Source organism: Miscanthus floridulus, chromosome 19, assembly GCF_019320115.1.
Source record: "Miscanthus floridulus cultivar M001 chromosome 19, ASM1932011v1, whole genome shotgun sequence".
Classification (NCBI taxonomy): Eukaryota; Viridiplantae; Streptophyta; class Magnoliopsida; order Poales; family Poaceae; genus Miscanthus; species Miscanthus floridulus.
This window is the reverse complement of record NC_089598.1, coordinates 51,005,669-51,077,098: the sequence shown is the minus strand read 5'-3', so window position 1 is coordinate 51,077,098 and position 71,430 is coordinate 51,005,669. Positions and strand designations below refer to the sequence as shown.

At 44.3% G+C, this 71,430-nt stretch overlaps 3 protein-coding genes, 1 long non-coding RNA gene and 1 pseudogene across 6 annotated transcripts; all 5 read left to right on the top strand.

Annotated features, from left to right (window-relative positions):
• Nucleotides 1-29,800: 29,800 nt before the first annotated feature.
• Nucleotides 29,801-30,934, top strand: LOC136526956 (uncharacterized). The gene is made up of 3 exons (XR_010776640.1): nucleotides 29,801-30,069; nucleotides 30,172-30,251; nucleotides 30,692-30,934. It is a non-coding gene; the product is annotated as an uncharacterized lncRNA (long non-coding RNA).
• A 628-nt stretch (nucleotides 30,935-31,562) lies between these two features.
• Nucleotides 31,563-38,195, top strand: LOC136529244 (galactan beta-1,4-galactosyltransferase GALS1-like). Its single transcript, XM_066522333.1, has 2 exons — nucleotides 31,563-33,126; nucleotides 37,314-38,195. Exons 1-2 carry the CDS (start codon nucleotides 31,904-31,906, stop codon nucleotides 37,657-37,659), a joined length of 1,569 nt encoding a protein of 522 aa, XP_066378430.1. The 5' UTR covers nucleotides 31,563-31,903; the 3' UTR covers nucleotides 37,660-38,195.
• A 19,559-nt stretch (nucleotides 38,196-57,754) lies between these two features.
• LOC136528829 (DNA-directed RNA polymerase 1B, mitochondrial-like) lies at nucleotides 57,755-60,912 on the top strand. Of its 3 annotated transcripts, none has more exons than XM_066521820.1 (6): nucleotides 57,755-58,723; nucleotides 59,434-59,646; nucleotides 59,750-59,883; nucleotides 60,496-60,562; nucleotides 60,659-60,725; nucleotides 60,807-60,912. In XM_066521820.1, the coding sequence occupies exons 1-5, from the start codon at nucleotides 58,325-58,327 to the stop codon at nucleotides 60,698-60,700; spliced, it is 855 nt and encodes a 284-aa protein (XP_066377917.1). In that variant the 5' UTR covers nucleotides 57,755-58,324; the 3' UTR covers nucleotides 60,701-60,725; nucleotides 60,807-60,912. The 3 variants fall into 3 exon arrangements, with proteins under 3 accessions (XP_066377917.1, XP_066377916.1, XP_066377918.1); XM_066521819.1 differs by having other exon boundaries at nucleotides 59,434-59,652; XM_066521821.1 differs by lacking the exons at nucleotides 60,496-60,562; nucleotides 60,659-60,725; nucleotides 60,807-60,912 and adding an exon at nucleotides 60,097-60,255 and having other exon boundaries at nucleotides 59,434-59,652.
• On the top strand, nucleotides 60,818-63,491 carry LOC136526021 (chaperone protein dnaJ 16-like). The gene is made up of 6 exons (XM_066518815.1): nucleotides 60,818-60,918; nucleotides 61,006-61,110; nucleotides 61,635-61,685; nucleotides 62,970-63,056; nucleotides 63,136-63,244; nucleotides 63,325-63,491. The coding sequence occupies exons 2-6, from the start codon at nucleotides 61,063-61,065 to the stop codon at nucleotides 63,489-63,491; spliced, it is 462 nt and encodes a 153-aa protein (XP_066374912.1). The 5' UTR covers nucleotides 60,818-60,918; nucleotides 61,006-61,062.
• Nucleotides 63,492-66,805: 3,314 nt separating this feature from the next.
• LOC136525188 (uncharacterized) overlaps nucleotides 66,806-71,430 on the top strand; it is a 7,153-nt pseudogene continuing 2,528 nt past the window's right edge.

Below are 71,430 nucleotides of genomic sequence, written 5' to 3'. Positions count from 1 at the left end.
CAAAATCAATTTACAGAAAATAAAACCCATTTCCACAGGCCCATTACCAACTTCGTGGCCCATCTTAGGCTGATATGGACCCTCTCACTATATAACGATAGAGAGGAAACCCTAGCCCAATATATCCATCTCTGTCTCCCACTGCACACGCTCATCTATCCACTGCGCGTCTCCCTCACCGTGAGCCTTGCTCTCTCGCTCGCCCGTCTCCCTCACCACCCGTGCTCTTCCTCTTTAGCTTGCCCCTCTCTATCTCCCTCACTAGCGATGGCATAGAGGAACAGGATACCAGCGCCCTCGTCCTCCTTCAGGTGATGGCAGCGCCGCCCTCATCCTTCTTTCAATGGCGGCGGCAAGGCAAGGAGGAAGAGGATCCCGACGAGGTGTGTCTAGCGGTGCGGATCTCGCAGATCCATGTGAGGACAACATAGATCTCGCAGATCCCAATGAAAAGACACGGATCTCATGGATTCGGCGACGTGGAGCATGAGGCACCCTCTGGCGAGGCCATCTCTCAGCTACAATGCAGGGCTCGCTCGCGACGGTGGCCAGGTCTCGTTCACAATGGATTCGGCGAGGAGGAGCGCAGGCCAGCTCATGGCAGATCCGATGAGGAGTGGCGGTGTCGGCGAGGAGGAGGCACGTGGAGGAGGCTCATCGGTGGAGCGGAGCGCATACACGGCACTTGCTCGTGCTACATCGGCGGTGGGCTCCATGGCAAGGAAGGTGGCGGTGGCGGTGTGGGCTGGTAGCCATCGGGGATCAACAACCCCTTTTTTTGTTTTTTCAATTAATTTATGGAGGCAGACACAGTGACAGCTGAAAGGATCAAAATGCCCAAGACAGAGGTGAATTGGGCTAATTCTAAATTTCTTCCAATAATTAAGCCCTACACTTAGCCCATTTCACCCCTTGTGCCTAAAAGTGTTTCTATTGTTCTAACGCACAAAAGTTTTACACCCTAAGTTCTAATCCTACTCTAGCATGACAATTCTAAGAATGTAAAGACATGAATTCAATTGCTCAAATGTAAATGCTCAAAGTAAAGAGAGTGAGAGGAACGTGGCGATGTTTTTTTCTAGGTATCGGAGAGTCACCACTCCCCACTAATCCTCATTGGAGCACCCACGCATGGGTGTAGCTCCCGCTTGATCCGCGCAAGGATCAAGTGCTCTCTACGGAAAACAAAGTCCTATAACTAATCTAACTGTCTCTCAACGCCAAACAACACTTAGAACTAGTCCGTCCTTAACCTTATCGTCCATCCTTTGAAAACCAAAATGAAATTCATCGACAGGGACATGAATACCATAAGTGCCCAATCAATCACCCATACCATGACCTAACTTATAATGCATCTGTAAAACACATGCTAGTCACAGTAATCTTGTGTGGTCATTAATCACCGAAACCCAACTAGGGGCCTAGATGCTTTCAATCTCTCCCTTTTTGGTGATGGATGACAACACAACCTCGAGTATGTATATCAGAGAGATTTGAGGTTTTCAACCGCTTGGTTTGCATGAACTTGTGGCAATAAGAGCAAAGGGGTTAGAACAAGTTCATGCATACCAAGTCCACAACATGTACTCAATATATTAGAATTAAGCGCGAGTACAAGAAAGTAAATGCTCGTTCAACATCGGAGTATGGCAGAAGTAAGGTAAGCGAGCAACACAACTAAGACATGATATATAAATATAACGATAAGACAACATGTCTCACAAGTCATCACACATGCAAGCACATATATAATACAACACATAGCGGAAATGTAAACATGCATGCAACAAAATATGGGAGTAGCACACAAAGATATCAAATCCCTCTCACAAGCTCTCCCGCTATCTCACATACTCACTCCCTCTCACCCTTTGGCGTCAAGCACCAAAACATAAGGGCCCTGTGGAGGGGTAGTGGCAGTAGTGCCATGTGTCGTGGTGCACGGTGAGAACTGGAACTAGTCGAGGTCAACGCCTGAGTCAGAACTCTCTCTTTGGCTGACCGATGAGCGATGTAGCTGCAACTGTCACTGGCACTGGAGCCTCTGAAGTAATAAGTGGAGGAGGCTGACTCGTTGGTACTACCTGCTGCTATGGGTCAGACGAGGCAACTGAGGAAGGAAGTGTGTCACCGGTGCCTATCTAAGGTGGAGTTGTAGGTAGCATAGGAGCTAGAGTGGACGACACTGCCTGTGAAGACTCTCCTGTGACCTGGCTGTGTGTGGCGGAGACTGTTTAAGTCTGAGCTATAGTCGCCACGATCACCGATGGTGTCTGAGTAGCTATAAGCGGGAGATGCTGAGATACACCGGTAATCATCGAATCCACACCCTAAGTTGCTGGAGAGGAGAAGTCAAGTGTCATGGGGTGGATCGGAGACACCTGAGGAAAGCTCTGACCCTAAAGTATGCTCTATTGTATAGCTGGGGCTAGAGAAACCTACTAAACTGGTGCTGGAGCTGCTATCTGGACTGGAGGCGGTGGAGAGGAGACACCTGTCTGCTGTAGAATGTGCTCGAAGTAGTGGAAGTGTCGTGCCTCACTAGCAATCATCCACTCCTAGAAGAAATCCTGCCGAGCCTATATCTTCTCAAACAAAGAGAGCATCTACTGACCTAGCTTGGCCTGCTCGATACGGGCCTCTACCTTATGGCATGCCTTCTCAGCTGCTATCCTGTATATCTCGATAGCCCATCTCTGATGCTCAAAGATCATCTGCTGATGTAAAGTTGCTAGAGTGGGGTCTATCGCTGGAGGAACTGGCAGAGCAGAGCGAGAACCACTAGCCTCGCAGTTGTGGGGTAGGGGAGGTGTAGGTGCTCGTGTCGGCTCTAGTGGCTCATCCTCATCATCATCATCATCATAAGCTCCACCATAATCTTGCTTAGTGTCATGGACCGACTCATCCTAAGGGTCCTCTGTCCCTAGCTACTCCTCTGGCTCAGGTACTCTATGTCTAGCATCCTCTCCAAGTGTTGGTGGCCTGTATACCCCAAAGCCTATAGCGCCTGTGTCTCTAGTGATAATGTACTAAGGATATTTGATCAACCTCTAGAAGATGTGAGATAGGTAGTGAGCATAGGGAAGCTGATGGTGCTACCTGCAACCATCCAACACTATGTCCTGAATCTCATAGAGCATAAAGTCAACAACATCGAACTCTGAGTGAGAGACAAGAGCTCCAAGTAGCCACTGCTGGAGGTGAGTGAGAGCCTCTCTGAAACCAACATGAGGAAGTAGTGTCCTCCTCATCCCTCCCTTAAGGACTTGAGTGAGTTGTGTCATGTCCCACGGACTACGTTGGGACTCCTCGTCAAATGGCGGACAAAAGAGAGCTGCCATGTGAGAAGCTGGAGGCTATGTCCCACCGTGAGGGCATCTAGGATGGTCAGCTGTACCATAGCACAAACTATGCAATCTCACTAGTGTCTCTGGAAATCTGTACAACTGTCTAATCTCACTAGCAAAGATCCTATAAATGTCTCCCTCAAACATGAACTGCATGAACTCATGGTTTGGATCAATCCACACTATAGCATAGAAAACTCTGACCCACTGATCCACATATAGTCCTGATCTACACATCAGCTGCTCTAGACCTGGCAAGTAAATGATGCACTCTGAAATCTCACGAGTGCCTGCTGCCCTCCTCAGATAGGCCAAGTCTAAAACTCTATGACTCCTCAAAGGAACTCTCAACTATTTAAACTCTGTAGAATGACTCCTAGATCAACATGCTAAAAGGCTCTAAAGCTAACGAGTCTCTCTCCTCTAGTAACCACTCCTCAACCGGCATGTTCCTAAAGCGGCGAACACGACTGATTGTAGCTGTCTGAAGCTCGATCAGGCCGTTGTCATCCTAAACCTGCTTAATACCCTGCTTGTCATGCTCTCTGAAGCATCATCTAGGTGGCACTAGAGGCAAGTCCTCCTTGAGGTCCTCTAGCTGCTCAGGCTCCTGCTGACGTTGACTCAACATCAGGTGCCTAGTGGTGCGTGCACGAGACGATCGACGAGTCTGAGGTGTCTCTATCTGCTGGGCCTCTGACTGCTGAGACTCTAAAGCTCTAGGACCAATGTGCAAAGAACCACCCCTGCCACCTCACACATCTGTTGTAAGCTGCTGTTGCTAGAGCCTACTCGACCTCTCAGTGTTGCCTCCTCCACTTCTTGATCTGCTCTATCACCTTTGCCTTGCCCTTGTCCCTTGGTGGGCAACGAGGGTCCTAACCATCACTGCCCCTACCAGCTAGGGGAATGGGACCAGTGTGCTTCAAACATGCCATAGCTGCCACTAACAAGAAAACCACTGAATAAAGCACTCACTGACACTACAAGATCAACTGCCAAGAGTTAATCGCCTAGTCAAACTGCCAATGGAACTCCCCCTAAGTCACTACCATTTGACACTCAAGAGGCTTGGCCTCTATTCCATACTAGCGAGCTTGGCCTTGAGTTCACTACCACTGACCTCTGATCAAATCATCTCAAGCACTAACACGTTGCACGTATAGAGTGGATGGATGTATATAAGCAACACATATTTACTAGAGATGAGAAATCCTAAAGGAAGCAAAGCACAGAGGATAAGTGAATGGATGACATGGCTTGCTACCTATGAAACAACGACTATACGGTAACCAAGCAGTAGGGAAGAAGTCATAGGGACTACACGTCATCTGCGACAGCAAGGATTTGGCTTTAGAGCATTTCATCGAGCACCTACAGGGTAGGGAAGATGCTCACCCTAGGGAACACTACTGCTGGCCAAGCAAGGCACCTAACGGTGATTCCTAGACATAGAAGCACAACAACAAGGGCGTCGGAGAAGATGAAGAAGAGAACGCGACCTTTGGTGTGCAGTTTAGCGATGAGCTCAGTCCCCAGGAGGCACGGCGCATGAGGGCTAAGGAAACCCTAGAGCGGTGGTGTGTGAGCATGGCAAGGACATAGCGGCACAAAGGGAGCGTGGCGATGTGGAGTTGGCACGGAGGCCGACGAATGGTGGCACGTGGCAGCATGGGTTAGCGGCATGGGGTGCGCGTGAGCGAGGATGGAGAGCGCAAGGATAAGAGAGAGGCACGATAGCATGGCAAGAGTAGGCTCATGGTGGTTAGAGGATGAGGGCGCACGACAGCTAGGGTTTGAGGATAGAGCATCGGCGTATGGAAGCGGTCACAGTGATTTGAAGTGCGGGAGCGGGCGTGGAAAGGAAAAAAAGAGGAAGGAAGGTGACTGACGACCGGGCCCACATGACAGAACAAAGAACTCCATAGTTCATGACGGCATCGAACAACTACTGTGCCCACGGCGCTGAAAGCAACAGTGCACTGCCTGGCCTTATTCAGTGGACACCATTAGTGACGGTGACCAATATTGATTTTCCTCAAAAAGTGCTGGCACCGCCCTGCTACAGTACTTGTCTAATGACCTATCCGGTGCCTCTTGACCCCAAATTTGAATTTTGCCTTCGCCGAACCTACACCCAACCATGTCCCAACTTCAAGAAGAAGCAACTAAACACTAGTTGTGACTGGTATGAGTCATCCTCGTTCAAACTCTCATTTCTAGAATAATTTTGCCATAGGCTTAATTAATTTTTAAGAAAATTGGCAATAAAAGAGCAAGGAGACATCATGTGGCCACCACATAGGGGTCATAACCAATAGGAGCATCAAATGCTCCCTCTATCGGTGGACGAACACAGTGGATGCTCAAACTTAACCGAAAAGAAATGACAAAAGCAACACTCATACATATGTAATGCAGTACTTGAATTTAAATCTAGTTGCTTGTCAAATTTGATCCAATGTTAAGCTTTTTCACATGCTTTTTGGCAGTTATCTTAACCATGTTAAACAAGCCCTAAGTGCATTACTAAAAATTAAACATGTTTTATATTATAATGCAATGCAAGGGTCAACACAAGCTTATTTTTTAGAGAAGTTACTTAGGTCAAGCACGTTGAGCTCATTCCTCAACCTACAAAAGGTAGCCTCATCTAGCGGTTTTGTGAAGATATCCACCAATTGATCATCAGTTCTAACACCTTCTAGTGATATATCATTTTAGCAAAATGATCTCTATGAAAGTGATGATGGATATCTATATGCTTAGTGCGAGAGTGTTGAACCGGGTTGTTAGCAAGTTTTACCGTGCTCTCATTGTCACACAAAAGGGGTACCTTTTCTAGAACTACACCATAGTCTAGAAGAGTTTGCTTCATATAAAGAATTTGTGCACAACAAGCACCTACGGACAAGGCAACACTATTTTGCTTCTTAGAGGTCCAAGACACTAGTGATCTACCAAGCAAGTGGCACCCTCTAGATGTGCTTTTCTATCAATTTTGTAACCGGCATAATCCAAATCAGAATAGCCAACTTGTTGGAATCTAGCTCCTTTGGGATACCAAAGGCCAATGCTTGGTGTGTGCTTAAGTACCTAAGAATTCTTTTAACGGCAACTAAGTGAGCTTCCTTAGGACTAGCTTGAAATTTAGCACACATACACACACTAAACATGATGTTGGGCCTAGATACGGTTAAATACAACAAGCTACCAATCATAGAATGGTAGAGAGTTTGATCAACCGATTTACCTCCATCATCTAGGTCAAGATGTCCATTTGATGGCATTGGTGTCTTCATTGGCTTACATTCATCTATTTTGAACCTCTTGAGAAGATCTTTGGTATACTTTTCTTGAGAGATGAAAATCCCTTCTCTCATTTGCTTGACATGAAAACCAAGAAAGAATGTAAGCTCTCTAATCATAGATATCTCGAATTCCTTCAACATCAATTCACCAAACTCTTTGTAATAGTCTTTATTTGTTGAGCCAAATATGATATCTTCAACATATACTTGACAAATGAAGATCTATCCATTAAGCTTCTTAGTGAATAGTATGGTGTCGACCTTCCCAATGGTGAAGCCCTTCTTAATGAGGAAATTCCGAAGACACTCATACCAAGCTCTTAGGGCTTGCTTGAGCCTATATAACGTCTTGGACAACCTATAAACATGATTAGGATATCTAGGGTCTTCAAACCAGGGAGGTTGATTAACATAAACTAGTTCATTTATGAAGCCATTTAAAAAAACACTTTTAACATCCATTTGAAATAATTTCTTTTCATGATGAGATGCATATGCAAGGAGGATACAAATGGCTTCAAGTCTTGCAACCGGTGCAAAGGTCTCTCCAAAATCCAAACCATCAACTTAAGAGAACCCCTTTGCAACTAGCCTTGCTTTGTTCCTCACAATGATGCCTTGATCATCTTGCTTGTTGTGGAACACCCACTTTGTTACAATGACTCTTGTATCTTATGGTCGCCCTTCAAGTGTCCTAACTTCATTGCGGGTGAAGTTGTTTAATTCTTCATGCATGGCATTTATCTAATCTGGATCTTGAAGCACTTCTTCTACATTCTTAGGCTCAATGTAAGAAACAAAGGAGTGATGTTCAATAAATGAAGCAAGTTTTTAAGAGCGAGTCATTACACCCTATAAAGGACTCCCTATGATGAGATCTTATGGATGTGCTTGAAGTAGAGGCGAATTTCTTCTATCAACCACTTGAAGAGGAGGTTGTGGAGCATCAACATCTTGAGCTTGTGCCACCATTTGGTTATGAGAGACATGAGTATCTTTATTTTCTACTCTCCCATCTTTATCATCATCTTATGGCACATTTGATGAATAAGGTGGATCAATCACATGTACTTCATCTTCATCATCTTTAGGCTTGATGTCTCTAACCAGAATGTTCTTCATGGCCTCTCTTAATGGTTCATCACCTACATCATCAAGATTCTCATGTGCTCCTTAGGAGTCGTTAAATTCATCAAACTCCACATCATATATTTCTTCTATCAAGCCAGTGGCATGGTTGAATACTCTATATTTTTTGGACTTCGATGAGTAACAAACAAGAAAACCAATATCACAATGTCTTTGGCACTTCCCTAGGTGTTGCCGCTTCTTGTAGATGTAGCATTTGCGACCAAACACCCGAAAGAATGAGACGTCTGGCTTGTTTTCATTGAGCAACTCATATGGGGTCTTGCCAAAAACTTTTGAAGAAATAGGTGGTTGGATGCATATCATGCGGTATTGATAGCTTTCGCCCATAAATCTTGTGGTGTGTTGTACTCATCAAGCATTATTCTTATAAGGGTGATTAGTGTCTGGTTCTTTCTCTCTACTACACCATTTTGTTGAGGAGTGTAGGTTGTGGAGACCTCATGCTTGATCTCAAATTCATCACAATACTCTTCAATGTTTGTGTTAACAAATTCTTTCCCATTGTCGCTTCTTATCTTCTTGATCTTCACATCAAATTCATTTTGTGCTCTCTTGGCAAACTTCTTGAAATATGCAGTTACTTTAGTCTTGTCATGAAGGAAGAGAACCCAAGTGTATCTTAAATAATCATCAACAATCATAAGATAATAGAGGTTGCCTCCCAAACTCTTATAAGTTGTTGGTCTAAATAGATCCATGTGGAGAAGCTCTAGCACTCTTGATGTTGATATGTAAGCTTTGGTTGGATGAGTGTTTGTAACTTGCTTGCTGGCTTGACACGCACTACAAAGTTTGTCCTTCTCAAACTTTACATCCTTCAAACCTCTCACCAACTCCTTCATTAGCTTCTTGAGTGAGCTCATCCCAACATGTGCAAGCCTCCTATACCAAAGCCACCCAAGTGATGTTTTGGTGAATAAGCATGTCTTCAAAGTTAGCATCTTCGGAGATGAAATCAACTAGATATAGATTGTTGTATCTAAAGTCTTTGAATATGACTAGCTCATCATCCTTCTTTGATACAACCACCTCCTTTTCGGTGAATAAACACTGCAAGCCAAGATCACACAATTGTCCAATGGATAGAAAGTTGAAGCTCAATGAAGCAACATATAGCACATTTAATATTGTAACTTTGCCCAACCCTTGTACTTTGCCCTTTGAATTGTCACCAAATATAATCCTTTCTTAACCATCCACATCTTCATCTAGTGAGGTGAACATACGAGGATCACCGGTCATATGTTGGGTGCAACTACTATCAATAACCCAATGACTTCCATCGGTCTTGTAGTTAACCTACACACACAAGAGATCAAGCTTGTTATTTAGGGACCTAAACTTGATGAGGGCCCTTGACTTTCTCAACTAGTGACTGCAACCCAAATTTGCTTAGGCCTATTCTTGTTTGGTGGACCTAGGAACATGACTTTCATCTTTCCACTAAAATCCTTTCTAAGCATATAGTGAGCATTGAAAGCAAAGGGTCTAGCATGCTTGGGCAAGGGTTATGGTGGTGGAGTTTCATACTCATGAGCAAAGTGACCTTCTTATCTACACTCAAAGCATCTCTTTGACTTAGGCTTTGACTTGTATTGTTGTTGATGTTGAGCTTGAGCTTTCTTCTCTTGATTTGCCAAGAATCTAATACCACTTCTATCCATCTTCATCACGATGTTCATAAGTAGCTCACTTTGAAAATATTGGCCTCTTGTGAACTTGCTCAAACCGGTCTTGAGATGTTCCTTCTCTAACTTGAGTTTCTTATTTTCTTCTCTAAGTTCATCATGAGTTGATAGCTCCTCAAGATTCTTCTCCATCTTGAGTCTCTTGATCTCTTCTCTAAGCATTTCATTCTCAAGAGCCAAATCATGATCATTGTCAAGGTTCTCTATCACAATCGTGTTGGTGGTTGCTAGCTTTTCAAGATCTTTCTTAAGCTTCTCATTCTCATTCTTGAGCTTGATGTAATCATCATAGTTATCAGACTCAACCACTTTCTTGCCTTTGCTACTAGAACCTTGCTCAATGCTCTCAACAATCAAGTCATCTCATAATGTGGCTATATCAATCTTAACAATGTTGTTAGTAGCATCATGCGGCTCATTGGATAAATACTCATGAGAAAGCACTAGATTGTCTTGATTAACCTTGAGATTGGTGTACTCTTCTTTTAGCAAGTTGTATCTAGTGATGAGCTCATTGTGTATCCCCTCAAGTTCATCATGTTTTTCTCTAAGCTCCTTTTTAGAGGTTTTGAGCTCCTTGAGCTTGGATGATACAATTTTATTTTCTTCTCTAAGCTCAGCACTAGCTTTCTCGGCTATGTCATACTTTGCTAAGAGTGATTCATTCTCAAGTTCTAGCTTTAGCTTTTGTCTTTCTAATGATTTTAGTATATTGATTTAGCAATTTGACAAGATCATCATAAGAAGGTGATTCAAATTCTTTATCACTATCACTACCATTTTCATCATTATTAGCATTGAAATCACCACTACTATCATCATCACTTTGTATCTTTCATTCACCTTTGGCCATGAGGCATAGGTGTGTAGAGAATGATGGTGGTGGTGACGGTGGAGATAGTGAAGAACCAATCACAAGAGCGGCCACCTTCTCCTTCTCATTATCACTTTCATCATCGGATGAGCCACTTGATGATTCAATGTCCGTGAGCCAATGACCAACAATATAAGCCTTGCCATTCTTCTTCTTGTGATACTCCTTCTTGCCATCCTTCTTCTTGTATGACTTGTTCTTCTTCTTGTCTTCACCATCATCACTTGAGTCATCTTTCTTGCCCTTGTACTTCTTCTTGAACTTGTCTTTCTTGGGTTTGGGGCATTGATGAGCTAGATGACCAAGATCTTCACAATTGTAGCAATCTATTTCAAAGATGGGCTTTCTTCTACTACTAGTGAAGAATTTCTTCTTCTTGCCATCAAACTTGACACCATTCTTGTTTAGCTTTTTGAGCATCTTGGTGGTTCTTCTCACCATTAGAGCAAGACTTGCATCATCAATTTCATCATCACTAGAGCTATCAAGAGCAACTTTCTCTTTGCTTCTCTTCTCTTGGCTAGCCTTAAAAGCCAAATCTTTCTTCTTTGAAGAAGAGGAGCCCTCTTGAGGAGTGATGTGCATGTACATCTCATGTGCATTGATCTTCCCCAATATTTGAGTTGGCGTAGCGGCGGAAATGTAACACCCTAGTGTAAGCATTACATTTGGCATCTGCATTTCATGAGCACAAGCACCATCCAAGCATTCATGAACATGAGCATATGAAATTTCATCTCATTCTTATACATTCTCACATGAAATGTTGATTTTATATATATGCTTATGCTTGCAATCATGTATGACCAATGTATGAAATTGTTGGTAGGTCATGAAAAAACCTTAGACACATCTAGAATGATAAATAGAACAATGTTTGTATTCATGACATAGGCCAAATTTGCTTATAAGTGTTGGTTTCATTTGAAATACCATTTTTATGATACTAGTTTGAGCAAAGTTGAACAGTAGCTTAGAATGTTTGCATGGCTATGTGACCTAAATAAAAGTTGTAGTACTTGACTAGGGTAACAACTTTTATTTTTGGGTTAAGACCTAATTTAGTGCCTAACATGTTCAAAAATAGCTCCAAAGTAGCAAGGAAATGTTGTTTTGAGACTTGCAAAATTTTCTAAGTCATAATGTTGTTTATAGTTTCAATGTACCTCACTTGGGAGCATTGTAGCTAGCTAACCATTTCAAATTAGGGGATGCTTCCTAAAGAAAATTTGTAGATTACATGTAGTTCTACAACTTTGGTTAATAAAGTTTTTGCAATAGACAAACGGATTTGGAGTAATATCACCTTGAAGCAGCGCTGTCAGGCTTCGTTCATGACTCTGATCGCGTGGACAAGCGCGGCGTCGTGGCCGACCAGCCATAGGCCACGGCCACCACATGGTGGCCATACGCTGGCATCGGCCTGGCCGGTCAGGCCAGTGTAGGGAGAAAAGGCATGCGCCTCTGCTGCTCGCCTCCATTCACTCCCTCTTGCCCTACCTCACTTGCTCTTGCTGCTCACCGAGCGAAGCCGCGCCACCATCGCCATAGCCGCACCATCGCCGCGCAAGCTTGCCGCCACCATAGCACCGCCATCCCATAGCTCTCGCCAGCAACTCCGCCATCACCTTCCCCACCTCCCTGACCTACTCGCGCCTTCATCTGAGCCAAGGTAAAGGCATACGATTCCTTTCCACCACCGTAGCCATCGTCAGAGCACCGCCGAGCTTTGAGCTCACCGTGGCTGGCCTCAACCAGAGCCCCTCCCATCTCTCTCTTTGGTTTTGCCCTCCCTATAGGCCATAGATGCTCAAGCCTCAACCCATTTAACCTCTACCACTGCATCCCTACCATAATGCGCGTGCGTGCCGTGCACGGCCGCCATTGCCGCCGTAGGTTTGATCTCATCATGGCTGAGGTTGTTCGCTCTCCCTTTATCCTTTCGCATGTTAGGGTTAGGATGAAGTTAGGTCTAGCTCATGGTAGGACCTTAAGGCCAATGCAGGCCTTGTCAAAGTGGAACATGGCCTTCTGCCACCATGCTCTCACTGCCCTGGCGCCATGCACGCGGCCAAGCTCACCGACGCCACCTCAAACCCTAACCTGCGCCTTGTAGCTTTGCTAGGTCACCATGTAGATGTAGCGAGTCTTGTCTGAGCTCACCATGGCTGAAGCTCATCGGAGCACCACCATGTAGCTCCGTCGTCCACCATGGCCACCGTCGAGCCTACTCCAGTGAGTCTCTGGACCAACCAAGCGCACCCATTGATGTAGGACATCAAGGTGAAGCCATCGATGGTGACATCACCACCGGTGACCTCGCTGGCAACGAGCTATGGCCGGTCAACCGCCATGCTCTGCTCTGTGTGACTGACACATGGGGCAACGCTAACCATGGGGTCCAGTTGTCAGTGTCTCTAGGTGCATGGACCAGGTGCACTTAGCCGTGAAGTCAAATTGAAATGTGATATTCTTGATTTATTTTTCCAGATTTACATGCAAACTTCAAAAATTCATATCTCAAGCTAGGAGTGTCTAATTTTAGTGAACCAAATTTTGTTGGGTTCTTCATGAAGTATAGCATTTGATAAAAATATGAAATCTACTATTTGGGGTATTTTTCTAGGATAATTAAATTGAGCTAGATAAGTTTTTAAAACTTGTTTCAAATTTGTAAAATGCATATCTTGAGCTAGGAAAGTGCAAAAATTGTGATTCCAATTTTTCTGATCTTGTTTCTAGTTTGCATCTAAGCATGATTAGAAGATAATTGAGGTAGATGAGGGTGGTTATAGTATAAGTTTAGCTAGGGCTACTATTTCTACGAATCAAATAGTCAGAGATGTGCCCATCTATATACAAGAGAGAGAGTACACTATGGATCTGATAGTATTGCCAGGATTAGCCATAGATGTGATCTTAGGCATGAAATGGATGAGTGGACATGGGTTTCTCATTGACACTAGCACTAGGACAATTTTGTTAAGAGAATCGAAGGGAGGTAATGCTTTTCTAGTACCACTTTCCTAAAGTTTTGATCTCCAAAACTTGTCTTGTGCTATCTAAGCCACTACCCTTTATGATATTCCAGTGGTTTGTGAGTTTTCTGATATATTTCTAGATGAGAGATGAGTTGCCAGGTTTACTACCTGATAGGGATGTGGAATTTAAGATTGAGTTAGTGCCAGATGCGGCACCTATCTCAAGAAGACCCTATAGGATGCCACCAAATAAGTTAGCTGAACTTAAAATTCAATTACAAGAACTATTGGACAAAGGTCTCATTCAACCTAGTTCATATCCATGGGGATGTCCAGCTTTATTTGTAAAGAAGAAGGACAAGTCCTTGAGAATGTGTGTGGATTATAGGCCGCTTAATGTTGTGACAATTAAGAACAAGTATCCCTTGCCTCGTATCAATATCTTGTTTGATCAGTTGGAAAAAGCAAAGGTATTCTCTAAGATTGACTTGAGGTTAGGCTATCATCGGATTAAGATCAGGCCATAGGATATACCTAAAACAGCTTTCTCCATTAGATACGGCTTGTATGAGTATTTGGTCTTGTCTTTTGGACTGACAAATGCTCCTTCCTACTTCATGTACTTGATGAATTTGGTATTCATGCCCGAGCTCGACAATTTCATAGTTATGTTTATCGATAATATCTTGATTTACTCAAAGAATGAGGCAGACTATGCAGAGCATCTGAGGATTATCTTATCTAGATTGAGGGAGCATAAATTATATGCCAAATTTAGCAAATGTGAATTCTGGTTGAAGAAAGTACCTTTCTTGGGTCACATCTTATTAGAAGATGGAATTTCTATAGACCCATCTAAAGTACAAGAGATCATGGATTGGAAGGCCCCGACTTCGGTTCATGAAGTTCAGAGTTTTCTAGGGCTAGCTAGTTACTATCATCGTTTCATCCCTGATTTTTCCAAGATAGCTAAGCCCATGACCAGACTACTCTAGAAGGATGAAAAGTTCAGTTGGACGCCAGAGTGTGAAGCTGCTTTTCACACCCTATGGACATTGCTAACAACAGCTCCTGTTCTAGCACAACCTGACATTGAAAAGCCTTTTGATATGTTATGTGATGCATCGAGTATAGGTTTGGGGTGTGTGCTCATGCAAGAAGGTCGAGTTATTGCCTATGCTTCTCGATAGTTAAGAAAGCAAGAAGTCAATTACCCTATGCATGATTTAGAGCTTACAACCGTTATTCATGCATTGAAGATATGGAGACATTACATGTTGGGAAACGTATGTCACATATATACTGATCACAAAAGTCTCAAATATATCTTCACTCAACCTGAACTAAACATGAGGCAGCAAAGATGGTTAGAGCTGATCAAGGACTACAGTTTGTTAGTGCACTACCATCTAGGAAAGGCTAATGTTGTAGCAGATGCACTTAGTTAGAAATCCCAATATAACACTTTAGAAGCCTTGTTGGAAGATGGATTTAATTTGTTGCATCCCGTTGTGCTGCACAATATCCTTATCAGTTGCTCACTTCAGAGCAAAACCATAGAACTGTAGAAGACAGATGTAGGTGTATTTCACATCAAGTGAAAGATGAAAGAACAAGAAACCAAGCATTTTAGGTTGGATGAAAGAGGTGTGCTATGGTTTGAGGATCGACTAGTAGTACCGAAAGACCATGAGCTTAGAAATCAAATTTTAGATAAAGCTCATTCATCCAAGTTGTCATCCATCTGGGTAGTAGCAAAATATATCAAGATTTGAAAACCTTTTTTGATTGACCAAGATGAAGAAAGTGATCACCGCCTGTGTCGCTAGGTGTGATAATTGCAGTAGAGTCAAGGCCGTTCATTTGAAATCTACTGGATTACTTCAGCCGTTGTCTATCCCAAGCTGGAAATGGGAGGAAATAAGTATAGACTTTATTACAGGCCTTTCGATGACACAGCAAGGTCATGATTCCATATGGGTCATTGTAGATCACATCACCAAGTCAGCACATTTTATACCGGTTAACACAACGTATCACGCGGGGAAGTACGCTAAGTTGTATGTTTCTTAGATCGTGAGACTACATGGAGTATCAAGGACCATAATCTCAAATCGGGGACCACAGTTTATAGCTCGTTTCTAGAAACACTTGCACTAGGCTTTGGGAACCAAACTAATCAGAAGTTCAACATATCATCCACAAACTTTGGGATAGACCAAGCGAGTGAACCAAATCTTAGAAGATATGTTGAGAGCTTGTGTTATATCTTCCAAGTGTTCATGGGAAAAGTGGCTACCTTTAGCCGAGTTCTCCTACAACAACAATTATCAAGCGAGCCTCAAGATGGCTCATTTTTGAAGCTTTGTACGGTCGAAAATGTAGAACTCTCTTGAATTGGATTGAGCCTGGAGAAAGAAGATATTTTGACATTGACTTTGTCACCGAAGCTGAAGAATAGGTACGCATTATCCAACAGCATATGAAAGCAGCTCAATCAAGACAAAAGAGTTATGCTGATAAAAGAAGAAGACCAGTAACTTTCGAAGTAGGAGACTATGTATACTTAAAAGTGTCACCCATGAAGGGAGTGCAGAGATTTGGAGTCAAAAGAAAGCTTGCGCCTAGATATATAGGGCCATACAAGATTATTGAACGGAAAGGAAATGTCACCTACAAGTTACAACTTCCTCCAAAGATGAGTACGATATTCAATGTCTTCCATGTTTCTTAGTTGAAAAGATGTCTTCGCATATCTGAGGAAGCCATTGCACCCACCAACATTAAGCTCCAATCGGATTTAACTTATGAAGAGAAACCAATCCAAGTGCTAGAAGAAATGGAAAGAGTAACACGGAGCAAGGTCATTAAGTTCTACAAAGTGGCATGGAATAACCACATTGAACAATATGCCACATGGGAACGGGATGATTATTTACGTGAGGTTTATCCTGCCTTTTATGAGGAATGGTAGGTCTTTCAAATTTCAGGATGAGATTCCTATAAGGGGGAGGGGTTGTAACACCCCAGTGTAAGCATTGCATTTGGCATCTGCATTTCATGAGCACAAGCATCATCCAAGCATTCATGAACATGAACATATGAAATTTCATCTCATTCTTATACATTCTCACATGAAATGTTGATTATATATATGCTTATGCTTGCAATCATGTATGACCAATGTATGAAATTGTTGGTAGGTCATGAAAACACCTTAGACACATCTAGAATGATAAATAGAACAATGTTTGTATTCATGACATAGGCCAAATTTGCTTCTAAGTGTTGGTTTCATTTGAAATGCCATTTTTATGATACTAGTTTGAGCAAAGTTGAACAGTAGCTTAGAATGTTTGCATGGCTATGTGACCTAAATAAAAGTTGTAGTACTTGACTAGGGTAACAACTTTTATTTTTGGGTTAAGACCTAATTTAGTGCCTAACATGTTCAAAAATAGCTCCAAAGTAGCAAGGAAATGTTGTTTTGAGACTTGCAAAATTTTCTAAGTCATAATGTTGTTTATAGTTTCAATGTACCTCACTTGGGAGCATTGTAGCCAGCTAACCATTTCGAATTAGGGGATGCTTCCTAAAGAAAATTTGTAGATTACATGTAGTTCTACAACTTTGGTTAATAAAGTTTTTGCAACAGACGAACGGATTTGGAGTAATATAACCTTGAAGCAGCGCTGTCACGCTTCGTTCGTGACTCTGATTGCGTGGACGCGCGTGGCGTCGTGGCCGACCAGCCATAGGCCATGGCTACCACGTGGTGGCCATACGCCAGCATCAGCCCGGCTGGTCAGGCCAGCGTGGTGAGAAAAGGCATGCGCCTTTGCTGCTCGCCTCCATTCACTCCCTCTCGCCCTACCTCACTTGCTCTTGCTGCTCTTTGAGCGGAGCTGCGCCACCATCGCCATAGCCGCATCGTCGTCGTGCAAGCTTGCCGCCACCGTAGCACCGCCATCCCCTAGCTCTCGCCAGCAACTCCGCCATCACCTTCCCCACATCCCCGACCTACTCACGCATTTGTCCGAGCTAAGGTAAAGGCCTACGATTCCTTTCCACCACCACAGCCATCGCCGGAGCACCGCCGAGCTTTGAGCTCACCATGGCCGGCCTCAACCAGAGCGCCTCCCATCTATCTCTCTCTGGTTTTGCCCTCCCTATAGGCCATAGATGCTTAAGCCATGACCCATTTAACCTCTACCGCCGTGTCCCTACCAGAACATGTGTGCGCGCCATGCGCGACCGCCATTGCCGCCATAGGTTTGAGCTCGCTGTGGCCGACGTCGTTCGCTCTCCCTTTCTCCTTTTGCATGTTAGGATTAGGATGAAGTTAGGTCTAGCTCACGGTAGGACCTTAAGGCCAATGCAGGCCTCGTCGGAGCAGAACATGGCCTTCCGCCACTATGCTCTCGCTGCCCTAGCGCCATGCACGCGGCCAAGCTCGCCGGCGCCACCTCGAACCCTAACCTATGCCTTGTAGCTTTGCTAGGTGACCGCATAGATGTAGCGAGTCTCGTCTAAGCTCACCGTGGCCAAAGCTCGTTAGAGCACCACCATGCAGCTCCACCGTCCACCATGGCCGCCATCGAGCCTACTTCGATGAGACTCTAGACCAACCAAGCGCACCTATCGATGCGGGACGTCGAGGTGAAGCCGTCGGTGGTGACATCACCGCCGGTGACCTCGCTGGCGACGAGCTATGGCCGGTCAACCACCGTGCTCTGCTCTTTATGACTGACACGTGGGGCCACACTGACCACGGGGTCCAATTGTCAGCGTCTCTGGGTGTATGGACCAGGTGCACTTAGCCGTGAAGTCAAATTGAAATGTGACATTCTTGATTTATTTTTCTAGATTTACATGCAAACTTTAAAAATTCATATCTCAAGCTAGGAGTGTCCAATTTTGGTGAACCAAATTTTGTTCGGTTCTTCATGAAGTTTAGTATTTGATAAAAATATGAAATATATTGTTTGGGGTATTTTTCTAGGAGAATTAAATTGAGTTAGATAAGTTTTTTTAACTTGTTTCAAATTTGTAAAATGCATATCTTGAGCTAGGAAAGTGCAAAAATTGTGATTCTAATTTTTTTGATCTTGTGTTGACATGCTCTAGCTAGGAAAAATGCTAAACTTGCAGTAAACATACTTGAGATATGGTCTTCATACTTAATCCTAATTAGTTGCTAGTTTCTAGTGAAATTATTTGGGGGTAAAAATACATAACATATAATCATATAATTTTTACACAGTATTCTTATGCTAGGAGGAAAGTAAGAAAAATATTAAATATGTTGCTTGACACTTTTCACTATGCTAAACTATTTTTTGCTAAAATAAGCCTATGTAACTTGTCATTTTTGTAAAGATAGGTATACTTATCTAAATCACATGAAATATGTACAGTAGACTATTAAGGTCATTTGTAGACTACTATAATTTTCTTAGAATTTATTGAGCTTTGGAAATATTTATCCTTTAAATCACCTTATTATCTAAGGAAATTAGTAAATGGATATAAATAAATTAGTTATATTTAACCAAGATGTTTTCTATAGTGCTTGTGATGCATATGATCTATTGATGTTATTAGTTAGGCTTAGAAGTAATTGGTTGTATGCAACTAGTTAATTATTGCCTTATAATTCAACTAGATGGCTACATATATAGTTTCGGTTGTGGTGATGATTTCATGATAATAATTATCTTTTCTATAAAGATGGTTAATAACAAAGTTGTAGATAACTTATCTACCTTGTGTTAAGTTTTCATAGTCATAGGCCCTATGGTTTAAGAATTATAGCTGTTAGAAGTTTGCTGTTAGAAATGCTTTATCTCTAGATAGATCTGAATGATTGAATTGTTTGACCTAGATAACTGCTGAATCACTTTGAGATCATTAAAATAAAGTTGTAGGCAATTTCATAAGCTTTCTAGAATGTCCACAACTATATTATTTTGATGTTTATAACTCTAGTTATGGTCAAAACAAATGGCTGCTATCTTGTAGTCCAGAGAATGATTCACATAAGTGTTTGTTTTAGTTACTAGAGAAGAGATATGCACCTACTCAGTAAAAGAAAATGTAACTTGTTATCATCTTAATGCAATACTATTTTAAACACTTATGTAGATGTATTCATCACCTCATATCATATTATACATGTCATTATATATGCATTCGTGATATCTTATTTCATACTCATGAATATAGGATCATCCGAAGGGATAACTCTTCTGGAGTTCAACAAAGAAGAAGAGGAGGATCAGCAGGAGACACCTTAGGCCATAGCTCTAGGAGAAGAGGAGCAAACTCTTGGGGACCTCCCTAAATGCCCTAACCACTGGCCAACCTCTTTCCTCAAAGGCAAGCCCCGGAGCATTCTAAGTCTCCTATGTTTTACAAAATATCACTTGAGTCCTTTATGTTGGATACATTAGGTTATAAGAGTTGATTGGAAACACTTGATGCATAAAACTACCTTGTCTAGTTATATATACATTTAACCCTATGTAGGTCTAGGATCGAATATATGCTTAGCCATGCTTAGACCAGTAGAAGTCGGATGATTTCCTATCACCTGCGAGATATAGGTGGATACTGAAGCACGGTTGGCTATATTTACTATCGTGGAAAAAACCATGGGAAATATAAATGGAGGCTGGGTGGAGTATATGTGTGGGTTGACTCATGTGATTCCATCTGTGCCGGTTAAGGACCACACTGGTGTTGGCACTTCTAACAATATTGAATGCATGCCTCTCACTTAGCTGGCTGGATAACTCATTCTGACCGTGAAGCCGAGTAGCTCAACTCAGGCCAGGCCCTGTTCTATAAAAGTGCACACTCTAGATGGTAGTAAGGATGTGTGGGGAGCCAGGCATGAGCCCAAGGGTAGGTCGGGCCTGAATGTCCTTGAAACTGGTTGTCCCTGATTGTGCGGCGCTGATCAAACCCATGAAATGTGGACCTGAGTTGTACCAAAGGTGATCTAAGGTGACCATTGATCTGGTCTATCTGGGTTTGTGTTAGGAATAAATTTCTAGCTGGTTGAAATCGATTTGAATTGCCATCTCTCCCGGACAGTGAGAAACTTGACTAGCTCCAACATTGTAGTAATTGTATTATGGAATGATGGTTATGATAAACATAGAATTATTATACCAAGTATGGTTACTACTGTATGATACTAAATGATATACCACATGTTTGGCATAGGTTAGTTGCTAATCTAGAGATGAATAGCTATAATTAACTTGATGACCGAATTATAATTGTATACTTGAATTGGTAAGCTTTTTATGCAAAATATTATCAAGCTATCTCCACTTATAAAGCCTTGCATAATCCTTGGAGTCACTTTATTTTTGGTTTATGACGGGTAAGTCTAGCTGAGTACCTTCTCGTACTCAGGGTGTTATTCCCATTGTTGCAGATGGTACAGTGTATCATGGCTATTGCAAGAACTGCTTATGTCTTGTCGTGGACGAGGAGTGAGCCCTAGACAGACATCTCTTATTAATCCCTCTCATATGCTTTTGTGGAAGTGTGATCATGGGCTGGCACTATATTTAAACAATGTTGTAGATATTGGTTTCAAACTTTTAATTTGCTTCTGCTACTATTTTACTGAACTCGGTTTGTAATAACCTTAATTCGTACTCTGATGGATGAACTATATTTGTGAACTTTATGAAACGTGTGACATGTATGTTGAATCATGTACGATCTTGGTTGTATGTTGATGGTTAATCGAGACCCTTCGTGGTACTTAATGGACTCCCGGGTTTTTATGGGCTCAAGTATGACAGTGCGACCGCTTGCGGGCTACCATTGTACTTGTGCTCTTATAAAATGGTCGGTTTTGCTATAGGAAAGATCACCTTGATAAGCACCATCACAATATGCCCATACTTATCAATGGGAAGAATACTCAAGATCTTTCTCACAACATCGGATGGTTGCATTTGTGTGAGTCCAAGCCTATTGATCTCTTCTACAAGAACATTCAAGTGGGAATACATTTCATTAGCACTCCCACTAGGAAGCATTTCAAATAAATTAAGCTTCTTCATCACAAGGTTATAGCGTTCCTCACGCTCACTCTTTGTTCCCTCATGGACGCATAAATATTCGACCATAGATCATGGGAGTCTTTGTGGTTCCGCACATGGTTAAAGACATCCTTACAAAGGCCTATAAAAAGGATGTTTCTAGCCTTTGCATTCCACTTCTCATAGTGAACCTCATCACCTTCAAGCTTAGCAGGATCCTTAGGTTTTGGGAAGCCATGTGTGGTGGCTCTACGCACTCCAACATCTAAAGCCTCTAGGTATGCCTCCATGCGAATTTTCCAATAAGGAATATCATCAACCTCAAAGATGGGAGGGGGTCCATCCCCAGGGCGGTGACCAGCCCTAGTAAACCCCCCTCTTGGGTGAAAAGGGGAGGCAACACCGTCACCCCCTGGCGGTGCCCTGTCCAATGACACTCTGTGCACAACACTGAAAACGCCACCCTTGGGAAAAATACGGCGATGGCACCACCACCACTACGACGGTGCTCTATCCAGTGTCCGCCTGAGAACAAACTGAGAATGGACAGCCTCTGGATAAATGGGACGGTGGCACCACCACCCCCTAGCATGGTGCACCACCGCACCCAGGGCGGTGCACCAACAGCGCAGCCCTTCGATTCAAACACCATTTTGAATCGATTTCCAACTTTTGATGATCTTAGGCTTCATCTAAGCTACCTAGTGCTAGATTAAACAAATGTGCACCACATTCTTCTCACTAGACACGTCTAGGTCAAGCTACCCATCCATGCCCCCCTTTATAGTATGACCAAAGGCAAAACAAAGTCCTATAACTAATCTAAGTGTCTCTCAACGCCAAACGACACTTAGAACTAGTTCATCCTTAACCCTGTCGTCCATCCTTTGAAAACCAAAATGAATTTCATCTATAGGGGCATGAATACCATAAGTGCCCAATCAATAACCATTACTGTAACAACCCAAAAATCCACACACCAAAAATCCCAACTACAAAATTTTTTCTTTAAAACCCTATGTGATGATGAGTGACATTTGTAGGAGCTAACCCTAAGTATTGCATTAGTCGTAATCCAACTAAACAAACTCATAAGCATAGCATGTCACTTGTTGTATATGTGTGTGTCTAAAATCCCTAACACATACATTCTTGCATTCAATTTTAATTCTAAACAAGTGAGTTGCCTTTTATTGATCTTTTGTTGTGCAAATAAAAGTGACCACTTATAATTAATTTATTATGCAATAAATTAATCACCTAATCAAGGTGCACACTTGTACATGAAACCAAATAAATCAAACCCTAGCCAAATTGGCAACAAATAAAAGAGAAGGAAATAGGAAAGAAGAGGGAACAACAGCAGCCCAGCCTGCCTTGACCGGCCTAGCTAACCAGCTGCCTGCCCTCCCACTCGCTCACGTGGCCCATGAGGCTGGCCCAGCATCGCCGCCCGCACACGCACAGCCACTGACAAGCCAGACCCGCTTGTCAGCTATCACGCGCCGCGCGTAGCCACATCGCGCCAAGCGCCTGACGACCCGACCCCGCTTGTCAGCATAGTAGCGTCTTCTTCCCCTTGCCCATGCATTCTCCCCACGTGACCGGAGGCCGACCAGCGTGGCAGGCGTGGGCCCAGGGTCACGCAAATCGCATGACCTTGTTCCCCCTTGCGCCGCGCTTACGCTACCGCACGTGAGCCGTCGGATGCGCCGCACGTATCACCACCACCCGATCGTCGTCCGCCATTGGAGCCCATGGAGTTCGGCTATAAAAGCCAACGTCCATGAGCCCTAACCCTCAGCCCATTCGTCGCCGCCGCTGGTGGCACAGCACCACACAGCATCAAGCCAAGAGAGAGGGAGGAGAGAGAAGCAAGGAGGAGAAGGAAGCCGCTGCGGGAAGGACCTCGCTGGAGCTAAGAGCGCTGCCTCGACCAGCTACAGCGACGTAGCTGCTCGGCATGGCACTGCATCGCCTCATCACGGCCTTGCCTCGCCACTGCACCGCCATCCTACCGCCATGAACCCTGCGGTGAGCAATCTTGCTGAGACCACCTCCCTAGCCAAATAGAACGTGCACCGCCATGGTCAAAACCTTGCTGAAGCTTCGAGCTCTAGCCTAGCCCAACTGGTTAGCTAGGGAGACCGCCATGGCCACAGGACGCGCCGTGCGCGCTGCCATCAGCCAAATAGAGGACCCCAGCCATGACGTTATACATTGGAACAGGAGCGCACATGCACGGGCACACTCACCATGGCCGAACGCACAACCATGGTGAGACCACCGCGTCTTCTACGTCGCGGTAAAGGCGACGTTGACACCTCGACTGGCTCTGCCATGATGAGAGACACACCACGCTCACCTTAGCCGAGGAAGAAGCCACTGGAACCCTACGTTGCCGCACCGCACCTTGTCGGAGCACCACCACCTCTATTTTGCCCCCACCACCGTGGTCGGAGCCACTGGGAGCACCAGGAGCTCCTTCAACACGCCCACCATGGCTGTAGAAGCACCGTGGAGCTCACACGCTCCTCCAACTGGGCTCTCGCTACCACTATAGCCCTGTTCATGCATGCTGATGAACCCACACCGCCGTTCACCATGGCCAGAGCTCTAGCAAGCCCTAGTCGCCACCTTGACCCCACCACTATGCTCACCGAGGCTTGGCGATGCTTTTGGCTACCTTAATCGTGCACCAGTACCACCCGAGAAGCTCATCGGTGACCCCACCACCGGCGAAAGCCCCGTCAATGAAGAGGAGGGGATTTTCCCCTCATCGACCACGACCACATCCCGAGTAGCTCCACCGAGTTCAGACCACGACCACGCCGACCACGTCCCATGCAGCTCCGCCGAGCTCCGACCACGACCACGCCGACCATGTCCCAAGCAGCTCCGCTGAGCTCAGACCATGACCACGCCGACCACGTCCCGAGTAGCTCCACCGAGCTCCGACCATGACCACATCATGCTCGTGAACTAAACCCTAGGAAGGAGTAAGTGGACCAAGTCCTTCATAGACCGACTCTGCGGTCTATGGACCAACGTAGGCGGGTTCACCATGAACCGCGCCTCACCTGTGCCCGTGGATCATGGCTCGTTAGTGGCCCAGTAAGACAACATGGCCGCACCAGCACGCGCCACATAGCGGGCCAAGCCTGGCCCAAATCTAGGCCCAACCAGCCTAGTCGAGGCCCAGCCTATATTGACCATTGACCGGTCAACATTGACCGGTCAACATTGACCGTTGACCGAGGCCACATGTCAGTGACACCGCCATGTGGGACCCACTTATCAGAGGATGAAACAGCCGAGATGACGTCATGCTGACGTCATGATAACGTTAGCGGGACCCACCTGTCAGCCCAGAACTGAGATGATGATGTCAAGCTGACGTCATGCTGATGTCAGCATGCCACATAGGCCAACAGGAGCGTGACACGTGTCAGCACGATATTAATTCAGCCTTTTCCATTTTCAAAAATGATTGAAACTTTAGAAATTCATAACTAATTCATATGAACTCAGAGAAATACAAGACCAGGACCAAAATTCATCTAAAATCGAGCTTTACGCAAAGAACCCATGTTTTAGTGCATTTTGGCTCTTTTGAATTTTCATTGCTTCTTTGTGCTATTCTATAGACGTCGCTAACGCGACCATAATTTGAACGTATGCAGACTTGGAGGAGAACCAGACAGACAAGGATCGTGAGTACCGTGAGGAGTATGGAGACGACTACACTGAAGGTGCCACATCCCACCCAATCTTGTAGCACCTATTACGCATGGCTAATATAGAACTGCTATTGCTTTACTTTACTATTATAATCATACTATGATAGGACTTGCATGGTAGTATGCTTATTTGATGGCCTCTACCTTGACGCAACCTTACCCCTGCATACCCTGCTATTAGGCTAGACACACGCTTAGTGCTATATGTCATTTGCTTGTACTTTTACTACGCTATTACTACATTAATGCGTGGTGTTATCTAGACTATGGAGAGAGTGCTGCATGTGTGACTTGGGTGTGTGGAGGGTGAGGGTTGTGTCAACCAAGTTGGAGTATACGACGAGCCTAGGGCAAGTCTTGCCATAGGGTGCTACCTGGGCACCTCTGGAATGGATACCTGTGGTGGGTAAATGGTATATAAGGTGGTCCTAGGTGTGAACCTGTGATGGGAGGAGCCCGGGATGGAGGTGCTATGGTGGCACGGTAAAAGGAAACCCTGACGGAGACATTCTGGCTTGGTCATCCCTAAGGACTTACTAGTACTCAGATTCATCAGGAAGCCTTACGTACCACTCACCCTATATGGTGCGGGACGGCCGGACTACTTGGTAGGATATTGCCACTACTGCTAGGTTGATAGCGGACAATGTAAGGAGGTACGGGGCGCGAAGGATTTCCCCCACACCCTTCCGAGACTTCATGGAGACCTTGTGGACCCGGCTCATGACTCATAGTTCCAGCCACCCCAGACTAGACTTGCGGTGTACCAGGGCTGAATGGTAGAGTGGCATTATCCTAAGCTAGCAAGCGGCCGGAATTAGCCCAGTTGACGATGGTCAGCAAAGAAGGCAGATCTTGTGGTTATGTAAAACCTCTGCAGAGTGTATGGTTGATCGATCAATACATGTGCTGACTTGTTGGCTATGGACCTTTCCTGGGTTTCGCTTAAACTAGATAGTGAGATGAGTCCTTCTCTTCTTCCCCCGTGAGAGAGTGTCGGTCGTAGCTAGGGGCTACGGGCCTTGAGACAGTGCCGAGAGAGAGTCAGCCTGTCGACTGAGAGATGGTATGGTGATGGTGTGGATGGTGGTATATCGATCCTAGGATCAAAACCTGGCTCAGGAAAGGGAATGGGGTGGAATGTGTGTGGGAATGGTGTTAAAAACTTGACCAACTATTATTATATACTTGAAATGCTAAAACATAGGGAACCCCAGCCTTATAGGTTCCTTTTGAATATATCTAACTTGCATCCAATTTCCACAAAGCAATGCTCATAGGGTGGGAGTGGCCAGTACAAATCGTACTGATAAATTTTGGCACACAGGTTCTGCTGAGGAGTATAGCTCCGAGGAGTTTGACGGTTGAGGGGTTCGTGCCTACGCTCGAGTTTGGCGATCTTATCTTCAAGCTGTTCTGAATGAATGCTACCTTTGATTCCGCCAATGCGGCGATGTAATAAATTATGTAATTCCGCACTATTTGTACTCTGATATTATCGTTGTATGGATGTGATATTCGACTGGACAATTTGGGTAATATGATCTACAATGGTCTTATTACACTTCGACTTTGTGGATTTCCCTTCGTGGAAATCAGGTCGCTTCAATTACCATGACCTAACTTATAATGCCTCTGCAAAACACATGTTAGTCACAATAATCTTGTGTAGTCATTAATCACCGAAACCCAACTAGGTGCCTATATGCTTTCAACCGCCTCTATAAAAACTGTTTAACACATGTTTAAATGGAGGCGGCAACGATGCTCGCCTCTAGAAATTGTTTTTGACCGCCTGCAAAAGTTGTTCCAGTAGTAGCGTGTGACCTTACTCATGACCTTGAGCCTAGAGGTAACCTTCAAATTGACCCCTAGTGAAACCAACCTTATGATTTCATCACTTAATCTTAAATCCTTGCTAGGTGAGCCATGCATGACATAGAGCATCATCTAAGAAAAACCCACCCATGTACCTTCCTAGTTATCTCTATACCCTCCTAGCAACCTATAGGAATTAGTCCCTTAGCAAACCTGGCCCGATCCGCTCTCGGCAAACTCAAGAATGAGCCTCAGTGCCTTCATCATGGTTGGTAGATGTTCCAGCACCATGCCAGTGATGCAGCGTAAGCACATGGGGTGAGCATGCTATAGTCATGTGAGTAAGACATCTATGTGTGGCGAGAAGGGTGACAAACATCTTGTGGTGCGGGGGAGGGGGACGAACCTGGATGGTATAATAATACAAGTTTAGAGAGATGAGTGTGCAATTTGCAAATACCAAATTTGAGATGAGAACTTACACACCAAGTGTGCAATTTGCATGCACCTAGACCATGATGAAAACTCATAACATGTTGAAGGTTCGCAAGTGAAATTTACTCTTTAATAAACTTATCATGTATGCAAAATATTTTGGGTAAGAGAGTAGATGAGGAAAGAGAAGAAAAAAGTAGAAATCATTTTACAATAAGGAAACCAAGTCGGCAGGCAACCCAACAAAATGATGATTTTTGCATTGAGACCGTCCACACCTGCACGTTGCTCGCTAGCCATGACACTGGCACATTGTTACTACTTGCCACCCATCAGCGCCCTTGCCGCTCCATGCTATTGCTCAAGCTCGTTCGCCACTCCTCATCATGTAGATGTGTCCTTGGGGGCTGTTGACATCCTCGAGCCTACTCGGGGTAGCAGGCATAAAGATGGTGATGATGTAGGAGTACCACTGATGTCTTCTTGATGGGTGGCTGGCCTCTAGTCTTCAGTGCCGCGCCCAAGGAAACCTAATCAAGAGGTACAGTCTAACAACCCTAATTGCCACTTAACCTTTCACAGCCATGGGTTGCCTTCTCTTATAACTTAGGGTAGGATGAGTTGCAGGCCCTCTGATCATGGGAAGGCTTAGTCAATAGTTGTTAGCCCCCCAAGACTTAGTCAAAGTCATTGACGGAGCTCAGATCAATCCTAGCATGCCCCTTACCTCATGAGCACTCGTTTCTCAATCAGTAATGGTGACTCGGTTGCACCTAGAGATGGCAATGGGCCTCGATCCCTGTTTTTCCACGTGGTTTCCGATCCCTTTTAGGGGACAGGGATGAGAGCAAAATTAGCCCCCATGGGAACTAAATAGGGGCAGATTCCTCTCTCATCGAGTCTGGCAGGTCGAGGGATAGGGAGCATTCCCTATACCTATTCCTAATGAAGCCCCATTTAGATAAGATGAATCCGCGTATCCATCTCCTAGGGAACCCTAGCTACCCATCTATTCCGGCCGAATGCTAGAAATCTTATCCATCTCTCGGTCTATTTCTCCACCTGTAGCCTTCCGCCCTTGTCCCAACTCCTAATCGCCCCTTACCCTCTCCCTGTCTTGCATGCATCCAAGTGTCATCGCTTGCTGCTTCCTCCACCTAGTAAGTCCTGACCGCCCCCTATGTCACATCCAAGCATCACTGCTCACTAGTTCGTCCGCCCATTGCTTAGACCCTCCACACACTAGCATATTGGCATCCACACAGATGGGTCAGTGGCAAGGAGCTACTACGTGATCGTGCGAGCAAGCATGGTGATGCACGTCTGCATGAGCAGGCACAATAATGGATCGATGGTGAGGTGCTGTTGCGCCTACTGTTGGCATGGTTTTAGATCATGGGAGCAAGAGCTTCATCGCTGATGACTTTGGTGAGTTCTGTTCTAACGGCTCCTTGATGGGCACAGAAATCACCGCAGGGATAAATTCCTCGTCGGCAGACAGGGTTTGGGAAATGCTCCACAATGACCTTGATGGGGATGGAGACGGGGAAAATCTCCCCCACATAGATGTGGAGCTATTTCTAGTTGCGGAGCTCTCGGTAAGGCTAGGTTTTGCATATGCCTACCTCAAATTTGTTTTACTTTTCTTTATCCTGGCTGTGTCATGTGTTTTTTTCTTAATGTATGTGCCATTAATCAAGCTCCGTCAACTTTACGCCACATCTTGTTTTTTATTTGCACTTCTCCTACATTTTAGATGCCTAAAATTTGAAATAATTTCAGGCAACACTCTTGTAGTACAAGTAAATTGTTAATTTTGTGATTTGTTATTTGTCTTTGTATCATAACATATCAAATTTTTGTCCTTGTCTGACTATAGAAATAAATATAAATTGTTGACTGTTTTTGTGCCAACATAGATCAAATTTTGTCAAGTTTATGTTTTTTTAACGGGGTTTTTTCTTTTCAAAACCAAGAATTACATATCATGTCTACATAAATTACAACAAACTACTGCCAAAAGTAAGCTAAAATTTAAGCACCTGAATTTTAGCAAGTCTCTTTTATTTATCCTCCGTAGCTTGTTATTAGACTTGCAAGTGGCGCGGGCCACGCCGTTAGCCCATGTAATCCCGTTGGCCAGCCCGCATTCTCACAACGGGTTTATGTGGCTGATCGTGCCCAGGACGCCCAGGCCACTGCGCACCAAGGCCACCGCGCGCTGAGGAGTGCTACCCGTAAGGATACCAATAAGTTAAATATCAAAAAAAAAAAAAAATCAGCCATCGATGTTTGGATAGGCATCGTTTCCCACCAAATTGGATAAATATAAAATTAGTACTATTTCCTAGCGATTGCCCCTGATGTTGTTTGTCCTCGCCGCTCTCCTGCATCCACCGCAGTAGCAGTTGCTGGTGCCCCTTCCCCCGTGCAACGACAGAAGGAGCAGATGCAACACCATGACGACGCTGCTCGTGCCTCGCTCGCGGGCCGCTAATGCTCATGGCCGGGCTCGATTGGGAGGGGAGGCGTGAGATCGGTTGGAGAGGAGATCCGAGACAGAGAAGCCAATATCTTGGGAAGACTTAATTTCGTCGGACCATGGGAGATCGATCGTGGACTTTGTGCTACTAAAGGTTGGAAGGAAGACAGAGGTGGGGAATTTTCTCTGCTCACTCTCCCCAGCTCAGCTACTACACACTGTTGGGCAAAGAATCTGAGTATACTTTTTTTTTTTTGAAATTTCGTAACTGGAGTTGGAGCATCTCGGGCTTAAACAGGGGCTTAATCATTTACGGTGTAATCAGAGACCTTGTGCATAAGATGTTGCAGAAAGGTAAAACTTTCAATCATTTCCTCTCTCTCTTTTTTCATTCATTTTTTCTATTCAACTGTAATATTTAAAGTCGTTCTATTACCATATATAACAACAATGCAATAAAACTTCTATAGCAACCCGAGAGATATCATCGACTTCTTCCATTCAAAATTATAGTACATCGGCCCCGTTTGGTTTACCCAGAAAACGACACTATTCAGCTTGCTTTTTCAATCGAAATAATATTTTTCTCTCACAACAATTCAGCTAGAACAGTGTTTTCAGCCAATTTCAGTCCAGATTCAGCAAGCCGAACGAGTCCATTTTGATTTCTTTTAGATTCGTAGCTATTACTATACCCTTAGATATAATATATATCTAAATACATTACAAAAATAATACACATAAAAAAAGTCAAAATGGTCTTTTATTAAGAGCGGCCGCCTCTGGTCTCACAGGAAACACCGCTGCCGCTCCAAGGTCCTCGCCGTACCTCCACCTAGGGCCCCTCTTCTTCTTCTTCTTCCTCCCCGTTGCATCTGCAGAGGTAAGGAGGAGAGGGGACCCATATCTTTTTCCCATAGTTTTTATATCCAATTTATTTAGGGTTTAGTCTAAATAAATCTATCGATGATATCATATGATTTTTGGTTGCCACGATGAGATCAACATTGCAGGCGTCGATTTTATTGGCAGACGGTCAATTTGTAGCCTTTATTTGCAAGTGGAGTGCTCCTAGGCACTCCCAATGATGACAGTTTGTTCGCGTCATCAATCTTTATCGTCGATGATTGTGGAGAGGAAAATCAAGAATTGACGGTAACGAATCTGTATCCTATGTTGTACCAAATGATGCAACTATCGATATTCTTTCATCGATTTAAATATGTTTTAGACTGAGTCTGAAATGTTAGATCTTACGGCACGTTCAATGTTTTAAGTCGATCGTTGAATACAATATAAGGATTGTGCTCTGACTTCGGTGTTCAACGAGGTTGTGGTCGTCTAGAGCACAAGCATCAGAAAAAGTCATAAGGAAGATGATCGAAGAATCTAAATAGAATATGGTACCTTATTTATTTTAGATTTTTTTTATATGTAACCTGAGCATGTACTTTGTCGAGTTTTAATATAATTTTCTTTATCTTTAAATTTTTTTCTATAATTTGGAACGGATTCAAGGAGCGAGAGCCCTGGCATCTGTCAAACAACACGAACGCGAAATGCTGGCGAGTTCAGATCCGTGGCTCAGCACGCCACCAAGCTGTTCGGCTCAGAACCCAGAAGGCCCACCACGCCACGGCCCATACAGGACAGAGAGGACACCACTCGTTCGCCAGTGACTCGCACACACACTGGCAGCCCCACTCATCACCTTCCATCATCGTCTTCTCGTCGTCTTCAATCCATCCCCAATTCCTGCATTCCCCCATTTGCGCGTTCTTCCATCTCCCAGATTGATCTCCTTCCCCATTTGGCCTTCCTTTCCCGGTGGGAAAGCAGCTGTACCTAGGCAGCGAGCCACCCACCCCTCCTGCTCTCCGGCAAACGCGGAGAAAGTGGGCAGGCAAGGTGTCCGCGACGCCGGCACTTCGTCTTGCTCCGCTCCGTGCGGTTCACCTTCTCCCAGCAGCGAGGAGCGGCGCAGACCGAGAGGCCAAGAACCGGATATGAAGCCCGACGCGAGGCAAGATGCCGGCGGTGGCGTGGCAGCATTAGGCGTCTCCTGCTTTGACATCAAGTCCTTCGTCGCCTCCCTCGCGCTGCTCACGCTCGTCATGGCGCTCTGGCAGCTCCACCCTTACCAGCCGCTCCTCTCCGACCCCCGCCCGTCTTCCACCTGCCCCCTGCTCCCCCGCCTTCCCATCTCAGCTTCCTCCAGCGCCGCTGCCACCGTCGCCTCATTTCCTTCCGCCAACTCCAGTGCCAACGCTGCAAGCACCAAGACGGCCTCCTCGGCTGTTCCCGCCGTCACGACGACGAAGCCGGCTGCGTCCGTGCTGCCAGCCGCCCGACCGCGGGATCCCAACAAGCGGGACTTCCGTTCGTACGGCAGCGCGGCGGCTCTGTTCGTCCAGATGGGCGCGTACCGGGGCGGCCCGCGTACGTTCGCCGTCATTGGGCTAGCCTCCAAGCCGGCACACGTCTATGGCACCCCCTACTTCAAGTGCGAGTGGGTACCCAACCAGGTTCCATCGTCGCCGGCGCCGCCGCGTGCCGTTCGTACCAAGGCCTACAAGATGCTGCCGGACTGGGGCTACGGCCGCATCTACACCGTCGTCGTCGTTAATTGCACATTCCCCACCAACCCCAGCGCCGACAACAGCGGCGGGAAGCTCCTCATCCACGCATACTACTCGACCGCCTCCCGCCGGTACGAGCGCTTCGTTGCGCTCGAGGAGGCGCGGGGTTCCTACGACGAGTCCCGGTTCCGGCCGCCGTTCCCCTACGAGTACCTGTACTGCGGCTCTTCGCTCTACGGGAATCTCAGCGCAGCTCGCATGAGGGAGTGGCTAGCCTACCACGCGCATTTCTTTGGCCCCGCGTCGCACTTCGTGCTTCACGACGCCGGTGGTGTCAGCTCGGAGGTCAGGGCGGTGCTGGATCCGTGGGTCCGGGCGGGCCGGGTCACCGTCCAGGACATCCGGGCGCAGGCGGAGTACGACGGCTACTACTACAACCAGTTCTTGGTGGTGAACGATTGCCTCCACCGCTACCGGCACGCCGCGAATTGGACCTTCTTCTTCGATGTCGATGAGTACATCTACCTCCCGGACGGCCGGACGCTGCAGGAGGTGCTGGGGCAGCTGGAGCCCTACACGCAGTTCACCATTGAGCAGAACCCCATGTCCAGCAAACTCTGCGTGGAAGATCCAACCATGGAATACTCAAGGTGTGCTATCCTCACCTAATTGTCCTTTCCTAATGTTGATTGTTCCTTCAATTGTTTATGCAATCACTGTTTCTGTCGGAATCTTTCCTAGATTCACGCAATATATGATAGAGTACTAATCTTTGTTACAAGTAGTGTAGGAGTATTTCAGAAGAATGCAAGGCATCTCCAGTCATTGTCAATTTGTTACTTGCCGGAGCCACTTGCTTCAATTTGCTACTGAGATGAGTCAACATCTACTAGTTTTTGTTTATGCTTTAGGTTGATTGGGCAGCGCGACTATTTCGTTTCCCCATAAGGTTCCGGGCTGTTTTACCTGGCCCATTCAAAAGAATGTTTGTTACGTTCCTTTAATTGGTTTTATATGCATATGGCTAGTAGTGCTAGTTGATGAAAGCTGGACAGGAGTGAATCAGAAACTAGAGTTATGGCGGGAGACTTTGGAGTCCAAAGGTTTTAGACTTAGTAGAACTAAAACTGAGTATATGAGATGTGACTTCGGCACTACTACTTGGGAGGAGGAAGATGTTAGTTTGGAAGGTCAAGTAGTGCCTAGGAAGGATACCTTTCGATATTTAGGATCAATGCTACAGAGGGATTGGGATATTGATGAAGATGTTAGCCATAGAATCAAAGCAGGGTGAATGAAGTGGCGGCAAGCGTCTGGTGTCCTATGTGACAAAAGGGTACCACAGAAGCTAAAAGGCAAGTTTTATAGGACGGCGATTAGACCTGCTATGTTGTATGGTGCAGAATGTTGGCCTACGAAAAGACGACATATTCAACAGCTAAGTGTCGCGGAAATGCGTATGTTGCGTTGGATTTGCGGTCATACAAGAAGGGATCGAGTTCGGAACGATGATATACGTGAGAGATTAGGGGTAGCGCCAATTGAAGAAAAGCTTGTCCAACACCGGTTGAGATGGTTTGGACATGTGCAACGGAGATCTCCAGATGCATCGGTGCGTAGTGGAATCCTAAGTCAGGATAGTAACGTGAAGAGAGGCAGAGGAAGACCGAAGTTGACTTGGGTAGAGGCAATAAAAGGAGACTTGAAAGGATGGAATATATCCAAAGACTTAGCCTTAGATAGGAGTGCTTGGAAGACAGCTATTCACGTGCCTGAACCTTGATTGCTTCTGTTGGGTTTCAACTCTAGCCTACCCCAACTTGTTTGGGACTTAAAGGCTTTGTTGTTGTTGTTGTATATGCATATGGCTAGTAAAAGATTCCTCTCTAGCATTCGGCCATAGAATTAAATGGTTCATTTTATTCTTTTTAAGTACCCATATGTTCCAGCAATGGTATCAGGAATTTCTAGATACAAGTCAGACTAGCGGGTGATTGTAATCATTATTACAAAATACACCATTTTTTAGATTTTTCGTCTAGTTGGGATATTGTTTACTGAGCTGCAGAAAAATCTACAATTGTGGCAATTGATGAAATGTTGGAAACAATCACTGTATTCATCTCAAGGATCAAAAAAAGTAATTAAATGTCGTTTAATCGTGATTAAGCGCTAAACGCTGGCCTAGCGTTGCGTTTAGGGCCTGTGCAGCTAATTAAACGCTAGGCGCGCCTTGTCGCTGCGCCTACGCGCGAGGCGCCGTCTAAGCGAAGCGGAAGCGTCCAAAAGCGGCCCTAGACGGCGCTGGCGCACGGGCTTTTGCGCGCAAGCGAGCGGGGTTTTGTGCGCGGCGGGCGGGAAAGCGCCTCGGACGCGCGCGCGTTCGGGAAGAAAGAGCATGCGGGCAGAAAAAAAGAGCTCGCATGGGGAGAGCAAAAACGGAGCAAGCACACAGCAGCCGTCCAGTCGTCCAGACTCTCCAACTCACCTCTCTGTTTCCTCACCGTTTCCGCACGCTGCGACCACAAGCGGAGCGGAGGTGGCGCGCCATGGAGCAGAGAGCGGACAGGGATAGGGGCGCGGGAGCAGATGGGGATGGGAGCGGAAGCTGCTGCGCCTGCGTCCGAGACCTGAGAACCGGCGGCAGCTGGTGAGAAATGGCTGGCTGTTAGGGCACCGGTAGCACATATGATGCTTATATGGGCCGTGGGCTTTCCTAAGACAATGGGCTGAGTGGGCTTTATTGACATAACTCTTTATTTCTCATTTATATTTGTTCATATATGCAGCTGCATCTCCATATAAAAATAGATATTATGTTACTGAAACATAAACGTTTAATCATGTTTAATCACGATTAGGCGCGTTTAATCACGATTAGGCGCTAGTCAGTGGCCTAGCGCCTAGCATGTTTTTGAACCTTGATTCATCTATTTGTTGGAAACTTGGAATAGGTTCAGTCAATACCTCTCTTTGCTCTTTCTGGCTTTAGCACACAACTGACAAGTATATGAGACAGCACAAAGTAGCTAGCAACAAAACTTTCTACTATATTGATCCTATAGCTTCACACTACAAGCTTACACTTACGTTCACAACCAAGAACTACTAACTTGATTGTCACAACCAATCACTATATGGTTTCAAAGGCAACAAGGCGAGTTAGGTACACCTTGTTGCCTAGGTGACAAGGCGTAATTAGACCCCCAAGGCTAGCTGGGTCCACCTGGATGCCTAGGTAACGCCTTTGAAGCAGAGACATTGAAGAAACTTGGCTGAAAAACACTGTTCCGGCTGGTTTGTTGCGAGAGAAAAACACTGTTCGGCTGGTCTGATGAACAGTCCCGTGTGCCTGAAACCAGCAGGCTGGCTGAACGGCTTCAGACCAGCGAACACCACCAAGCCGTTCAGCCAGCCTGCTGGTTTCAGGCACACTACTATTAACTTGATCCTCACAACCAAGCACTGCCACTAACCCTTACACACCATACACAAGCTTCTTCATTTTCTATATCACATAGCTTCAACTTCGAATTTTACAGCCATAAGGGTGCTGCCCCCTTTTGTAGTCCTGTTATCCCGTTGATTGGCTTGGTACAGTAACCATGATGCTACAATAACTGACCGAAACAGCACACCTCACCATCTGCTGTACTACTTTTACAGGTCATGTTCAAGACAAACTTTGCTGCTAAATGCTAGCTAACTATTAGCTCATGCAACAAGCCAATTTTCTCTTGGACATGAACAATTCGTATTAAAAAATTGCTTCATAGTGTGTTCCCTTTGTGGTTACTATAAATTTTGATTTTGCAGCTCTTCTCTGTCCTCTGTTGAAGTCCTGTTTAAAACACAAATTGATTTTGGTCTTTTCGATGATGTGAAATTATTTGGTTTAGCATTGGGAGCAATGCTACTTCATGTCCTTAATGAGTTTGTTTCAGCACTTTATTTGTTTTCTCATAATAACTCAAGTTTGGTTTGTGTACTAGATATTGTATGAAATGCTCTTGCACATGTTTCAAAAATCTAATTATATGTGTAAAACGTGCTGTGTAAAATAGGCAATGGCAGAGCCACATAGTGGTCTGTGGGGATCTTGTACTTAGGTGCTAACGTTTCTGTGTCCAATTAGTTTTATTTTCGTTGATTCTAGTGCTTCTTATTTAATCTTTATAAATAGCTAGGGCTAGCAGGATTGTGTGTTGACTGGTTTCAGATCACAAGGTACTTACGTGTGAATATTTATAATTGGAGAAATATAATAATATCCCTTGAACACCTAGGTCACTATCTAGCTGAGTAACAGATAACAAGTCAAATTGAAGAGAATACCAATCTCCTTGCTAAGCTAGTATCACTGCAGTTGTTATTAGTTCGAGAAGCCCAGTTATTTATCCTTTACTTTTCATATCTTCCTTCGCGATTTCAAACTGTGTTGTTATTTGGGTCTGTTTGTGGTTCATGTGCTTTCAAGTATAGTTATCTAGAAGGTTGTTTGCCGATTCTGGAGTGGTTTTTGCCGTTACAGATCATAAAGGGATGCTCACAATTAACTTGTGCTCCCAAAAATAGAAATAAATGATTACTTTCAGAAAGCACCTCAAGCCAAACAAAGACTTAAGGTTGACAATTGATACAATGTAATACCAGTCCTTTTGCTACTTTGCGTTTGCATTTTATTGGCAGATCTTGAGTGTGTCGTAACCTTTGTGGTTGTGGCACAGAGCGCATATTGCCCTTTATTTGCTATACTTGAAACATTGTCGTGCTGACTGTTTATTACAAAGGTACCACTATTTTTTATGTTGATTCATTTGATGTCATGATTATTCAGGAAATGGGGTTTTGAGAAACTCGTCTTCCGTAATTCGATCACTGGAGTCAGGCGAGATCGCAAATATGCAATCAAAGCTCGGAACGCATACTCCACAGGTGTACACATGTCCCAAAATGTCATCGGTAGGACAACCCACAAGACAGAAAGCTTGATCCGATACTACCATTATCACAACTCGATCAACGTCATGGGGGAGCCCTGCAGAGAATTCGTGCCGAAACCCACTAATGGAAGCAAGGTAATGTCTGAGGGGATACTATATGTCTATGATGACAACATGAAGCGCATGGCAGGGGAGATCAAACACTTCGAGGAGGAGACACTTGGAACCATCCGTACATAGGATTGGTGCAAAAGCATCGCTGGTACATATACAGTTCTATTATTTAGGATACCTTGAATCCATGCCCATCCATTCCCCGTGACTCAACTTGTGCACTTCGAGCCGCCATTCCAACAAGCAGAAGAAAAGAATCCATCTCGGGTTGAATTAGTGTAAAGTTTCAGTTTACATTGGCATTCTCCTGTCTGTGGAGGGCAATGCCTGGATGCTGCGTTTCCCCTTGTCTCTTTGATGTTGTTTGTATCTCATTATAGATTTGTCTAGACTGACTGTTGGGCTTTATTAGATTTTTCTGAAGTCTTATAGGGCGCAGTGTAAAGTGTCTGAATATTTGACTTAACCTCACTCTGGAGTTTGGATCTGAATGAAACTTTGTTCCTGGACAAACTGCAGCGCCAGTTCCCATGGCTTTTGTAAGGCTTTGGCAGTGGAGCATGAGGTTTCTTACAAAACAATGGATCTTCTGTTATGTACACCTATCAGAATAGAGGACAACTCAGCTATGGTGAAGCAGGTTTTTTTTATCAATGGTGAAGCAGTTTTTAACATGTGCACTTTGTTAGATATTAATATTTCCATCTTTGCATTTCTCAATGGATGTGCTTGGGACTTCTTTATTAATATTTCCATCTTTGCATTTCTCTGCTCTAGCCGCTCGCCTCGGGCTATGATAGCAGCTGAAAATTGTGTAATCTTGCAATGTCCAGGGACAATGGCCTCGATAAAGGGCGTGCCTAGTGCTGAGAGCTCTTGCTCTGTGCGGGGTTTTGCCTGTGCAATGCGAGAAAACCGCGACTCGAACCTGGGACCATCCGATCACAGACGATAAGACTCTACCATTTGCATCAGGCCCGCCCTTCAGGACAATGGCCTTAATGACTAGGCAAAACAGGCCAGCATTCGAGAACCTGGTCATGTCACGAGAGCAACTCTCATTTGCTTGGAAGAAACAAAGATCCTAAACGAGATGGTCAGCCACAGACCCAACGCACAAATTCAGCAAAGGACATTCTTAAGTTTTAAATTATACTTTGTTTGACTTTTTTGACCTCAAGTTTAACTACTCGTTAAATTTAAGTCATTCTTGAAGAACTTTTTTGTTAATAAAGCAAGCCACAACAAAAGAAGTGATATTTTAGATAAATTTTTGAATAAGACGAATAGTCTTAGAGTAAAAAAAAAGTCAAACGAACTATAATTTAGAATGGATTTAGTATAAACCAAATATACTGTCACGGGTGAATGGAAATTCCTGGTCGTTGACTGGGGTTTATGGCGCACGATTAGACACCAACAAAAGGAGTTTCCTCACGGAACTATTGACCAGTAAACAATCAACGTCTCTCCCATGTATCACCGATTAGCTCAAGAGACGGAATGCACCAATTCGTTGCCCTTTGGACAACCATTGAAGAGGTCTCAACAAACCCATAACTGAAAGATGAAATATTGTGGCTATGGATGGCCGATGTCAGCTACAGCAAAGAGTGCATACTCAATCCAATTCAAAGGAAGCTATTCTAGATTGAATTTATCCCTTATCTGGAAGGCGAAAGCGGAACCACGCTGCAAGTTTTTCACATAGACATTAATGCACCAAAAAATCTTGATGGCAAACAATCTACAAAAGAGGAGCTGGCCAAACAATCCTATATTGCATGGCTTAGAAACATACAAGCACCTTTGTAAAGATCGCCCCTTCACCAAAGAGGTCCGGACAATCATCCTGCCCTGGTTTGATCTTCGGTTTCGTCGAAATCTAGATCTATTGGGCACTATCAATAAAGTGTGGAGAAAAGCAAGGTGCACAATCTAGAACAGGGAGCGAAGGAATTTGATGGCATTATAATTTATTTTTGGTGGAACATTTGGAAAGAGCACAATTAAATAATTTTTTTTCAAAATGCATCTTTACAACCTTTGTAGCTCGCTCTTCTGATTAAGGACATTGACCTTTCCAAACTGACCTGTCTTAAAAATGGCTTGTTCGGCTTCTTTTTTCAGCCGGAACAGTGTTTTTCTCTCACAACAATTCAGCCGGAACAGTGTTTTTCAGCCAGTTTTAGCCAAGTTTCAGACCAGCGAACGGGGCCAAAATGTTTCAACATAGGCGGTTTGTTCTCTTTGTTCTGTTCAAAGCGGACCATTTTCTGGTGTACGGGGCCCAATTTTCATCTAGCTTGGCTGATCCTCTTGCCACTTTTGATTTCATATTTTAATGCAAAAATAAAATCGGAATCTAGAGTGCCGGTTGGGAAAACGCAAAATGAAAAACTCGGGATACCGGAAATGAAATAATCCAGCTAGATACAGGTTGATAACAATTGGGAATGGGTAAATTAAATCGAGAAGATTGATAGACCATACGAATAATAATTGTTTGTAACATTTGTCTTGTGATCTTGGCACATATTTTACTTTCACTTGGTATATACGTATAGAAAATAAAATAGGGCACATTATTATTAAGTTGTTCTATAGAAAAAAAAGAAAATAAAAGCAAAGAACCGTAAAGGAAAAATAAAATAGAAAAGATAATAAATACACTAGAGGACCTTAACTACTTTGATTTCTCGGGCACACTTACCTTGTATGGATATACAAAGTATTTTTGGAGTTTTAGAAAAATGCCATGATATTGTGAAATACTTTGGTTTTAGAGTGCCAAGAAGTATTTGGGTGCAACAAACTTTATGCTTTTGAATATCATAGTATTGTTCAAACTGTAGTCTTTTTTTGGAGTTTTAAAAACTCCACTCTAGACCTCTTTTCTTTTAAACTACAGTTTTGCACAACAGTGGTTCTAAAACTACAGTTTCTCGATATTGCAACATCCAAAGGCCAACCTCCTCCAAGCATTCAACGCAATAGACGTGCATGTATGTCCAGCCGGCCAGGCGGGCATATAGTACCTTTAGGTAGCGTTTGGTTGGGAGACGAGGTGGGGTGGGATGGTCCTGACTCTAGCTCGTGGGATGAGATGAATCCATTTTCTGTTTGGTTCATGGGATGGATCCATTTTCTGTTTGGTGCGGAGACATGAAAAGTGGGATGAGCAACTGATAAGTGGAGCCCACTTGTCATTTTTTCCCTTTTCTCCCCCTCTCTATCCTTATCCTCTCGTCCCCAACAACTGCTTGAACCAGGTGCGTATTGCGGTGGCTCCGTCGGCGAGCATGGTGCAACCCGCCTAAGCGGCGTGCTACCCCGCCCGCGAGACTGGCCTTGCGCCGCCCGACGCCTCCTCCGCGGCGTGGCAGGGCCGGCCCTAGAGCTCTCGCCTAGGACCTTTGCGTGGCTCGCCGGGGCCGGGCACGACGACGCTAGGCGTGGAGCTCGTGCTCCCATGGCCGCTAGCCGAGGGCGGATCTCGTCAGGGCCGAGCACGACAGCGCCAGGGGGCAGAGCTCGTGCTCCCATGGGCCGCTGAAAGCTTTAGTTTGGTTTTGGTGAATTGATGAAACTCTAAGTGCTAACCTAATTTATCAAGTGATCATGAGATAGGTAGCACATTCTAAGTGGTCAAGCAAATAAAGATCATAACATGATGATGATACCATGATGATGATCAGGTGCTTGGACTTGGAAAGAAGAAAGAGAAAAACAAAAAGTTCAAGGTAAAGGTATAAACCATAGGAGCTATTTTGTTTTGGTGATCAAGACACTTAGAGAGTGTGATCACATTTAGGTTTGATAGCCGTACTATTAAGAGGGGTGGAACTCGTATCGGAATGCGGTTATCAAAGTGCCACTAGATGCTCTAACTCATTGCATATGCATTTAGGATCTAGTGGAGTGCTAACACCCTTGAAAATATTTGTGAAAATATGCTAACACATGTGCACACGGTAATACACTTGGTGGTTGGCACATTTGAGCAAGGGTGAAGAAGATAGAGTCGAAGAGGAGTTAGTCGTGTTGGTTACAGAGTGACCGGACGCGTCCGGTATGGTGACCGGACATGTCTGGTATTTGGCGACGACCGGACGCGTCCGGTCGCCACAACGGACACGTCCGGTGTGAATCAGAAAAAGCAATATACGACAGGACAGTCGATCGGACGCTGGCAGCGTCCGGTCCGGTATCACCAGACGCGTCCGGTCGAGCATGGATGCTTACTGTACTCCACCGGACACTGAGGCTCAGCATCCGGTTGTTTTCTAACATACGTGTTCGGTCGGCCTGGTGGCTTACTAGACTTGACCGGACTCGGTGGCTCAGCGTCCGGTCATTCGTAGTTCTACGTCTAGTCTAAGCGTCCGATCGTATGAAAGAAAGGGTAGCAACGGCTCTGTTGTTTTGAACTGGACACGTGGCAGTCTGGGAGCTACCGGACACATTCGGTATGCCGACCGAACGCGTCCGGTATTTACGACTGGTGCGTCCGGTGCTACGTCTGGTCAGTTGGACTGGAGCGTCCGGTCAGCCCGTGTTATGCCCAGTGAAGGGGTATAACGACTCTATTTTGTGGGGGCTTCTATTTAAGCCCCATGGCCGGCTGTAGCTCATAACCTTTGGCCATTTTCATTGACATAGCAACCTTGTGAGCTTAGCCAAAGCCCTCCCACTCATCTCCATCATTGATTCATCATCATAGTGAGATTGGGAGTGAATCCAAGTGTATTGCTTGAGTGTTTGCATCTAAAGGCACTTGGTGTTCGTGTTTCGCTGTGGATTTCGCTTGTTACTCTTGGTGGTTGCTGCCACCTAGACGGCTTGGAGCAGCGAGGATCGTTGAGCGGAGGTTGGTGATTGTCTCTAGCTCCGATCGTGGTGATTGTGAGGGGTTCTTGACCTTTCCCCAATGGAGCGCCAAAAGGTACTCTAGTGGATTGCTCGTGGCTTGTGTGATCCTCATCTTGTGTTGGTTGTGTGGCACCCTATTGAGGGTTTGGTGTGTGAAGCCAATTAGTGCGTGAACCTCCAAGTGAGTGAATCGCCACAACGAGGACTAGCTTGCCGGCAAGCAAGTGAACTTTGGTAAAAAATTATTGTGTTCATCTTTGATTCCAAGGTGATTGGTCTTCATTGATATTGATTCTTGTGATTGATTGGTTCTCTCCTCGACACGGTGGTATAACTATCTTGCTTACTCTCTTTACATTACCGCAAACTAGTTGTCAAGCTCTTTAGTATAGCTAGTTGTGAGAGCTTGCTTGCTTGGTTAGTGTGGCTCTTTAGTTAGCCTTTGAGAGCACACTAACATAGAGTAGTGTCATAGCTATTGTGTGAATAGATACTATCTAAACTAGAATTGTGGTAGGTGGCTTGCATTTTGAGTAGGCTAGCGTAACACTTGCTTCGCCTCATAATTGTCTAACCTTTTGTTAAGTGTTGTTGTAGAAATTTTTATTAGGCTATTCACCCCTCTCTAGCCATTAGGACCTTTCAAGTGGTATCGGAGCCGAGGTCACCGTTATTTGAGGCTTAACAACCTTCGGTGTTAAAATGGTCAAATCAACAACACCAAGAAGCCACCCCAATTTGATGGCTCTAACTATCCCTATTGGAAGGCTAAGATGACAACTTATATCAAATCAATCAATAGGAAGGTTTGGAAGGTGGTAGAAACAAAAATTGAGATTGAAGATCTGGAGAATCCCACCGTGGCTGAAGAAGTACTTCTCCAAAACTATGACATTGCTCTAAGTGTTATTCATGATGCAATTGATGAAAGAACATTTGAGCAAGTAAAAATATTGAGATGGCTCATGAGGCATGGAAGAAGTTGGAAGAGTCATTTGAGGGCACTCAAGCCGTGAAGGGTGCAAAGGCTTATATTCTCAAAGAAAAGTTTGCAAGCTTCAAGATGAAGGATGATGAGAGTGTGCCAGAGATGTTCCATAGGCTTCAAGTGCTTATCAATGATCTCAAAGCACTTGGAGAAGAAGTGAAGGATAAGGACTTCTCCCATAAGTTCTTGAGATGCTTACCTTCAAGATTTGGTACATGGGTCACCATTCTAGTAAGAAGCGGTTTGGACACCATGACACCAAACCAAGTATTGGGAGATATAATGACCGATGATACTTATAGAGATGATGATGAGAAGGAAGAAAAGAAGGAGAAGAAATATGAGAAGAAGGATGAGAAGAAGAAGAGCGTGGCATTCAAAGCCACATCATCCAAGGGCAAAGCAAAGCAAGAAACATCAAGTGAAGAAGATGAATTATGGGATGATGATGATGATGAGAAGATGGCTCTATTTGTCAAGAGATTTGGCAAGTTCATGGTGAATAAGGGCTACCGTGCTAGAAGAAAGAAGTCTTCATCCAAGAACAAAGAAGAGTCAAGAAGATGCTTCAAGTGTGGAAGCAAAGATCATCTTGTTGCTCAATGCCCATACAATAGTGACAATGATGATGATAACAAGAACAAAAAGAATGACAAGAAGGAAAAGAAAGAGAAGAAGGACAAGATGGCCTTCAAGAAGAAGAAGGGTGGCTCATATGTAGTCACTTGGGATAGTGATGCCTCCTCAAGTGATGATGATGATGATAGTGATGATAACAAGACCACCAAGAAGAAGGTTCTTGCAAGTATTGCCATCAATGAGAAGCTTTCTCTCTTTGAATCTTCATCATGCTTCATGGCTAAGGCCACTAAGGTACAATCTTGTGATAATGAAAGTGATGAAGAATATGATGATGATAATGAACATGAAAATGAAAATGATAGTGATAGTGATAGTGATAATGATGAACCTACTAAGGATAAATTATTTGACATGCTAGAAGATGCTAAAGAACACTTTGACATTAAGAGAAGGGAATGCAAGAGCTTGAATAAGGAGGTAAAAGCCCTTAAGCAAGCCCTTGATGAGCTCAAAGCAACTCATGAGAAGCTAGAGGAAGCCCATGAGAAGCTTGGCAAGGCTCACAAAAAGCTTGAAAAGGCTTATTCCACTTTGCTTAATGAACAAGATAAAAAGAAGCATGTTGAAACTTGTGATGTAGGTTTAACTTGTGATATAATTGATGAATCACTATCTATGCCTAGCATTGTTGCTCCTACTAACCCTTCTTGTAGCACTTCCACTTCTACCTCATCTAGTAGTGATGGTCTCACTTGTGATACCTCACTAGTGGTTGAGAATGAGAACCTCAAGAAGGAGGTCACTAAGCTCACTCACACCTTAGCTAAGGCTTATGGTGGTGAGGACCGCTTGCTTATGTGCTTGGGTAGCCAAAGAGCTTCTCTCTACAAAGAGGGATTGGGCTATACCCCCAAGAAAGGTAAGGTGACCTTTGCTCCTCATAAGACTAGTTTTGTAAAGAATAATGGTCGGTTTTGCACTAGTTGCAAGCAAGTTGGTCACAAAGAGCAAGAATGCAAAAACAAGAGCAAAAATGCTAATGTATCCTCTATTAAGCTTGATTCATGCTATATGCTTACTAAGGGTACAAATGGTGTGAAGACTAAGTTTATTGGTAAACCATGGATGGGCTCAAAGAAGAAAGCCACTTGGGTACCAGAGAGCCTAGTGACTAACCTTTAAGGACCCAAGCAAGTTTGGGCACCTAAAAAGAATTGATCTTCTTTTGTAGGTCAATTATAAAGTCAGAAGAAGGCATTGGGTTCTTGATAGTGGGTGCACTCAACACATGACCGGTGATGCAAGAATGTTCAACTCAATCAATACCAATGGCAATGATGGTTATGATAGTATCACATTTAGTGACAATGGCAAAGGCAAGGTCAAAGGGCTTGGTAAGATTACAATATCCAATGACATGAGCATATCCAACATGTTGCTAGTAGAGAGCTTGAACTTCAATTTGCTATCCGTGGCACAATTGTGTGATCTTGGATTCAAATGCATATTTGGGGTAGATGATGTCGAGATCATAAGTATAGATGGCTCTAACTTGATCTTCAAAGGCTTTAGATATGAGAATCTATACTTGGTTGATTTCAATGCTAGTGAAGCTAGATTATCTGCATGCTTGTTCACTAAGTCTAGCATGGGTTGGTTATGGCATAGAAGGCGTGGTCATGTTGGAATGAAACAATTGAATAGATTGGTTAAACATGACTTAGTTAGAGGCTTGAAAGATGTTGTGCTTGAGAAGGATAAACTTTGTAGCTCTTGTCAAGCCGGCAAACAAGTTGGAAACACCCATCCTAAGAAAAGCATGATGAGCACTAGTAAAGCATTTGAGTTATTGCACATGGATTTGTTTGGGCCAACACAATACACTAGTATCGGTGAAAACAAATATGGCTTTATGATAGTGGATGATTACACTAGATACACATGGGTATTCTTTCTAGTGGACAAAAGTGATGTGTTTGTAATATTCAAATCATTTATCAAGGGCATTCATAATGAGTTTGAAACAACCATCAAGAGAGTTAGAAGTGACAATGGTAGTGAGTTCAAGAATACTAGAATTGATGAGTTGTGTGATGAATTTGGAATTAGACATCAATTCTCGGCCAAGTACACTCCTCAATCAAATGGCCTTGTTGAGAGAAAGAATAGAACACTCATTAATATGGTAAGGTCTATGCTTAGTGAGTACAATATGAGTCAATCTTTTTGGGCCAAAGCTATCAACATGGCTTGCTATTGTAGCAACCGCCTCTATTATCACCCATTGAAAGAGAAGACACCATATAAGCTCTTGAATGGTAGAAAGCCCAACATTGTATATTTTTGAGTCTTTGGTTGCAAATGCTATATCTTGATGAAAGGCACTAGATTGGGCAAGTTTGACAAGAAATGTGATGAAGGATTCCTACTTGGTTATTCCATTACAAGCAAAGCATATAGAGTTTGAAATTTAGATAGTGGTACTCTTGGGGAAGTTCATGATGTTGAATTTGATGAAACCAAGGGTTCACAAGTAGAGAATGAGAACTTGAAAGATGTTAGAGGCATTCAACTTTCAAATGCCATAAAGAACATGGATATTGATGAATTGAGGCCTAGGCAAGTGAATGATGATAAAGATAATCAAGTGCAAGTGCTCTCTAACTCAAATGTGCAAGATGATACAAATCAAGTTAGTGCAAGTGGCTCTCATGACAATGAACAAGATCAAGTGGCTAGTACATCATCTCAACCCAATGATCAAGCAAGTGCAAGCAATCAAGTTCCAATCCTCCAACCAACCAATGTTGCCAGAGATCATCCATTGGACACTATCATTGGTGATATTTCAAGAGGTGTACAAACAAGATCAAGATTGGCTTCATTTTGTGAACACTTCTCATTTGTGTCATCCATTGAACCAAAGAAGATAGATGAAGCATTGAAGGATGTTGATTGGGTGAATGCTATGCATAAAGAATTGAATAACTTCACAAGAAATCAAGTATGGGAATTAGTAGAGAGATCAAAGGGACACAATGTGATTTGAACCAAATGGGTCTTTAGAAACAAGCAAGATCAAGATGGGATAGTAGTAAGGCACAAAGCAAGATTAGTAGCATAAGGCTATACACAAGTTGAAGGTCTTGACTTTGGAGAAACATATGCCCCGGTTGCTAGATTGGAAGCAATTAGAATCTTGCTAGCCTATGCTTGTGCCCACAACATCAAGCTCTATCAAATGGATGTTAAGAGTGCATTTCTCAATGGATACATCAATGAAGAAGTATATGTTGAGTAACTTCCCAGTTTTGAAGATGACAAGAAGCCCAACCATGTGTACAAGTTAAAGAAGGCATTATATGGCTTGAAGCAAGCACCTAGAGCATGGTATGAGAGATTAAGGGATTTCCTACTCTCTAAAGGGTTCACCATGGGCAAGGTTGGCACCACTCTTTTTATCAAGAAGATTGGAAAAGATTTATTTGTATTGCAAATCTATGTTGATGATATCATTTTTGGATCAACCAATCAAGACTTTTGTGATGAGTTTGGAAAGATGATGGCTAATGAGTTTGAGATGTCCATGATTGGAGAGTTAAGTTACTTCCTTGGTCTTCAAATCAAGCAATTGAAGAATGGTACATTTGTAAGTCAAGGCAAGTATATCAAGGACATGATCAAGAAGTTGGCATGAGTGATAGCAAAGTCATTAGCACACCAATGGGAACCAATGGCAACTTGGATAGTGATGCAAGTGGAAATATGGTGGATCAAAAGTTGTATCGGTCTATGATTGGAAGCCTACTCTATGTGACTGCATCAAGGCCGGATGTCATGTTTAGTGTATGCATGTGTGCAAGATTTCAAGCCTCACCAAGAGAAACTCATTTGAAGGCTACAAAAAGGATATTGAGGTACTTGAAGCATATACCAAATGTTGGTTTGTGATATCCCAAAGGAGCAAAGTTTGAGCTAGTTGGTTACTCTGACTCGGATTATGCAGGATGCAAGGTTGAAAGGAAGAGCACCTCGGGCACATGTCAATTGTTGGGAAGATCACTTATTTTATGGTCATCAAAGAAGCAAAATAGTGTTGCATTATCAACCGCCGAAGTCGAATACATATCCGCCGGTAGTTGTTGTGCATAAGTACTTTGGATGAAGGCCACTTTGAGTGACTTTGGAATTAAGTTCAAGAAAGTGCCATTACTATGTGACAATGAGAGTGCAATCAAGTTGACCAACAATCCGGTTCAACATGCAAGAACAAAGCACATTGATGTTTGCCACCATTTTATAAGAGATCACCAACAAAAAGAGGACATTTGCATTGAGAGTGTAGGCACCGAAGATCAACTTGCCGATATATTCACCAAGCCATTGGATGAGAAAAAGGTTTTGCAAGCTAAGGAATGAGTTGAACATATTGGATTTCTCAAATATGTGTTGATGCATCCCCACTCATATGACATGCCTCTCCTTCGAGCAATCCAAGGTAAAAGTTGATTGGCATGACATACATCTTTGCTAAGGACATGATTAGTGCATCTAGTCACATTTTTAATTTTATTAGGACCTTTCAAGTGGTTCTATTTTATTAGGCTCATTCATGAAAATCAAATAATTTTGATGTCTATATGGTATCACTATTGCTTCTATGCTTGACTTGATCTAGTGGTAGCATATGACATGTTTATGGGCTTGTAAACCTAGTGTTTAATCTAGAAAATGAGCTATAAGTGTTTAACTCAACATGGTACAAGATAGCCCTTATTTGGAGGTGTGAAGAAGCTTGTCCTTGGATCAAACTGAGTTAAATATCTTTGGCAAATAATCTAGATTGGACCAAATTTGGGAAAATGATCCTCACCCCATTGATTGACATTGATAATCTTGACCCTAAAGTAATACTATCTATATTTAGAACCTTTGTGGTCATTTATGACAAAGGGGAGAGAAACAAAGATAGTAGTAGAAATAGTGAAAAAGGGGAAGAAATATCATAAAGGGAGAGAAACATAAAGATATCTTGATATATGACATAGGGGGAGAGATATGATAAAGGAAAGGGATCAACTTAAATTTTGAGCACACAAGTAGGGGGAGCAAGCTCATGAACTTGTATGGTGCATTTGAATGTGCATTTCATATGTTTGCTTGCATGGCATAAGTTCTAAATTTTAAACATCCATGCTTGTGTGATGTATGTTAGTTGTAAGATTGAATGATGAAATGAAATCACTAGATAACTTTCATTTCCAAGTGTTGTTTTCAAGTGGTATTGAGCTAACCATGGTGCTAAGGATGGTATATTGGTGCACTCCGATTGGTATCACACTTCAAAGGTCCATATTTTATACCTTAGCATCATTTGGTAGACATTGTCTCCTATATTTTCTATCTAAGCATATGTGCAAGCTACTATCCAAACTCTTAGCACATATGTAGGGGGAGCAATTGCTACCATTTGGGGTTCATGAAACTTGTCCATATCCTTTTACACATGGTAAATATGCTTGGGCAAGCAACATGGATTCAATTGAATTTTAATTCATATCTTTGTGAAAGGGTTGTCATCAATTACCAAAAAGGGGGAGATTGAAAGCTCTAGTTTGGTTTTGGTGAATTGATGAAACCCTAAGTGCTAACCTAGTTTATCAAGTGATCATGAGATAGGTAGCACATTCTAAGTGGTGAAGCAAATAAAGATCATAACATGATGATGATACCATGATGATGATCAAGTGCTTGGACTTGGAAAGAAGAAAGAGAAAAACAAAAAGCTCAAGGCAAAGGTATAAACCATAGGAGCTATTTTGTTTTGGTGATCAAGACACTTAGAGAGTGTGATCACATTTAGGTTTGATAGCCGTACTATTAAGAGGGGTGAAACTTGTATTGAAATGTGGTTATCAAAGTGCCACTAGATGCTCTAACTCATTGCATATGTATTTAGGATCTAGGGAAGTGCTAACACCCTTGAAAATGTTTGTGAAAATATGCTAACAAATATGCACAAGGTGATACACTTGGTGGTTGGCACATTTGAGCAAGGGTGAAGAAGATAGAGTCGAAGAGGAGTTAGTCGCGCTGGTTACAGAGTGACCGGACGCGTCCGGTATGGTGACCAGGCACGTTCAGTATTTTGCGACGAACTCCGCGACCGGACGCGTCCGGTGTGAATAAGAAAAAGCAGTATACGGTAGGACAGTCGATCAGACGCTGGCAACGTTCGGTCCGGTATCACCGGACGCGTCCGGTCGAGCATGGATGCTTACTATACTCCACCGGACGCTGAGGCTCAGCGTCCGGTCGTTTTCTAATAGACGCGTCCAGTCGGCCTAGTGGCATACTGGACTCGACTGGACTCGGTGGCTCAGCGTCCGGTCATTCGTAGTTCTGCATCCGGTCCAAGCGTCCGATTGCATGAAAGAAAGGGTAGCAATGGCTCTGTTGTTTTGAACTGGACACGTGGTAGTCTGGGAGCTACTGGACATGTCCGGTATGCCGACCGGACGCATTCGGTATTCACGACCGGTGCGTCCGGTGCTGTGTCCGGTCAGTTGGAACGAAGCGTCCGGTCAGCCCGTGTTATGCCCAGTGAAGGGGTATAACGGCTCTATTTTATGGAGGCTTCTATTTAAGCCCCATGGCCGGCTGTAGCTCATAACCTTTGGCCTTTTTCATTGACATAGCAACCTTGTGAGCTTAGCCAAAGCCCTTCCGCTCATCTCCATCATTGATTTATCATCATAGTGAGATTAGGAGTGAATCCAAGTGCATTGCTTGAGTGTTTGCATCTAGAGGCACTTGGTGTTCGTGTTTCGCTGCGGATTTCACTTGTTACTCTTGGTGGTTGCCGCCACCTAGATGGCTTGGAGCAGCGAGGATCGTTGAGCAGAGGTTGGTGATTGTCTTCGGCTCCGATCGTGGTGATTGTGAGGGGTTCTTGACCTTTCCCCGGTGGAGCACCGAAAGGTACTCTAGTGGATTGCTCGTGGCTTGTGTGATCCTCATCTTGTGTTGGTTGTGCGGCACCCTATTGAGGATTTAGCGTGTGAAACCAATTAGCGCGTGAACCTCCAAGGGAGTGAATCACCACAACGAGGACTAGCTTGACGGCAAGCAAGTGAACCTCGGTAAAAAATCATTGTATTCATCTTTGATTTCGAGGTGATTAGTCTTCATTGATATTGATTCTTGTGATTGATTGGTTCTCTCCTCGACATGGCGGTATGACTATCTTGCTTACTCTGTTTACATTACCGCAAACTAGTTGTTAAGCTTTTTAGTGTAGCTAGTTGTGAGAGCTTGCTTGTTTGGTTAGTGTGGCTCTTTAGTTAGCCTTTGAGAGTACACTAACATAGAGTAGTGTCATAGCTATTGTGTGAATAGATACTATCTAAACTAGAATTGTGGTAGGTGGCTTGCATTTTGAGTAGGCTAGCGCAACACTTACTTCGGCTCATAATTGTCTAACCTTTCGTTAAGTGTTGTTGTAGAAATTTTTATTAGACTATTCACCCTCCCTCTATCCATTAGGACCTTTCAGCCGCGTGCCCCTTCTTCCTCGATTTCGGCAACTCCAGTGAGTCCTGCTTCTTCCTCCTTCCTCAACTGTGGTGAACCCCGGCTCCTCTTCTCACGTGCGGCACTCGTGACTCGTCCCACCGAGGACACCCCCGTCTACAGTTATCTAGGGGCGAAGCGAGCCCGGATCTTGGGCGAATATTCGCTCGTGGGACGTCCTCGCCCCCAGTTGCCTCCGAACCAAACGGCTGTCATCCCTGGGCCATCCCATCCGGTCCCTCCTCATCCCGCCCTTTACCACCATAGCATCACAAGTTCGCAACAATAGATAACACCCTGCGCAGATTAGTCCCACCCTGCTGAGCGAAGAGTGAACATGCGATGGCTGCCTAGGTAGGTTAAAATGAAAATCTCAATCAAAGGATTGGGAGAGGAGGAAAACTTAATTGTGCGGTTGTGCATTGGCATAGAGCAAACAATAATAAAGGTTTCTTTATAGCATCTCTAAGTGTTCCCTAAATTCCTTCCTAATCCTTGGTTTTTAGCAAGATAAGAAAGAACTCCTCTCCAACAATTTCTAATCCATCCTCCTAATCTTTTAAAACTTGAAAAATCACCCTGTTCCGCGTAAAGTTACACGCTTCCGAGTCACGCGTATCTTCTCTTCCCGCGCGTGTTTATCGGCCAATCTAAAGGTGGAAGGGCACGTAAAGAATAAAGGTTAGGAAAGGGTTCCTAATGCAAATATACGAGAAATAATATATAAAAGTGGTTAGGATAATTTAGAAATAGTATATGATTCCTGACGTAAATTTATCTTTTATATTTTAGGAGTGGATTATTAGAAACTACAGGAGATAGACTTTTTTATTCTTCCAATACTTTTTTAGAAGTTGTAAAACTCCACGTTTTTGGAAAGAAAATATTGGGTACTCTTGAAGACGCTCTAAGATCTCATTGCTAGCTAGCTAAAGTTAGTTTTTAAGAATAATAGATGTGATAATTTGTTAGTAAAGTATTTAACTAGTTGTTAATCAATTAGCTATCCAATTATAGCTAATTTAGGCCTTTTTTTTTGTCCTAAACCCTAACCTGGGAGAAAACGGGAATAACCCGGGAGAAAACGACAAAACGGTCATGAAAATAATAAAATTGGTTTTGTTTGTATTCCTGTGTTTTCTCAACCGTTTTTGACTGAATTTAGGATTTTCTTGACAAAAACCAAAATGGTCGTGAAAAATCAGAAACGGTGTCGGTCGGTACAGGAGATTTCTGTCCTGTTGTCATCCCTAGTTTTGTTAGCGTCAACTCTGATGATTTCTTTTCCTTCCTTGGGTCTTTCTCTTTTCTCATCTTCTGTAAGCTGTTTGTCCTCATTTCTATATCAGTTGTTTTTTATTCAACAATTTTTATTCTAATAAATTTGCTTGGCAAATCTCTTGGTGGCTGTTTAGTTCCTAAAATTTTGCAAAATTTTTTAAGATTCCCCGTCACATCGAATCTTTGGACGCATGCATGAATCATTAAATATAAATAAAAAATAAAACTAATTACACAGTTTAGACGAAATTTATGAGACGAATCTTTTAAACCTAATTAGACTATGATTGGACACTAATTGCTAAATAACAACAAAAGTGCTACGGTACTATTTCCCAAAAAATTTCGTCACTTGGTGAGCTTTTTTCTTCTAAAGATGGTGGGCTGATATGATCGCTACGACGGCTAGGTGCTAGCTAGACAGGGTAGGCAGGCGCAGCTCGCATATCCTGATAAGACTGTCTCCGATAAAGAATTTATATGGGCATCCAAACCCAAAATAGGTAATAAGAGACCTAAAATTAGCCTTCAATAGAGTACATGCACGGGAGATCTATTTTGGATTGCCTCAACCAAAATATGGACATTCTCTCTTATAGAAACCCATTTACAAAAATGATTGCTGAAAAAGGTGTTTAATAGGTATTGAACCTTTTATCTGTAACGCTACCCAAAGGATAAATAAATCTAGTATTTTAGTTGTTGTTGTTTGAGATAGCCTAAGATAAAGATATCCCAGCTCATATCCGCGGTCGCTGTCTCCTAGGTTCCGTAATCCGAACGGACAGCCCCGTTTTGCTGTCGAGGTTGATGAGCGTGGCAGGTAAGCAGAGAAAGAAATTCAAATTAACGACCCGTTCCTATTCTAGTTATTATTAGTAAATTACAATACAAACACTGACAACTGAAACAAGGATATGTACACGTACGTCAAGACTAGAGGTGGAAAAAAAATGAAAGGCGATGAGGATGCGAATGGGAAATCCCTTTACATATTGCGTGGTTTCGTTTCGACTGCCGAAACTAAAGATGGACGGCTTTACCTGCTTTAGTTTCTCTCCGCTTGGAGCAGCGGCATGTGGCATGTGCGTACGTTATCCCGCGGCCAAAAGCCCGACCTGGAGAGCCACTAGATTTGCCTCATTGCCAAAGCGAAAAAGGAGGAGGCTTTTACCTGTGTACCCTTAAAAAAGATGTCACACTCCTGCGTACCCTTCAAAAGTTGATCATCACCTATATGCCCTTGCTCGAACTTTTCTTTTCTCTCACGCCATTCCGTCGGCATTTGCTCCTAACGGTGGGTAACGGCTCTGGAGAATGACTCAATTGCCCTTGGGCTTGTATGGGTGTCTGAACTTTTTTGTTTCCCCTGTGACATTGCCATCCTGGAAAAGGCTGGACCGTTGGTCCGGCGAGCCGTCGAGGGCCACTTCCAGCAGCAGTGTCGAGCAGTTGGAGTTCATGGGTGGCCTGGTTGGATAGACGCCGTTGCAGCAAGTTGTGCAGGCCTCCGTCGACGACGTCGCGCACGGAGGCGACTTGGGCGTTGAAGTGGCTTAAGAGCGCCGGCAACTTCACTGCTAACGGCTCGTCCATGAGCCAGATGTCGTGCCAGAAGGATGTTGCAGCCCCGTTCCCGACCGAGACAGTCGTGATGTGCTGGTAGTAGGTTGCGTATGGCCGCCCAGTGTGTGCCATCCAAGTCTCCGGAGAGGTCCAGTCCTTCACGCGCCCACATAGCCCAAGACGAGCCGTGCGGGTGGTGTAGCCGATGGATTAGTTTGAGTAGGAGGCAGGCGTTTTGGGTGTCGAGGCGCTTGACCCCCAGCCCACCGTCTTCCTTCGCTCGACAGACGTTCTCCCTAGCCACCAAACATTTCGCTCCCGAGGTGTGGTCTGACCCCGTCCACAGGAACGCGCGACGTCGTGCATCGATGGCCGCAAGCACTCCAGGGGGCAGTAGCATAGCGCCCATGGCATAAGTTCGAACTCCAGTGAGGACGGTGTTGACGAGCACCACCCTGCCCGCCGTGGCGAGCAGCAATGCTTGCCATGTCGCTAGGTACCTGTCGATCCTGGCGATGAGCGGCGCGAACGCCGACAGCGGCAGTTTGACGTTGGACAGCGGCAATCCCAGGTAAATCTGGGGGAAACTGCCGACTTTGCAGCTGAGGACACCTAAGAACTCCTCCAGGGCACCCTCCGGCAAGTGCATCGGGGTGATGGTGCTCTTGTCATAGTTGATCTTGAGTCCAGTCGCCGCTGAGAACATGTCCAAAATGCTCCTGAGCCTGGCAACACCATTGGCCTCCGCTCTGATAAGGATGATGGTGTCGTCGGCATACTGAAGCACCGGGCACGCACTGTCGCTCAACGGGTGAAGGACTAAGCCATCGGACTTGATGAGCTGTTGCAGGACATCGGCCACCAGAAGGAACAAGTACGGGGACAGAGCGTCGCCCTGGCGGAGGCCCCTCTTGCACTGTATCCATGGACCTGGAACTCCATTGACGAGCACCGCCGACTTGGAGGTTGAAAGGAGCATTTTCATCCATCTTTGCCATTTTGCCGGGAAGCCCATGGACTCCAAAATCTTCAGTAGGCTCTCCCAATTAACCGAGTCAAACTCTAAAGCCTTTGCGAAGTCCAGCTTGATCACCAACGTAGGTGCACGGCGTCTGTGGCAGCACTGCACCAGCTCGGTAGCCAGAACAAAGTTCTCAGAGATGGAACGACCTCTGATAAACCCGGTCTGATCTACATCGATCAGGCTGGAGAAGTGGAGATTTGTTGCTGTGGTCTTGACGTTAGCAGCTTGGTTAGGATTTTAACTGGGCAGTTTTGCAGTGAGACGGGTCTGAAGGCCGACGGCGTGGCTGCTGCTTCTGTCCTGGGAATCAGGACGATGAGTGCTTTGTTGATGCGTTGTAGGTCGATCTGTTCGTCGTGGAACGCCCGCAGGAAGCGCATGATCGCCGGTTTGGTGGTCGTCCATGCGGCGGCATAGAATCCTGGACCGACGCCGTCTGGCCCCGGGGCGCGCTGTCCGGCGACATGGCGCGAGCCGCGCTCGTGGTTTCCTCCTCAGAGAACCGGCACTTTGCACTGTCGAAATTAATTGAACATGTAAGCAGACGAATCGACCTCGCAAAAAAAAAAGCATACACCGTACCAGTGCACCAACAGTATACAGGTTAATAAACAACAGTAGTACGTTCAATCAAAGTACTGTGCTCAGTAGTACGTGTACGTGCATGCATGGCCCCTGCAGTTCATTTCTTGAAAATATGTGTACGTGCATCGGGCAATGATCCAGCGCCTGTCCCACATGTCCCCTCCAGTAGCCTCATTGCAATGGCCCCTCCAGCGCACGTTCAATCAAAGGACCGACAGGCTTGAAAATATGGCTCCTCCAGCGCTCATTGCAATGATCCAGGGGCAAGGATGGTATTTTTCTAGTCCGGTCCCACATGTCAGAGCCGCCAAACGGTCAACACCTAACAGAGTGCCGACGGAATGGCGTGAGGGAAAAGAAAAGTTCGAACGAGGGCATATAGGTGACGACCAACTTTTGAGGGATATGCAGAAGTGTGGCATCTTTTTTAAGGGTACACAGGTAAAAGCCTCAAAAAGGAGATACTAGAAAACACTAAGGGCATATTTGGATGAAGCCCTGGGCTAAAATGCCTGGCCTGCAACATTGCCTCTAGCCTGCTTGGAATGTATTTGGTTGGAACCCTGAGATATTTGCCTGGGAAGCACTTGTCTGTGTCACTTGCCTGCCACCAGGCGATAGAAATCGGTCGCCTGGCTTCTCAGTCAATCTGCCTGGACATATAATAAATGTACTAATCTCTTTCCTCTGCTCAAGGCTCAAGGCTCGAGGATCAAGAAAGATGTGACGGACTCAATATTTATTTAAACACAGGAACTTGCTGAACCAAACGCTGCCTGCTCTTTCATTCACACAGGCAAGATATTAGGGCTTTAACCAAACAAAGCTATGAAATCAGAGTATGTCTGACCAAGCAATTTTGTCAACCGTAACAGGCAGGTCCCAGGCAACTGAAATGTCCAGGCAACTTGCCCAGGGTACAAACCAAACATGCCCTAAATGCCCATCCATGCATGACCTAGCATCCATCCATTATTACCGTCTTTTGTCTTCTTTTTCTGCAGGCCGGGTAGCATTCGTTAAGTTGGCGGAAAGAAATATATTCGTGAAAGCGACGCACACTGTTGTCCGGAGATTAAACCTCCTCCTACTTGGACCTGCACTTGTTTTAGTCCGGCATGGCCACGGAAGAACAGTTGTTTCTGTAGCTGACAAGTGGCAAGCATGGCCGACGTGGAGCTTACTACTAGTCGGTCAATGTTTCTGTCATATATCAGCTGTGAGCACTGTTCGCCTAAACGGCCGTTTAGCCCGTTTACACACCGTTTAAACGCTACACGGTGGTACACCGTTTCCGTTTAATCGGTTGTTTTCACCGTTTAAACGGCCGTTTTTCCCGTTTAAACACCCGTTTTGCCCGAATAATAGGCTAAACGGTAGGTGACCGACTGTTTACCGTTTAGCGTTTAGGATAACACTGGCTGTGAGCATCCGGTTTGGCACATTAAAGATATGAAGGCACGTCAAATCGATGGTCTTCTAAACATTAGATTAAAATTCCACGGCTCATATAAAATACGTTTCAACCGGCTAGGTGAGGCAGTAGCAGTTGACAAGCATGGCCGATGCCTAATGCGTACATGCATACTGCTGGAGCCGTCCTCGCTTTACATGCATGCATCCCTTGTCGATTTGTGTGCACCATGTCCTCATTTCTGGTTCTCATCCCATCCCCATCCCCATCTCCGTTCCTCCCCTCCTCTCTCTCCTCTCCGTGCGCTCTCTCTCCTCTCCGCGCTCTCGCTCTCGCTCTCTCCCTCGCTCCCCGTCGCCACCGCCGAGGCTCCCCGCACCCTGTGTGCGGCGCAGCGGCGTCCCCCGGCACGGCGCCATGGTGCGCCGTCCAACGCCGGTGTCCGCGGCCGCGTCCGAGCCCTTGCTTTCCCCCGGCGCTGCCTCGTCCCGCCGGTCCGCGTGTGGTCGACGAAACCCTACCTGCCTCTTCCTCTCCGTCGTCGTCGGCGGCGACGAAACTCGGCGCCTGGATCTGGCGGTACCTCACCCTCTTCCTCTCCTACCCCGACGCGGGCCGCCCCCGGAGCGGCGGCGGGCGTCCTCTTTTTCTCCTCCCCCGACGCTGGCGGCTCCGGAGCGGCGACGGGCGAGCCGGCCACGTCAGGCCCCTGCGCGGGCGGCGCACCGCCGTGGGTGGCCCCTAGAGCGACGGCCCTCAGCACGGTTGCCCCCTGCGCCACGTCGTCCGGGCGCAGCCGAGTCAGAATCTGCCTCAACCTCAGTCGGCGGTAGAGGAGCGGCAGGCACCCGTGCAGAAGCACCGTGGCCGGCATAGGAGAAGTGGGCGCGGGCGGCATGTGGAAGTGATGGCGGCGGAGCACGGGATGACGTACCACAGGTACACCTCCCTTCGCCGGCGGCAGATCCGCGTCGAGACGGAGGCGTGGGAGCAGGCCGCCAAGGAGTACCGTGAGCTTCTCGCGGACATGTGCGAGCAGAAGCTCGCCCCCAACCTGCCCTACATCAAGTCGCTCTTTCTTGGTTGGATCGAGCCGCTGCGGGACCAGATCGCCGCTGAGCAAGAGCTTGTGGCAGACCCCGGGTCCCGGGCCTCGCACGGCCCCTTTTTCAACATGCTCCCTGCGGACATGATGGCTGTCATCACCATGCACAAGCACATGGGGTTGCTCATGACGGGTAGTGGGGACGGCAGTGTTCGAGTCATCCAGGCCGCGTGCCAGATTGGCGAGGCCATTGAGCACGAGGTGTGTGAATTGTTGCTTGGAGGGTGCTTCTTGACTCGGGGAATTGACGCTTCTTGTTGTTACTTGTTAGTAATGTGAAGTCCATGAACATCGGTGGAGGTTAATATAACGAATTTGTAGACCAAATAACTCTAAACGGGGAGCTAATAAGATATCTGTTCGTCTCTCAGTGAACTATTTTTCTTTCATCATGGAAGTAATCTATGGTTAGGCATCATTGCAAAGCAAAAAAAAAAAAAAAGAGTAATATTATTTTAGTCAAAGAATGTTTATATCTGCCATAGATGAACTTTGTCAATCATAATTGACAGACAAGCCTTAACTTCTTGGAGTAATTTAAGGGTAGGAGCTATTATTTTTATATTGGTACGGCAGTAATTCAATGGTGCGCTTGGTAATCTGGCAATTTCATATTCTCTGTTTGAACCCAACCTGTTAATTTTGTAGCAATTTTATTAATTTCATGTTCTCTGTCTGAACTCAGTCGTCTAAGTATGAATTTCTAACCAGTGCCCTATGTCTTTGAAGGTGCCATAAATATTATGTATTTCTCATATTTTTTACCTTGTTATTACATTTTATTTGGTTTGAATAAATTTATAGTTTGGTGTCAACTCTTTAACGCATAACCCATTTCAGTGACAATATTTTGTGTCATGGTATCAGATGCTAATAAACCATGGCATATTGGTTGTTTCATCTTTCACTAGGTTCGAATAAACAGATTTCTGGAGAAGACAAGGAAAAAAAGCAACAAAGAAATGGAAAAGGAAGAAGCTGCTGCTGGTGACACAGACATTGCCAAAGAACAACAACGTCTAAGAAAGAAAGTCACTGACCTAATGAAAAAGCAAAAGTTACGGCAAGTAAGGAAGATAGTGAAGAATCAAGATAATTCCAGGCCATGGGGTCAAGATGCTCAGGCAAAAGTCTGAATCTTATGTTAGATATTTGACTTTGTGTTGTTTTCCGCCCAACGCCTATTTCGACTTTTGACATTTCCGATTAACCTTTGCTGTTCTACAGGTCGGTAGTCGTTTGATTGAGCTCTTTATGGAAACAGCACATATACAACCACCTGCAAGCCAGTCATCAGATGGTCTGCCTGACATCCGTCCTGCTTTCAGACACGAAATGAGAACAATGGCAAAAGAACAACAGTAATAGTGTTACCTTTCCTTCCTTTACTACAAAATTGATTCTTGATGGTCCATCCATAGGTTATCTAAAAAATTTCTGCCGTTTGATTAACTCCCAGGTTTTATTAGCTGGGAAACGCTTTGATTAGACAACTATAGGGAAAAGCTGAAGGTTTATTTAATTGCATGTATACTTCCATGTGCTATTTATTAAACTGTTTTGTCACTTTTTAGAAACTATATACATAGCATACATGTGCTGAAAGGCAATTAAAGATCATTATACATTAGGACATCCTGCAGCTAAATGCTGGCGATATGCTAATTTGAACTACTTCCCATGCAATTTCAGAGCTGTACTGACTATTTATTAAAATATTTTGTCACTTTTTAGAAACTATATACATAGCATACATGTGCTGAAAGGCAATTAAAGATCATTATACATTAGGACATCCTGCAGCTAAATGCTGGTGATATGCTAATTTGAACTACTTCGCATGTGATTTCATAGCTGTACTGACAAATATATAGCCAGCTAGGTTGTAAAGATAACTAGCTTAATATTTTTTCCCCTAAATGTAGTTTGTTATTTTGCCTAACCTATATGATCATCTATTTTTAATTTAACAGGAAGAATAGTCGCAGATATGGTATGATCAAGTGTGATCCACTGGTCCAGCAAGGCTTGGATAGAACAGTTAGTTGACCCTCTTACACAAATCTTGATTTATACTGGAATGCTTTTCTCCTAATTTTGCATTCCTTGGTTACCTGGGCATGTTCTCTTGAACAGGCAAGGAACTGGAGCTGGACCTATCAAGTCTCAATACTGTAAATACAGTGTTTGCTGCCCTGTTTAGGTAACTTAAAGATGATATATCTGCTATTCTTCTTTACTCGATATTATTTGCCTCATTATGTAATGCAATATATTTGTGCAGCAAACTAGGTGTACCAATCAAGACCACTGTCTCAGCAACAGTTTTAGAGGAGGCATTGAATGGATCAGTAGAGATTTCTCAGCTTCAGCTGGGCAAATCTCTATGTAGGAAGGTTGGCAACTGCTCCTTTTTGTTCTTTATCTGTTCACTTTTTTTAACACCAGTGAGTAAGCTTTGGTATTTTTACACATGTTGGCAGGTAGAAAAGCAGTCAGCTCACTTTTATTCTGTGGACATAACAGATAAAGAAGCCAAAATGGGCTTAGTTTGCATAGTTCATTCAACTTCTAAAAGTAAATTTAAGGTTTGTTGCCAACGTGCTATTCATCCATCTTCTATGATCGTTTGACCATATAACGCCTATGTTACATCAGTTATTGTGTTTCAATTCTAAATGTCACATTCCACTAATAAATGTGGTCCTTTTTTTTATACAGAACTGACCATGTAACTTGATTATGTCAGTTAACTGATAAGCATCGTCATCTTTTTAATTGTAGTGTTCCATAAGCAACCTATTTTGTTCTTATTCAGCCTCTCCGCAGATTTTGCGTGGGGAAGGCTTGCCTCAGTTTTTCCCTTCCCTAGACCCCACTCATGTGGCAGCCTCCGGCACTGGGTTTGCCCCCTTTACTTAATATAAGTCTACCTTTTTAGTGGAAAATATTATTTCACTTCCATTGTTATTAAATTACGATAGTCGCTAGATGATCAGCTGATTCTCTTTAGTTGTTGATATTATCGCAGCGTAGAACGTTTAAATAAACCAAATACTTGATGTACTATGTAATTGCAGCAAAACAAGTTTGTTGACACTTCTCTTTTCAGCTGTTGTATTTTGAGCTTGAGGACAATGGTGGATTAAGCCTTGCTTTACAGGTGTGCATGTGTGTAGCTAGCTTATCTTTTTTGTTAGTACAGATGAAAAAAGAAGACAAAGTTCTATTGGTTACTGGCTTATCACCTGCCATTCTGCCAAGCATATGACGCCAAACATGTGAAAACAAATATTTTCGTACCAAGTTTAGATCTTGTTGATTTGGCATGGCAACCTTGAGGGCACAGCCAAGTAGCTACAGCGCACTGACTGCCATAACTATAGTATGTTAGTACCAATAATGCTTTGTTTATCACTGTAGATGTGTTTGGCATCTGTTCATTCTAAAATATAGCTAATGTGGTATTGTGGCTGAAGCAAGTCCCCTCAGCATGATTTTTGACAGTTTTGTAATGTACTAATATCGTTGGCTGGGCAATTTCACCCAGACATTATAAGTTAATTTTGTGTTTTTTATCTCAATCTCACAAGATCAGTGTTCAATTGGATGACCTGTCGGAAATATTTCTGTGGTATATTAAATCTGAATATGTTCCTTAGCATTATGTACAATCCATCCAGTAGCCTTTATTGGTCCAGAAATATTACCAAGGGTTTCAAGGGTACGTGCTATCTACATAGTCTCCCACAGTCCCACTCTCCCAGGGATGAACTGTGTGTACCTTGACTTCATTATTAAATGTTCTGTTATCCATCTAGAAGCTTTTAACTATAAATTTACCAGATACTGAAATGGACAAATGGCTGCTACCACACCACTACTCTCCAAAATGAACAGTTGAGTAATTAGCTTAAGGAATCTGATTGTGAGCACACCCTGAGCTGTTGTGAGATGCTGTCACAAAGGAAAAGACAGTAATATCTGGCCCATCAATTCTTGATGCTGTGAGAGGATGTTACTTCCCCTTGGTATTAAAGTCGGTTCTTATTGAGAGAGATCACTCAGTTGCCTATGTATTTAGGGAGAGTGTAGGTGAGGTAGGAAACATATCAATCTACTGCACTTGGATTAATGTAGTGCAGTATTGATTCAGATATCATGTCTAGGGAGCCAACCTAAGTAACTCAGTTGAGCCATTTTTGGTAAAGGGAACACAAAAACTATACAGATAGTATGTCATGGATGCACATAGGGCATCGCAAGAGAATAAAACAGACGCATCATTTAGAAAGAGCATCATAGTTACTAACTTATTTCTGAAGTTATTGCCTTGTTTGTATTAAAGTCTGCTGCTTGACAATGTTCTTCTATCCAGAAGGGGATTTTGTGAGCTTACCATGTTGTCTGAGCATGATTTCAGCTAATGTCTATTAGCCTAATGCAGGAAGATAGTGCAAAAACTGGAAAAGTTACTTCTGCGGGGATGTTCTTTCTAGGCTTTCCTGTGTATCGATTTGAACAAAATAATTCAGTGAGTATACAAATTAATGCCTTTTTGCCTCCTTTTGTTTTTCTGTGTGTTTATTTTTACAAGCTCCTATTACTACTAGGTTGTTGCTGCGAAGGATCCTGATAGTGCTTTCTTTAAAAGATTGGATGGCTTTCAAACTTGTGAAGTAAATGAACTGAAAGCAGGAACCCATTATTTTGTTGTATATGGTAATATCATTTTCTGTTGTACCATATCTAGGCATCTGTGACTATTTTACAGTATGCTGAAAAAATCAATCATTTTTCAGGTGACAATTTCTTCAGAAGTGCGAGCTATACTATTGAGGTTGTATGTGCTGAACCCTTCTCTGATCAAAAGGAGAAGCTACGAAGTGTGGAGACAAAGCTAATTGCAAAACGATCTGAGCTGTCTAAATTTGAGTCTGAGTATCGGGAGTTATGTAGTTCTCTTTGACATATTTTATTTATACAGGTTCTCCATCTACGCTGTATGGTAGTACCAGGATGTTGAACATGCTACAAATTTAGGAGCCTTTTGGTAGATATTTTCATGGCATGTGGTGATCCAACTTATTAGGTTGCACAGGTTTGTGTGACTAATTTGATATTGCATCTTTATCATATTTGTTGCAAATTTGGCACTCCATCCTTTTTATATACCTTCGGTATTATATCTAGCTGATTTAGGCTTGATTCTTTTAATCCCTTTTTATTAGGTTATATAATCGCTAGAACTTGAGCTCCATTAGCAAAGGTCTGGGTAATCTCTTTTCTTGTCTGTTAAAAAATGCCTAATAAGGTGAATTTTTTATAAATAGTAGAGTGACTGCACACGCTGCCCTCAGATCAGAGATTTATAAATTCCATGTGTTCACAATCAGAAGTGGAGAAAATAGCTAACCTATGACCCGAGTGTATGATCCAATAATGAATTCAATATTTTTTGTGACCCTACTGAACATAAGAGTCTAACTGGTTGGTTTAGCTCCTTATGAATATCAAAGTAATTCATAAGTTACAGATTACCTGATCCGAAATTAGCTCCATACATGCCACATTGATTAAGAGAGTTTACTAAGTAAGTTTGTGACCCTAAGGTATCCAGAAATTTACTAAGTAAGTTTGAAAGCACTGGACATCTTCACCTACGCAGGGTGGGTCGACAGCAGGTGGACACATTTGGTTCCTCCCCTTCATGTTACCATCAGATAAAAACAAGTCGGGCAGGTGGACACATTTAATGCCTCTCCTCCTTACCATCAGATAAAAATGATTCACCGACCATGCAGGACCATTTGTACTTACACATGCATCCATGCATCTAAGACACGGCTTGGGTTGTGTGCACGTTGCTCCCGAGATGGTCGGTGGTTGGGGTTGGTCGCTATTACTACAGCTACCAAAATTGCATCTGCATCCATGCTTGCCCGCACTCTTTTTTAGCCTCTTGTCGGAACCTTGGCTTGCAGCCGTATTAGTCATTAATGGCCTCGGACATCGCTCACCTCGAACGCATAGGACGTGCATTCATGCATATCCTGTTTGTGCATTATTGTGCCGTATTGCTGGCAGATACGCCATCCACAGGTGTCACGCGTGTCGTAGTGTGCATGGCCTACTCGTTCTTGTTACAGAGTTAGGTCTACACTGTGGCTTTGTGCTCCACGCTCGCCCGTGAGTCACGTCAGTAGTGACCCACGTCTCCTCATACCCTTTTTCTACGCTCTTGTCGGACCCTTGCCCTGCAGTCGTACTACTCAGAAATGGCACTGCACGTCGCTCGCCTCGAATGTGCGGGATTTGGTCGATTCGTTCGTAGTGATCCCGCGTAGAAACCCTAGTGAACCGCGCTAGGACCACAGACCGCTCCGCCTTTATAAGCAGAGCCTGGCTTAGCGATTGGTACCACCACTCGGCGCACTTTAGCTCGCTTAGGTTTTCCCTTTGAACAAGCTTTTTGCTCAGCCCTTCTTTGTAGCCACCGCCAGAAATGGCAGGAGCCTGGGTTAGTAGTTACTACCTGAACGTTGAGGGTTTTCCTAGAATCCTGCATGCCACTCTACAAAAGCTCAGAGTCAAAGATCATCCTGAGTATGAGGGTCGTGAGTATGAGAAGCATGGCACCGATCGGTGTGAGGTTACCGTCTACATTGGGAAGAGTGAAGAGTTCCCCGACATCACCGAAGCCTGGAGTGTGACCACAACCAGGTTTAGCTTCACCGACACCTACCAGGTTGTGGCCCGCAAAGCCTTGCGGTACATTTGCCAGCTCTATGAAGAGCCCATTGCCCGTACCCCCATGAGGTTCTTTCCACCCTTACATAGGAATCGGCGGGCATGGAGGGCTCGCATGGAGGCTTTACAAGGGCGGGATGTGCACAAGAAGATAGTCCTACCATGGTGCACTTGACCACATACCTGCTTGCTCTAGATGAGCAGTACGACCGGCAAGCCTTGGAGCTGAGGGCGTGCCTCCAGGCGCGCCGAAGAAGCCGAGATCTTCACTCGGATGCTCCAGGTGCAGCTCGCCGAAGCGCATGCCAGTGCTGCAGCTGCTGAGAGCCGAGAGACTGCCATGTCAGAAGCTCTGAAGGAGGCCGAAGATCGACATGTTCATCAGCTGGGTGAGGCCTATCTATTCACTAGGGCCAAGCGGATGACGCTGGTTGATGAAAGGCAGGATGCCCCGATCTTAGAGGGGATCCCTATCCACCCACCTGAAAGAAGGAGAACCGATGATGCAGAACCGCCAGCACCTCCACCTTCGGAAGTGTTAGAAGTAGAACTCTTGGTTCCTCTCACTCAGCCATTGCCACGAGAAGATGCAGATCCATAGCCAGGGCGGTAGAAGAATCTGCCGAGCATAGGAATAAAGATGCAGTGGTTCCAAGGTAGATTAGTTGCCTTGGGATGTTGTACCCGTAGTAGTAGTGCTTTTCGTCGCTGTCCTCCTGTATTGTACTCTTGCCGTTGTTGTTGGCCGTAGTTGTTGGATGCATGTTGTAGTTTCGCCTATGGGGAGTGGATCCTAATTCACTTTTTGTAAACTCTCACGTTAGGAGAAGTACTTGTGCTAGTAGTTTTTGCTATTTCCACCTATAATGTAATCCTACCCAATATTGTGCTTTAAATCTAAGTGTGTTAGTTGCTTGAGCCCAACTCCATCAAATACTTCTTTCCACTAACATGTCATTGATTTGTTGGCCTAGAATAGACACAATGTAATGACAACCAACTTCTATGTTCATTTACAATATTGAGACCAACCTTCCGTACCAACACGATGAGAAAACATATTAGACATACGAGCCATATTTCTTCAGAATTTTTCCTATACCAAGCACATCACCCGCAGTGAAGCAGCGGGCAGCAGTGGCTAGTGAACATGAGGGCACGAGATTGAAAGTTACCTTGGACGGTCGCATGTTCAAGCAACTAAATAATGCGCTACGAGTAGCCATCAGCTTACTGGTAAAGCAAATCCTTCTCTTGCAGACCAATGCAAAACATCTCTGTGCCATGGCCATCACACAAAGAAGAAATCTTTTGTTTTTCCTTCTTCTTCTAGAAGAAAGAGGAACCAGAAGGTGACGAGGCCATATCTGGTCTGGTGTTTCCAAGCCCATATATATATATATATTGAAAACACAGGGGCAGTCTCCCGGATACTCGTAAGAAAGGAGGTGGGCGCCGGGTTCGAGCCTGGGTGGCGTCGCTCTCACCTGGAGCGCTCGACCAAACGAGCTAGCGCTCGTTCCCCCAAGCCCATATATACACCTGACCTTATGGCGTTGGCGACTCAGGCAGCCTACATCGGCACACCGTACCCACCAGCAGGCTACCATCATCTCCCATCGCAACCATCGGCGATCGTCGACGGCGGGACTAGATGGACCGGAGGATATCCAAGGAGGAGGGCGAGGCGATGAAGCTGACGACTACAGTGTTGAATATAATATGGGCTTAGCCCATATAATATTTAATGATTCAAATAAAACTCTATGGTGCGTAACATTAAGCGTTGTATGGTTTAATACCATACGGGGTTTTGACTGAACGTTGACTCAGCTTATATGGTTGGAAATTATTCATCTAAATTGAGAAGCTGAGAAAAGGACAATGGCGTGCCACACGCGCGCATGCGCCCGCCGCCGCCGGACCGTGGCCGTGGCCGTGGCCGCGTGGCGAGGCGGACGGGCGTGGCCAATCTTTTGCCACTTAATCCACATAACAACAGGAGTTACTCCCCTTGATGGTGGAGGCAAACTGATTACGGCAGTTACTGTCTCTTTCGCTTCCATCTCCTGGGATTCTCCGCCCTCTCTTCTCCCCGTCCATATATCTGTACTTCCGTCAGTCCAGATCCCGTACTTCCGCTACCACTCCCGAGAGAACCATACTTCCGCATCCTTCTGGTTTCCCCATCCCGTACCTCTGTGCGCACGGAGTAGCGGGAGAGCAGGTGCCTCCGGAACCCTCGTCCGCCAGAGAACCTTGCATGGGGTGCGTGACGATTAGGTTTTTGGGGAGCGATCCGCGACTGCTCGTCCACGTACATCTTCTTCTCGGTGATTGCCTACGGAACATCAAGGCGTCTTCTTCCTGGTGATCCGTTCGTAGGACTGCACTGCGAACGTCGTCCTGCACCGACTGTGGTCCATGACTTCAAGCAACGCACTATGTCGACTAGTGCGAATGGAGCCTTCGATGCCCTCGGCATGGGACCCTCCACTGGGTACACTCTAATCTATGTGATTACTGTACTTGCTGCTACTGTGTTCATCTGTATGTTATCACTGCATGCTGTAGTGTTCATTAGAGATATACATATGCACATATATGCCGTCACGAACCTACTGATGTTACTTTTCTGATTTAAACTAATAATGAAAATGCCTAAATTTCTAACAATCCAAAAACCTAATAATAGGTAATTTTCTGTCAGTGGTTTTGTTGTTGCTTTGAAGACAAATATTTTGATGGCAAGAATTTCATGATATGGCGTGCCAAGATGGTGTTGTGGTTGACTGCAATGAACTGCTATCACGCCGCACAGGGGAAGCCTAAATAGTTTACTTCTGAGGAGGAGCGAAAGTTCTTGGCTGCCGATAACCTAGTTTCGAGGCGGCGTGATTAGTGCACTTCATCCCAAGTATGAGAAAAACTACATATCTTGCACATCAGGCAAAGAGTTATGGGATGCTCTTGAGGCAAAGTTTGGGGTTTCTGATGCTGACAGTGAGCTGTACCTTATGGAGTAGCTGTATGACTACAAAATGGTTGAAAACTATTCTGTGGTCGAATAGGCTCATGAGATACAGGCGCTAGCGAAGGAACTAGAACATTTCCCATGTTTGTTGCCCGACAAGTTTGTGGCCGGCGGTATAATCGCTAAGCTGCCACCTTCTTGGAGGGATTTTGCTACTTCTCTAAAACACAAGAGACAAAAGTTTAGCATGGCTGAGCTTATTGGATCTCTTGATGTTGAGGAGAGGGCGAGAGCAAAAGACAATCGTGGAAAAGGAGTTGAGTCTTCCACCGCCAATATAGTGCAGAAGAAAAACTCATTTGCATCTTGTAATAAAAAGAAGAACATGCAAGAGAACAACAATGCAAAGCCTAAGCAGGACTGCACAGTTTAAGAAGAAAAACAACAAGAAAGGTGGAGGATGCTTTGTTTGCGGGAGTGATGAGCATTGGGCAAGTGCGTGCCCTAGACCGCAAATATAAGCAAGAAAAGAAATCCGCAAACATGGTAATTAGCGAGACTGAAGGAGGAACATCTAGTGTATGGTAATTCTTTACCTTTTGTTCTTTCATGTTGTCTTTCACCTGAGTGGTGGATGGACAGTGGTACTAATATTCATGTGTGTGCTGATGTTTCTTTGTTTATTTCCTATTAGGCCGGCAGGAGTGTAGCCTTGCTAATGGGAAACGGTTCGCATGCACATGTTCTTGGTGCTAGGTATGGTCGTTCTGAAGTTTACTTCGGGAAAGACAGTGCTATTAAAGAACGTGCAGCATGTCCCCTCCATCAAGAAGAATCTTGTTAGCGCTTCTCAGATGTGTTGCGATGGCTTTAAAATTGTGCTTGAGTCCAATAAATGTGTTGTGTCAAGACATGGAACATTTGTTGGAAAAGGTTATGATTGCGGAGGCTTGTTCCGCTTATCTTTGCTTGATGATGTGTATAATAAAGTGGTGAACAATGTTAATGTTTCGGATGAGTCGAATATATGGCATTCATGACTTTGTCACATTAATTTTGGCTGTCTCACGCGGCATGCAAATCTGAATTTAATCCCGAAATTTAACTTAGTCAAAGATTCTAAGTGACAGGTGTGTGTGCAATCGAAGCAACCACGCAAGCCTCACAAGGCTGCTGAGGCGAGGAACTTGGCACCATTAGAACTAGTTCATTCTGATTTATACGAAATGAATGGCGAATTGATTAAAGGCGGTAGATGATACTTCATGACATTTATAGATGATTGCACTAGATTTTGCTACGTGTATTTATTAAAAACAAAAGATGAAGCGTTGCATTATTTTAAAGTCTGTAAAGCTGAGGTAGAAAATCAACTTGAGAAGAAAATCAAGTGTTTACGGTCCGATCGTGGGGGAGAATATTTCTCAAATGATTTTTCTGAGTTTTGCGCGGTGCATGGAATTATTCATGAGAGGACGCCACCATACTCACCACAGTCCAATGGGATTGCTAGAGAGAAAGAACCACACTCTAACTGATTTGGTTAATGCCATGTTGGAGACTGTAGGACTATCTAAGGAATGGTGGGGTGAGGCTATATTGACAGCGTGTCATGTCCTGAATAGAGTGCCCACAAAGAACTAAAGAAATCACACCATTCGAGGAATGGGAGAAGAAGAGATTAAATCTCTCTTACCTGCGAACTTGGGGTTATTTGGTAAAGGTGAATGTGCCAATAAACAAAAAGCGAAAGCTTGGACCAAAGACTGTTGATGGTGTCTTTCTTGGTTATGCAATTCACGGCGTGGGTTATAGAACTCTAGTGTTCCTGAGATGGCTATTGATACAATCATGGAATCTAGAGACTGCTACTATTTTTTGAGAATGAGTTTCCCATAAAAAATGCACCTAGCACAACTGGTCATGAATTTATAATTCTCCATGAGCATGAAAATTTTACTCCGATAGAACAAATTGAGGAACCCTATGTGCAAAATCCTGAGGAGGATGACACTATAGTCACTAGGAAAAGCAAGAGACAGAGGACTGTAAAGTCTTTTGGTGATGACTATATTGTGTACCTTATGGATGACACACCAACTGACCATTGAAGAGGCATATTCCTCTCCTAATGCTGACTTATGGAAGGAAGCAGTACGGAGTGAGATGGATTCTATTATGTCTAATGGAACTTGGGAAATAGTTGATCGTCCCTATGGGTGCAAGCCTATAGGTTGCAAATGGGTGTTCAAGAAAAACTTAGGCCTGATGGTACTATTGAGAGGTACAAGGCAAGGCTTGTAGGCCAAGGGTTATACTCACAAGGAAGGTGAGGATTTCTTTGATACTTATTCACCGATTGCCCGATTGACCACAATTCAAGTTTTGCTTTCCCTGGCAGCCTCTTATGATCTTATCGTTCATCAAATGGATGTTAAGACAACTTTCCTAAATGGAGAGTTGGAGGAGGAGATCTATATGGATCAGCCTGATGGGTTTGTAGCAAATGGTCAAGAAGACAAGGTGTGTAAATTATTAAAGTCATTATACGGCCTAAAACAAGCTCCTAAGCAATGGCATGAGAAGTTCGATAGAACTTTAACATCTGCTGGCTTTGTTGTGAATGAAGCTGATAAATGTTTGTACTATCGGTATGGTGGGGGTGAAGGAGTCATTTTGTGCTTATATGTTGATGACATACTGATCTTTGGATCTAGCCTCAAAGTGATCGAGGAGGTGAAGGAATTTCTATCTAAAAATTTTGAGATGAAAGATTTGGGAGAGGTTGATGTTATTCTTAATATCAAGCTTCTAAGAGAAGGTGATGGTGGGGTAACTCTATTACAAACCCACTATGTGGAAAAGGTACTGAGTCGCTTTGGGTTTAGTGACTATGCACCCGCTCCTACACCTTATGACCCTAGCGTGCTATTGAGGAAAAATCAGAGAATAGCAAGAGATCAGTTGAGATATTCCCAGATCATTGATTCGCTCATGTATCTTGCTAGTGCAACAAGGCCTGACATCTCATTTGCTGTGTGCAAGCTGAGCCGGTTTGTGTCAAACCCGGGAGATGATCACTAGCGTGCTCTTGAGAGAGTAATGCGCTACCTAAAAGGGACCATGAGCTATGGTATTTGTTATACCGGACATCCGAAAGTGCTGGAAGGCTATTGTGATGCCA

What these genes read in the sequence shown, in the direction of transcription:
- LOC136529244 (XM_066522333.1), top strand. Translation starts at nt 31,904, where the DNA reads ATGAAGCCCGACGCGAGGCAAGATGCCGGCGGTGGCGTGGCAGCATTA. An exon ending in CCAACCATGGAATACTCAAG is followed by an intron (nt 33,127 to 37,313) that starts GTGTGCTATCCT and finishes ATGATTATTCAG; the next exon opens with GAAATGGGGTTTTGAGAAAC.
- LOC136526021 (XM_066518815.1), top strand. Translation starts at nt 61,063, where the DNA reads ATGGGCTTAGTTTGCATAGTTCATTCAACTTCTAAAAGTAAATTTAAG. An exon ending in CTTCTAAAAGTAAATTTAAG is followed by an intron (nt 61,111 to 61,634) that starts GTTTGTTGCCAA and finishes TTCTCTTTTCAG; the next exon opens with CTGTTGTATTTTGAGCTTGA. An exon ending in CCATTATTTTGTTGTATATG is followed by an intron (nt 63,245 to 63,324) that starts GTAATATCATTT and finishes ATCATTTTTCAG; the next exon opens with GTGACAATTTCTTCAGAAGT.
- LOC136528829 (XM_066521819.1), top strand. Translation starts at nt 58,325, where the DNA reads ATGGCGGCGGAGCACGGGATGACGTACCACAGGTACACCTCCCTTCGC. An exon ending in GCGAGGCCATTGAGCACGAG is followed by an intron (nt 58,724 to 59,433) that starts GTGTGTGAATTG and finishes ATCTTTCACTAG; the next exon opens with GTTCGAATAAACAGATTTCT. An exon ending in AGCAAGGCTTGGATAGAACA is followed by an intron (nt 60,563 to 60,658) that starts GTTAGTTGACCC and finishes TCTCTTGAACAG; the next exon opens with GCAAGGAACTGGAGCTGGAC.